General features: G+C 37.1%; 1 long non-coding RNA gene across 1 annotated transcript; it reads left to right on the top strand.

Moving 5' to 3' along the window:
• Positions 1-38,380: 38,380 nt before the first annotated feature.
• On the top strand, positions 38,381-64,124 carry LOC122141913. The gene is made up of 2 exons (XR_006158191.1): positions 38,381-38,589; positions 63,490-64,124. It is a non-coding gene; the product is annotated as an uncharacterized LOC122141913 (long non-coding RNA).
• The last annotated feature ends 7,965 nt before the right edge of the window (positions 64,125-72,089 follow it).

Genomic DNA, 72,089 nt, shown 5'->3' with positions numbered 1-72,089 from the left:
AAGTGACAGTAAAGACTTACATTGTTACAAATGATTTCTATTTCAAATAAATGCTGTTCTTTTATTCATTAGTGAATCCTGACGAAAAAGTACCACTGATTAACAAAAATATTAAGTGGCAGAATTGCTTTCAACATAATAAGTATTATTACTTGAGCACCAAATCAGCATATTAGAATGATTTCTAAACTTCAGCTTTATTATCACAGGAATAAATGAAATTTTAAAATGCATTATAATAGAAAACTTTTATTTGAAATTGTAATAATATTTCACAATATTACTGTTTTACTGTATTTTCAGTCAAATAAATGCAGCCTGGCTGAGCATTAGAGGCTTTCTTCGTTTGACATGATCCATTACGTGAGGAAAATTTGGCTGTAATTTTAACACAAATGAAATGACCCACTCTTATGCTTTAGATTTGCTTGCCGATGATGTCACAGGCCTGTGAGCTCTATTAAACAGAGTTTCCCCCTGTGGCGAGAGATTCCCACCTAATTATATAGCTCAGAGTCTCCTCATGGACAACTGCTTCCACATTAAAAACATCTATCAGTATTCCGCATCCTGCTTGAACAGGAAACTTACATAAAACGACATTTTCATTGTTCCCAGTGGGATGCTGTGGGCGCACACACTCACAAGCAAAGCTGCTGCTCATCAGCAAGTCACATCAAACTCATTTTCTTCAGCACATTTCATTTCATGTCATGCTCCAGGACCAAACACTGGCAGGAGGGTGTGGTTGTAAAAAATGACTAAAAAGAGAGAGGCTAGAAAACAGACAATGGACACCAATGGTCCAGTTTCTGGCACCACACTGTCCTCTGGATTCAAACTGAGAGCCAGTTTTTATTCAGGTTGCTTAAATTTAGCTAAATTCCAAATACTGCTAAAATCAGATCACATTCAGACTTCTCTAAGGATATGGTAAGATATTTTTTTTTCTCCATATTCCGATCTATTTAATTTATTGTATACAAAGAATGTAGTATTAAAAAAATAAAAAAAATAAAAAAAATTACAAACCCAACAAAACCATTTCCATATTTATTTATTTATTTATTTATTTATTTATTTTTAGTTTTGTGGTAGTGTCATTCACTATGTATTGACTGTTGAATGATGAGCATAGTGGTCATTTCAGCTGGAAACTGCATGTTTTGTAAAGGTATGTTTTTGCACTGCAAAAAAAAAAAAGCGTCATCACTTTTTGACAGATTCATTTGACAGATTCATACTGATTTGATTTAAACAACGAACCAGCGTGGCGTGCAATGTGACAAAATCTAAAACAAAATTTTAAGTTTCACACTTCTGAGAATTTTTGAGCAGATCAAAAGTTTTCAAAGTCAGTTGCAAATCCTGACATATTTTGGCAGTTCACTGCTGAGAATCGGTACTGCTTTTTGTTTTCTGACTCTCTCTAAATCTTTTGAGGCTTTTTTTCACATAAAGTCCTGCGCACTAGATTCAAATGCATCCAAAATATAATTAACATCAGGGCTCATTCAAGATCTTAGAATAGCAAATAATGCAATTAATAGTCAGATAATCGGCTGATGTTAAGAGCATTAACTATGATATCTGCAAATGTCTGCTGCCAAAAGCCTAGAGATGGATCCAAGTGAAAATGCAGTGAAATTATTTAAAACACACAGGAATTCATGTCAAAGAGAAAAAGAGGAGAGACTCTGGGAAGGGGGAGGGTGCCAGTGTAGTTCAAGTAGTTGTAGCAGTTCATCATCAGTGTCTAGAGGAGGAAGAGAAGAAGGAACACAGTGTAACTGAAAGACAAAGAGGCGTAAACAGCTGGCACGCAGCTGCAGCGTCGCAATGCCAACAAAAAGATACATGCCTGCCAACATCCAAAAACGGGGCTAAAGAAAGACACCACCAGAGGAGAGCCAGAGGATTGTGGGAGATGCGGATCCTGGCGTAGTCAATAGGGTGACGAGGCCAATCCTCAGGGACAACCTGCTCATTACAAAGTCAGAGAAAGGTCAGGTGACTGACTTCTGCTTTTCTTTCACTCCTCCACCAATTATCATCCCTCTGTCCCTACCTTTTCCTGCTGAATTTGTCCCACTTGCTTGTTTCCCATGCACTCTGGACGATTCCTCGACGGTTCCTGTCATTATTCATGTTTTCTTTAGTAAACAGCTCCTGGCACAGTTGTGTCATCATGTGCGCTCTGCTCGCTGAAGCGGTTTGGTGCAGTGGCAGACGCGGAGGCCCGTCCTCAGGCAGATGCACTGCGACTGGAGAGATGAATGAAAACCGCTTGGATTAATGAAGCGATTTCAGAACAGTTGAAGCTACTGACAGCTCCCCTAAACTTCCCACCTTGACTCCTTTACCATGAGTAATAGTCTCACACAGTCGCTGATACTGATCACCTCAGTAAATGCAGATTTACGCACACACACAGGCACACATGCACAGACAATAAATGATATTAATGAGCAAGCGGCCACATTTACAAACGTTTCTAAATCTCAATTATGAATTGGGTTTATTTATGATAAGCAGTATGATTTAATGATAATGCATGGTAATAATGCATGGTAAAACACTCCCTGACTAACTGACAGATGTTAGCAACACATTAGCTGTATTTTAAAATCTAGTGAGCTGCATACTGAGGCAGGTTCATAGTAGCGCCCCCGATGTTGCTAACTTGAATATGTTGCCCAATTAGACTTTATTTTTTACCTAATTGACATACTGTACATCCTTCGTAAAGAAGGCAAAACACATAATGTACTGCAACAAGCTCAGTGAGAATGTAAATCAGATAAGATGGCTGACAGCTGAATCATTATAAATAAATTTCATTTAATACTGAAAAGTGTTCATAAACTTAGGTCAATGTAAACAGAATTATTTTTTTTTAAAAATCCAATCCTTTGGTGTGCTGTGCATTTTTATGAGGCATTTGATCATCTAAGGACAAAAAAGAAAAAAAAAGTCTGTTTTTCCTATTTAATATGAATATATAATAAAATCTAATAAATAAAAATATAATAATAAATATAATAATTAACTATATAATAAAAAATAATAATTAACTATTATTGGTACATTATTATTTAAACAATATATAAATATATTATTAGTAATATAATATATTAAAACAATATTAAAATTATCAATCAAATGCAATAAAGAAATAATACTTTTGCAATAATACTATTACTTTATAGAAGAACTATAAAATCACAGTGGTAATATTTTTGGCTTATTTTTAAACTATAGAGCTTTTATTTTGGATGAAAACCACTGGGAGACATAAAAGTTTGCATTAAACAAAAACTGCAATTGTCTTTTATAACCTATTGTGACGTACTATAAATCCGGGGCAAAACTGAAAATAGGGTGGGATTTGATTTTGTTGTCATTTGCTAATTAAAACATAAAAAAACTAAAAATAAATAATTCTTTTTGACATTCCATTACAGTCCCTTAAAAGTCAAGTCAAGTCAAGTCAAGTCACTTTATTGTCACATCACCACAGCACATGTGCCTTGGTGAGTGAAATTCTTGGGAGCTTACACCAGAAATTGCAGAAACTGTTAACATATAACCATACAGACTTCAACAGGTGAAAATATGCAATATGCACATACATATAGTCAGTACACACAGTGTACTATTGGACATACTTACAGTTAGCACTACACATTTTACGCAATATGTACATACATACAGTTAGCACTACACATTATACACAGAATGTACACATTCTACATTATGTAGACATATATACGCATGAAAATATGCTAAGGTGCAACAAATCTTATTTACATTCCATTACAGTCCCTTAAAACACATCAATATTAGTGTACTAAATCAGTCTTTTTGACATTCCATTACAGTCCCTTAAAAGGCAGCTGCCTATCTAAGAAGCAAGGCAGTTTATAATACCGTGAAAGAGAGCACATCACTACAAAAGTGTCTTTGACAGAACTGAAAGAGCTCCATATATCTCATATGGCACTGTTTATATGTGTGTTTGTGGGTGGGTGTGATCACTCCTGTCTGTATCTTCTCCACTGTCTGTTTACTGCAATGCAGGAGTTGCTCTTTGACTGTATTCAGTGGAAAGTGCACCAGGGATTTTCACAGAGACCTTTGTGTCAGTTCCTACTGGTGCGTGAGAAAGATCATTGCTTGTTTTCTCTGCTATTATTTACAGGCTCCATTCATTGATAAATGACTTCAGAAAGGTTTGAACAGAAGTGACAGCACTGAAATGCTAATTTGTCCTCATTCCTTGTCTTTCTTTCTCTCCCTTTCTGTTTGTCACTCTCTCTGTTTTTATCTGTCTCTCTTACTCAATATGTCACACACTCCGCCCTCTATAGTCCGTAGAGCAGTAACAAAATTCCCAACAAAAATAATCTGTCAGTTTCTAAAAATTGTAATAAAACACAATTAAGTATCAATAACCTGATAATAAATCTATTAATTTGCAAGCTTTTACTCCACTACTTGCATGCATGATGTCATTAACAACAGTTCAATATTGCTGAACCGATGCAGTTTATGAGACGGATGTTTAACAAAATTACTACAGTTCCGGTAAACAGTCATGACTAGCTAGTTGATTTCTTCAACAATACATCAAACTACTGCAGTTTGTGGAAAATGCAGCATGGGTGGTTACAAGAGTGCTGCTAGATGGACTCTAAGGTTCTTTGTGATTGTTTGCTGTTTGAATTATTGTTGCTAATTCTCTATGTCAGGATACATCTAAAGGCTTTTTACATCTGTCATCATTCACCAAATTAAAAATTGTAAGTCTGATCACTTTGAAAATTAATAATACAACTATCTCTAAAAAGCTCCATCATTTGAGGCATAATTGATCATATGTAGCACAAATGCTGTGGGAGAAGTTTGCCAAATTTTAATACTTAGGGTTAGCAGTTAAGAACAAATCCCTTTCTCTTAATATGCACAATAATAATAGTCACGCTTGCCTTAGCAAGCACCACTAATAAAAATAATGATAGATTCAGAGACATTAAATGTGCTGAACAGGAGAGCGTGCTGTGGTGCAGTACTGCGTGTCAGTATCAGGGTGGGGACTCAGGACTGCTGCTGGAATGGTGAGAGATGTTAGTTTCAGAACAAATGCCGTGAGCAAACGAAATGCTTATTCTAAAATGAGAGGAAGAAGGTGAATAAGCAGGTACCATGGCAAGGTCTTATATTGTGATTTTAGTACTAAAAGGCAGTATGCATTAAAGTGCCTTTGTTATGGATTTTTGAAAATGACCTTTCATGCAGTGTGTAACAAAATTTTAAATCTGTAAGTTGAAAAAGTTGAAAAAGTTGACTCTTAATCATTGAAATGAGTCATTTTTAAAACGAATCCCAGGCCGTTTCATGTTGACGTCAACATGAAACATTAGCATAATGCCCGCCCACTTATTGGTGTTTTCGGGTTGGTCTGAATGAAAATGCAAATTCATTCTATGCCACTAAGTGCCACTTTTGGAGCGGTAAAAATAGTGGTTTCCCCGGTAACGGTGTAAACAAAGCAGCACCGTGTTCACAAACGCAACTTTTATTATGAAATGAAAATGATCTCTTCCACCTTGAAATCTGACTACTGTAGGCCAGTCCTGCTCTACATCAGCCACCCAATTTCACTGAAGTCGTTAAAATTTAAACAAGATGACATACTCTTGTATTTGGTGTTATTAGATAGTATAGTAAATACAAAAATATCAATAAAAGTTGTACATGATATGATCATAAATGTATCTTTAAAGCTGGCATTTGGATGTATTGGGCTATCGTCACCAGCAATGCAGACAATCGCCCTGCTCGCATAATGTTGCACATTAAAACAGAAAACATGGTAGTATCATGTAAGGCAAAATAATCAATTTGAAATATTGATGTTTATTGTCAATTTTAACCAAGTTAGCATAATTTTCAAAACTGGCAACCGGCCATTGACAAAAATGCAGATGGAAATTCGATTATGCTACTATTCGAAGCCAGATATGACAGATGCATGGACTGTGATAAAGGCTCTTCATTCAACTAGGCAAGGCAAGGCAAGTTTATTTATATAGCACATTTCGTACACAATGGTAATTCAAAGTGCTTTACATAAAAGAAAGTAAAATAATCATGAGAAAAAAATAATAACAAAAATAAAACAAGGAATTTAAAAACATTGAAAATGATTTAAAATTGACTTATTTAAAATGAATTTAGCCCCAGTCTCCCCTATTTCTATAGGCTCATACAGAAGGGCTATTTTGGTCCCCTGTGAACATTTAGTAAACTCAAAAGGTGCCAAAAGACTATTGCAACTGTGCCAAACCTCTACAGTTCACACTGCTAGAGGGAAGTACGCTGTCGGTCAGTGGTAGTCACTGTAGTCGAGCACTGAAGGCATTAACATTCTGGTGTGCAGGAGAGTCTGCGAAGGTCTGGTATCAGTCAAGCTGTCCTTTTCAAGCCTGAATGACCGGGCGGTGGCAGAGGAGGCCCCACAAGAGAGCGGGAGGGACACCCACACACTCCTGCCACTTTCCTGCGGCAGCCCGCAGAAGAGGAAGAGTCAATTTAACAGCAATCATCCCCCTTGATCATAGCCCGCTTGTAACCTGCCACATCCACAATGATTTTATCATCCTCGCTCCCTCACACACTATCTCCACTGTCTCTATTTTTCTTTGAAAGTCCTCCCTCTTCACTGCAATATCAGTGGAAAAGAAACACCTTTTATAAATTGTTTTACTCTTTATTATTAGCTGTAACTCTATAATTGCATGTGTAATATGACAGACAACTCATCGCTACCATGCTAAGTGTTAGGACTCTATAGAAATACTCATAGACTACTCAGTGGGGGAAAGTATGACAACTAGACCCACTCTCCTCTATTTCCATAGGCTCACACAGAAGGGCTATTCTGGTCCCCTGTGAAAGTTTAGTAAACTCAGCTGGCCCCCCTGGCTCATATCCTGTAGGTCTGTAGCAGCGTGAAGAGCGAGAACTAAATCATAGGCTCACACTGCCCAACCATCCAATAAAAGCCCACAGAGAAACAACCACAGAAAAACAAACACACAAACACACAAACAGAAACATGCACGCACACAAGCACACACACACACACACACACACATGCATTTGATTGTCTGTATGGCTCATATGCGCATGCATACATGTGCGCACGCACAAACACACACACACACACACACACACACACACACACACACCTAAAGGGGGTAACTAGGGCTACTTGTCACTTTTTTGTGCTCTGGTGAATATATCTGAGGGTCGGTTTATTTTTGAAAGTCAATTGCTACTGCTGTATAGGAAAATACCTGAAAGTCTTAACTACAAAAAAAAAAAAATAATAATAAATAAAAAAAAAAATAAATAAGAAAGGAAGAAAGAAAAGAAAAACCTAATTTATATATATGGTTAATGTATATGTTTGTTTGTGTATAACTAATAAGTTAATAATAAATAATGTGTGTATTATATTATTGTATTATTTTTGTATTATTGGTATTATTTTTTATTATTATATACATTATATTTAAATGCATATATTTTAAAATGTAACTTAAAATGTAATACATTACATACACACACATACACATACAGTATATTCACACACATAAAACAATAAATGAATAATAAAATGTACATTTTTTATATAAATGTATATATATTAGATTCTGCCTTAAAATAAATTCAACACCCATTTTTATCCATTTCTGTTTTTTTAAGTTACATTTTGTTATAAAGTTACAAATTGTTATAAATAATACATTTCACAAGTTTTAGAAATGTAATACATATTATAATTTATATTTAATGTAATTTAAAGTGTAGTCCATCTTTAAAAAAATTAAACTTTCATATAGGGACTTATTCTCTTTATTAACTAGTTATAAAGCACATAATCTGCATGACCATATTCTACATCCCTAATCCTACCCAATACCTAAATTTAACAACTACCTTATTAACTATTAATAAGCAGCAAATTAGGAGTTTACAGAGGCAAAAGGTATGTGGTTAATGGTTTGTTAACAGCGAGAATTGGACCTTAAAATAAAGTGTGACCAAAAATTATATAAACTTATTAATTTATTACCCATTAAGGATAAATAAGGAGAGGAATATGAAACATTACACACTCTTACAATCGATCTCTGGATTCCTAGTATACTTGATCAGAGAGCAGCAGAGATCTGTATTTTTACTTGATGTTGCCACTGCTGTCTGTGAAGATGAACAGTTATAAAGGCAGTATTTATGGCTTTTGGATATTTGTTATAGCTCAATTATTCGATTGTAATACTCTGGGCATGTTATGATGATCTAAGAGCATTTCATTCCCGCCTGATCTGCGGGAGAGATGAGTTAAGCCACTTTTCAAAGAACAAAATTGAAGTGCCCTGGGACAAGCAGTTCTCATTTCATCTGCAAAAGAAAGCTTTGACCTTTGAATCGCACTGAATATACGTCGAACACAAACAAAACATCAAACAAACAGAAACATATAAAACAAAACAATAAAATCCCTATCAGTTACACTCTTAGCTGTCCATCGTGTTCGATGATAACGCTTGCTCCAGGGATAGGGATGGGGGGTGGGGGTTCAGCAAACCATTCCGCTGGTGCCACTTCTCATGGGCGTAAAGTCCGATCCTTGATCCGCACACTCGACCGCAGATGGAGCAGGGGAAACCAGATACCAGGGGGTGCCAGCCGCCCGTTGGTGTCTCTTGATTCGCCTCATGGATCGTTGGTCTTGGTTGGTTTGGTGTATTTGAGAGACCGCAGCGGCACAGGTGGCCTGCCAGGCTGATCGGTCAAGTGCCAGAGATTCTAGCTTCGTGAGGGGGATGTTTGCCCGCTTTAGGAGGTCCCTGGTATAGTCCTTAAAACGACGCTTTTGCCCTCCGGCGGAACGTTTAGCACCCACTAGTTGACTGTAAAGGACTTGGCGGGGCAGGCGATGTTCAGGCATGCGTATGGTGTGCCCTATCCAACGCATATGTTCTCTGGCCACAGCAGCTTCCATACAGATTGAGTCGGTGGTTGCTGAGGATGACTGTTTGGGGGATTCGATCTTTCCAGGACAAGCTGAGGATTTTTTGTAAGCAGCGAATATGGAAGGCCTCTAGGTGGATGATGTGCTGGCGGTATGGGGTCCATGACTCTGCCCCATAAAGAAGAGTGGAGAGACATACCGCATTGTAAACAGCAACCTTGGCACTGACCTTCAGGTTACGATTTCAAAGACCCTGCTGCGTAGGCGTCCAAAAGATGATGAGGCTTTATTTATCCGAGTGTGTATTTCTGTATCAAGGGAGCTGCTTGAGGACAGAGTGGAGCCGAGGTAAGTGAAGTGGTCCACTGATTTAAGTGGGACACCATTTATATGAAAACTGGGGGGTGCGGGAACGGGGGGTGGTGAGATGGAACATGACCTCGGTTTTTTTGAGTGTTAACCTGTAGGCCGAAAGATTGGTACAGACTGGATATTATGTTAAGGGCGTACTGCATAGAGTCTGGGCTGTGGGCTAAGATTGCACAGTCATCAGCATACTGAAGCTCACAGATCTGGCGGATCTTTGTCTTTGTGTGAGCTTGGAGCCGACGAATGTTGAAGAGGTCGGTACCTTCCGTAGGTCGGTTATTACACATGGACACCGTCTTCATGGTCCCAGGACACGGTGGCTGTGGAAAAGCATGTGTGATGGCAGAGAGGAGGATGTTAAAGAGCATCGGAGCCAAGACACAGCCTTGCTTCACCGCCAAACGTTACCCCGAAAGACTCTGATTGGAGTTCTCCCATGAGGACTCTGGCTTGCATCCCGTCATGCAGCTGCTGTAGGATGTGGATGAAGAAACTTGGGTGGTACCCCAATTTTGGATAGGTGTTTCCAGAGCAACTCACGGTTGATGGTGTCAAAGGCTTTGCTGAGATCGATGAAGGCTACGAAAAGGTCTTTGTGATGCTCTCGACTCTTCTCCAGCAGCTGCCTCAGGACAAAAACCATGTCTGTTGTGGATCTGGTCTTCCGGAAGCCACACTGCGTTTCCGGAAGCACAGTTTCCGAGATGTGCTCAACCAGTCTGCTGAGCATGATCTTGGCCAGTACTTTCCCTGCGATGGAGAGGAGAGATATCCCACGGCTGTTGCCACAGACTGCTCTGTCTCCTTTCTGCTTGTATATGACAACAATGTTAGCATCCTTCCAGTCCTGTGGGAGGGTCCCATGTTCCCAGATGTTTTGAATCAGGAGGTGCAGGCGACGCGTGAGGGTGTATCCTCCATGTTTGAAAACCTCTGCAGGGATTCCATCGGGTCCAGCGCTTTTGGTTGTTTTTCAGCCCTAAAATAGCTTGCCGGAGTTCTGAGAAAAGTGGTGGAGTATCCAGGTGCATGGTTGGTGGCAAGTCTGGCAGATTATCCAGGATGTGTTGGTCAACAGGGTTGGTGTGGTTGAAGAGATTCTCAAAATGCTTTACCCAACGGGCAAGAATCTCGTGGCGGTCCTTGAAGAGCGTAGACCCCTCAGCTGATCGGACTGGAGCAATCACCCGCTTCCTGGGGCCGTACAATGCTTTTATGGCATCGGGAGCCGTCGGAGGTTGTCTTTGATGGTGAGGTTGTTCAAAGCTGTGCAGTTTAGTTTCTTGTTTGGGGCTCGCCTCGGAACACGAGGTTGAATACTCACAAACACACACACACTGACCATGAGATGGTCAGTCCAGCACTCAGCTCCGCGCATAACACGAGTGGTAAGGACATCTCGTCTATCCTTTTGACGGACAATCACATAATCCAGGAGATGCCAGTGTTTTGAGCGGGGGTGCTGCCAGGTGGTCTTGAGCCTGTTCTTCATCTGGAAAATGGTGGTTAGTGATGACCAGCTGGTGCTCTGCACAGAGAGAGAGGAGTCATCTGAGCCCGTTACGGTTCATTTTCCCCCACACCATGCTGGCCGATGACTTTACTCCATACCATATGCTCCCGAACCCACTCTAGCATTGAAGTCTCCCATGAGTATGATTCTGTCTGTAGCTGGGGTTTTCTGTAGGATGGCATCAAGAGCTCTATAGAAATCCTCTTTGATATGTTGTACTCGGCATCAAGAGTTGGAGCATATGCACTAATGAGAGTGGCGAATCGTTCCTTTGCCAGGGGAATGCGCCATGTCATCAATCTTTCATTGATGCCGATAGGGGTTTCCGGAATGCGCTGCAGCAGTTTAGACTTCACAGCAAAGCCAACTCCATGATTACGACGAATGCCTTCGGGGACCCCCTTCCAGAAGAAGGTGTACCCAGCACCAACCTCTGTCAAGGAGTCCTCCCCATGTAGTCTGGTCTCGCTGAGAGCAGCAATATCGATATCATATCTTGCAAGCTCCAGGGCCACCAGTGCTGTCCTGCGGTGGGGCCTGTCCGGGGTTTCAACCAGGTCCAGCAGTGTTCGAACGTTCCACGAAGCAATGCTTAGCTTATTTTTTTCACTTTAATTTTTCGACCGCGAGGGGGGGATGCTCCGACGGTTGCAGACTGCGGTAACACCAGACACGGAGCTAGACACACACACACACACACACACACACACACACAAATCAGTACACTATTAGACTGCGGTAACACCAGACACTTAAATCCCTATCAGTTATTGGCTTTGTAGGACTACTGACATTGACGAGGAAAGCCACGCCTCCCTTCCCATCATCCTCCTCCTTTTTCCAGGGGGGTCAAGGTCCTGCTACATCCTTATGGTTAGCACTGGCAGGGCAAGTCATAACTACAGTATAACATTACATGACCAAACCACATCTTTGTCCATTGACAGACATTCAAAAGTATCTGTGCATTCTGACAAAATCAGTTTTGCAAGCAACATAAACAAGAAAAATCTTTTTTATATATGTTATACTATAGTGAATGTTTAACCAGCAACCATTTACTGACTTTCTTCTACAGAATAAGAAGATAGTTTAGTTAATATTCGGTTGGGTGAATTTAATACAGTAACTGTGTAAAAAGCTGCAGCATACAGAAGTAGGCAGAAAGGCATGTCCAAATCCAATGATCTTGTCACATCCTGTCTAGAAATACCTTCATCTGATTTTTGAAGGCAGTATAGATGTATCCTTTGCTAGCCGTGATATCCCACTATCCTGTGCATTTAGTACCATGAGAGCTGAGCTAAAAAAATAAATATATACACTGCTGTTCAAAAGTTTGGGATCAGTATGTTTTTTTTTATGTTTTTAATGGAGTCTCTTATGCTCATCAAGGCTATATTTATTTGATCAAAAATACAGAAAAAAATGAAATATTGTGAGACATTATTTCAATTTCTGGTTTTCTTGGTATTCTGTTTTAATATACTTTAAAATATAATTTATTTCTGTGATCAAAGCTGAATTTTCAGCATCTTTACTCCAGTCTTCGGTGTCCTTCAGAAATCATTATAATATGCTGATTTATTATCAGTGCTGGAAACAGTTGTGCTCTTTTTTTTTCTTTTTTCTTTTAATGTGATTTTTTTCTGGATTCTTTTATGAATAAAAAGTTAAAAAGAACAGCATTTATATAAAATTAAAATATTTTCTAACAATATGAGTCTTTACTATCACTTTTTTGTCCATATAACACATCCTTGCTGAAAAAAAGTATTCATTACTTAAGAAATAAATAAATTTACTGACTCCAAACTTTTGAACGCTAGTGTATATTGTAACACAAGATTTCCATTTTGAATAAATTATATATTTTTTATTTTATATTCATAAAAGAATCATCATTTTTGATGAAATCCAAGAGCTTTCTGACTCTGCATAGACAGTAAGGGTCCTATCATGTTCAAGGTCCATGATCATGCCTGCTTCTTGGTACTCTCCAAAATGGCATTAGGGTGACGTTGAGGAGCGAATAAAGTCATTATTTTAGTTTATTTGCAAACAAAAAGTATTCTCGTAGCTTCATAAAATTACAGCTGAACCACTGATGTCACTTGGACTATTTTGTCGATCTTCTTGGTCCTGTTCTGGACCTTGAATGTGGTAGGACCATTGCTGTCTATGGAGGGTCAGAAAGCTCACGGATTTCATCAAAAATATTTCAATTTGTGTTCCTAAGACAAATGGAGGTCTTAAGGGTTTGGAATGACATGAGGGCGAGTAAATGATGACAGAATTTTTGGACCAGTTATTTTTAAGACCAGTGACCAGTCATAAGTCATATATAATTGAAATAAATAAATAAATAAATAAATAAAAAGAAAGAAAAAAGTTTCGGTGCTTGGTTAATTTTTTTTTATTATTATATTAATATGACTATAAAATAAAAATAATGATAATGATAATAATTCATACTGTTACTACATAAAAATATCAATCAAAATATAAAATATTATTATCATAACATTTCACTTTAAAATAAAAAGAGTGTTGATGAAAAATAATATAATAATAATTTTATTTAACATTACAACTGTAAAATTGCAATGCTAAAATGTATGTCCAAACCACCTGGAGCCCTTAAAGCTTCTCTTTTATTGACAATGGCCAGTTTAAAAGTGGGTCTCATGGTAAGTTTGGGAAGACATTTGGCACAAGCAGCTTTCCTGAAAGCACATGTGGAGAAACATTTACTGCAAACCAAGCCGCTCTAAGAAGCTGAAAACACCAGATCATGAGCTGCTCGTGTGTAAAAGAACACAGTGCCATGCTTTACTCTGAAACACACACTGCATACAGTTATTTAAATTGCAGTCTTTGTGATTTGATAATCACAATTTTGTTTTTATTTTAATGAATCTTGCAGCCCTGCTTGCAGGACTACTGTACATTCACTAGCTGAGCAACCACCATTGAGATCAACCTAGCAACACAGTTATTAATCACTGTAAAAACACTCTGATCTAAGCCTCCTGGACTGACTGGCATTATGGACACAGAAAGGAATTCTGTGGCAATTACACCCCTTGGATAAAATATCAAGGTCGCAATACCTCGATAGTGTCAACAGATCATTTTTCATTTCCTCAGCCGTGTCACTACAGGGTCAAATGCATCTGAAGTCCATTTGTTACCTTTAAAGTGTTGGTGATGGTGACTTGAGGGAGGGGTTTTAAAATGAGGGAGAGAAGGGGAGGTGAAAATAAGAAGAGATAGACAGTGACATCCTGTCACTTCCTCTAATGGAGCGTCACTCTTGGTGTGGTACAGGAAATCCACACAAACTCAATGTACTCGCACTGTCAATACACATTAGAGAACTAATCAAAACAAGAACAACACTGCTCCTCTGCCTTATGAGCAAAATAACATATTAAAAGATTTTTAAAAATCAATAAAGTTATGCAGGGAATCATATCCAAATGGATTTTCAAATGAATATCGGAGAGCTTAATTTCTTTTCATGAAGTGGACTATCTTCTCTTCAGTGCCAATCTAGAGGTCAGATGAGAGCTGTATTTAAAGTTTTTTAGTCTCAGGGGTTTGAAAAAAAAATAGAGATTAGATAAGTTACTATATTAGACAGATTGGTCTAAAATAAGAAAATATAAATCAAATATATATTAAAATATTATTTTTTTTCTTTCTCAAAAACGGGTTAGAAAATAAGAAAATATAATGAGATTTTTTTTATTATTGTTATTGTAGTAATTTGGTTACATAAGCAAATTTAAGAAATAACACTTTATATGTGGAAAATCAAGCCTATTTTTGGACAACTGAATTTTGCAATATTGTGCATGTACTCAGTAGCCTTCTATGATGCAAAATGGTAGATTATTTAATAAAGTCAATTTGTAAAAAGCATTTTTTCCACATTTGTCTTTATTTATACATTTTAATTGCAGAGAGAGATGGGAATTATTATTTATTTATTTTTTTTACACCACACCAATTTCTACAGTTTAATGGACTAATCCAGGGTGGAATATAGATAAATAAAAATAAAACTACATAAAATTAAGATCGACTAATATATATTTTGCAATTTCTTATTACACTGGAAACATTGTGTAATGAATAATTTTCTTAATGCTAATTATTTATTTATTTTATGTATATGCACTTATGAAAAACATAAACATCTAACGAAAGCCATGAACATTTATCCAGTCTTCATTCCTGAAATTGCTTTGACTCATTTGATTGGATGAGTTCTGAGATTGATCTTTTGTGTTTGGAAAGGGCTTCTATGTTAGTGTACACACACAGTATGTGTGAGGTTAAAGGTCAAGACATTCTCTGTTCTCTCTCATTTTCATCCAGTAGACTAGTGGAGAGCATGTGATAGAGATGCAGATGTATTCTGACTGCCTGTCCTGTCTCGCCACATCATGGGAAAGTGTCGTGAGCTGCCCGACAGAGACAGAGAAAGACAGAGAGACACATATCACTGAGTAAGCTCAGCCCTGAGCCAGGAGGGTTCCACTGGCACACATAAAAGTCAAGGAGATCCCTTTGACAGATCAAGAAACAGAGATTTAGAAAAGCCTCACTGTATTGAGCAAAGGGCAAAAGGATAGATCAAACCACAGCTGCTCCCCTGAGTGTGAAACACAGGTCTCTGGAACTCTTCAACACACCGAGTAAGAGACTTACTTCCTCTACCACAAATATGCAGTGAACGATAAAATGGGACATCAGCGCAGAGCAAGAAAAGATATAAAGAGGTGGTAGCAAGGGCAGAGCGATAGAGACGGTGGGAACAAATAGGAGGAGGAATAGGTGCTTTCTGATAGATGATTCTCTCCATTTTATATACATTTTTGTAGTGATAAGGAGATGAGTTCTTGTGGACGGGGATGAGGATGGGTGCTGTGGAGAAAGAGAGAGAGATTACACTGAAGAAGCGTATGCCATTACTAATGAGATGGAGGCAGCGATTGAGTAACCTGTCCTTCACATGTGACCACGAGTTTTGTTTCTGCACCTACATCATCTATACACATACACACTGATGCAAATATTTTGTAACATAACCAAAAGTGTCCACATTTCCCCCATTTAACATCTGTGCACAGTTGCAATAAACCCTTGAACGCTGAAGTGTGATATTTCTGTACCGCTTGCGTCACCAAAAAGAACTGCTCAGTTGGACTCTTTGCACATTACTGGGTTTGAAATGTGGAAGTAAACCATAACAGGGAAAGAGATAGATTATGACAGGAGAAGAAAGATTTAAACTCACTCCTAGCACTGAAATTTATTTATTATATTTTTTTAATGCTGGGGTTATATAGTGCAATAAATGTATGCATTTAAAATTTTTATCTAAATTAATGAAAACGTAAAAGCCATTTTTATGGCTATGCTGAATTTTTTTTCCAATTCAGAGGAAGAGATGATCGGTTCACGTGCCGCTTGAACTGAGGCGCGACAGCGATCTGTCACAAGTTCACAACACATTAAAGAGCCACAAAACGCTATTTTTTATTTGATTTTCTTACAAAAAAAAAAAGACACAAATTGAAAGCAGACACTTTGTTTCATACCAAAAGTAACCTGCTCTGTCTTTTTTATGTCGTGTTTGCTCCCCAATCAATTTTTCACTGCATGAGAACATGATGTGTGGTTTGAAAGCATCACTGTCGCACACAGCAACAGTAACGAAACAGGCAAGGGTCTTTGCCAGGTTCTAGAAGTTTCAAGAACTGTTGTTCTTCAGTAAAAACAACACATTTTTGGCATTTTTGATTTAGATTTGAGTTTGATTTTTAAAAATAAATAAACGATTAATAATAGACAATTCATTTAAATACTTCAAGTTATCATGTGGCCCCTTTGAAGGTTTGCTAGTGGGCTGCAGGACCATATTTGAGAACCAATAATTGGTATATTGGTTGTTAAAACAACAGTCACACAACTCATTCTCGTTTTTTTTTTTTTTTTTACAGTTCCCTATTATAAAATAAATATTTCTAGTTTAGTTGTGAATTTATTCAGTACATATTTTGTGGATTTTTTAGTTTATTGATTAACTAATAAACATAAGGGAAACATCGCTTTAGCACTGCTGACATCGAAACAACAGCTATATATGCAGACTGTATGAACTGTATAAATGAAGTCCATTTTCTTCCTCTGACCTGCCTCTATTCTCACTCTGCATTATTATGTATGCTTTCTCTGTCTCCAGGAGGAAGGGGCCCAGTAGGTCTGATCCGGTTATGGAGACGACAGATATAGGGAGAGTGGCGGATATGGAGCTGTCTGTCTCCTCTTAATATTGGATTGTGTTTCTGTGTAATCCCTCCCCAATCATAGTCTATAAAACACCTCCCCTGGCCTGTAGTCCTTCTCAGAGGAAGCGCTCTAATACTGAAACTACTACACCCATTCTTTCACAATTTCCACAGCTGGGTAATCTTTGAGTGGGAAGTAAATTCAAACTTAACAATCCTTCTTTCTTATAGAGATTTACCATTTTAACAGGCCTCTAGAGCTTAACAATTGTAATACTAAAAGGGGCATTCTTCCTCTTCTGTGTACTAGTATCATCTGGCATTAGCAGTTTTCTTCAGCTCGGGACACTGATCAGAATATTTATAAGCCATCGATTTGCTTGGCTCTTTCTCATCACATCCTCCAGACTGCAATTCCCCTCCCCCACTCATATTTACCACCCTTGCACTTTCTCTTTTGGGGCAAAGGTTAACTAAAGAAAAAGATAAAACTGAAGAACAATGCAGGATATAATTGGGCTGCAAAGCAAAATCAAAGGTTTGTAGAGATTCATATGGTGTTACATCGTTTAACTTTTTCAGCTCAGATCTTCTGAAGGGCCTTCTGCACTTACTGTTGTAATCTGCTGCAGTTAGAATCTCATGCTTTAAGTATATTTTAATTAGCAATTTTGGTGCCACTGTGTCTTTAATGTTGTTTCTCTTGAGTCAGGGTTGTCACAATGTTAAGAAACTGTAGTTCATCTTTTTGCAGATGCTTTTCATCAGTGCTTAATTTGTATATGAATAATTGCCAGATCCAAAACAGCATTGAAAGGCGCTGTGACCGACACTGACAATACGGAACATTCAATGATGTCACTAAACGGTGATGCCACAATTATAGCATCATTCACAATTTCTGCATGGACCTAATAGGGCACAGGATTTCAAACCCTGGGACAAAAATGGGTCGCCAGGATGATTTAACGAAAATGTATATCTAAGATACTTTAAAAATAACAAAAAAAAATTCATAAAAAATAGCATTCAATCATAGTACATATAGCTAAAATGCAGTAAAAAAAGGTATAGCTAAATATGCGAAAAATATCTGACTTAACAATTTTAAAACAGATGCGAGGCGTGGCACTCCACAAATGCGCATCCTTGCTTTATTTTACAAAAGCACAAATGTTCTGTTGTTATTTTGAGTGTGCAAAAATAAAAGTAAACACTTTGTAAACACGAGTTATGTCTTACTCCTATTTGTATGACCAAAAATTATGTACTTAATGTTTCAGCTGTTTGATCGTACCAGCGCCGCCTCACATGTTCACACACACATACTTGCATTTGTGGTTTACAGTGACTCTCCATAGACGTAATGGTTTTTATACTGAACAAACTGTATTTTCTACCGCCCTACACCAACCCTTCACCTAAACCTACCCTTTACAGTTTACGTTGTAGTACCCATGTCATTATACACATTTCAGTTTTGTATGTTTTTTAAAGTATATACCAGTACACACACACAAACAACAATTTCATAAAACATGTTTACGTTGTAGTACCCATGTCATTATACACATTTGTGTCCTCCTAAACCATATATACCAGTACACACACACACACCACCTATTCGCAACTCAAACTTGAGATCTGTCCATTATCTCAAGGGGAAGTCAGGGGAAGTCGTGGCCTAGTGGTTAGAGAGTTTGTCTCCTAACCCTAAGGTTGTGGGTTCGAGTCTCGGGCCGGCAATACCACGACTGAGGTGCCCTCAACTGCTCCCTGAGGTGCCACTGCTCTGGGTGTGTGTTCACGGTGTGTGTGTGTTCACTTTGGATGGGTTAAATGCACAGCATGAATTCTGAGTATGGGTCACCATACTTGGCTGTATGTCACGTCACTTCACTTCACTCATTATCAAAATAAAATAGTCAACCAAAAATAAAGAGGTTACACTGGTCAATTTAAATAGTTGCTCACAAAAATCCAAAATCTGACATTTTCCGGAACAGGATCCGGCTCAAATTAAGCACTGCTTTTCATCCACTGTAGCTGAAGAATAGCAACCGAGAAGATTTGTTTCTCTCTAGTTTATGGATGCTTCTGGTTTATAAGATACCAGCCAATATTCTCAGCCGTTTGACTATTACTGTTAACAGCTCACTAAGGAAAATAATGGGAACAAAAGAAATGACTGGGGCTGATTTAGAAAATACACTGGGGTCTAAATGTCTAAAATGACTTTTGAAAACACATATTTTATTTTTAAATAACAACCTGTTATTTTTAAGTTACATTAAAAAATATTGAATCCAAATATTTTAATAATTTAAAATCATTTTATAAATCATTTTATTTTAATGACAGCAGCACTCCAGCTGTATGAACAAATAAAATAAACAAATAAAAAAGGAGATATTTTGAAGAAAGGTGGTAACAAATTCTTGGTGACCATTGACTTACACTGTATGGAAAAAAAAGAAAGAAAAGTTCATTCCTACAGTAAATACACAATTTACTAATAATAAGATAAAAGTCTTTTTTATAAATGTTGGATTATTCTCCTCTCCAGACTCACAAGGTATTCACAAGTTAGAGTTTAAATGTGTCATAGCTATTTTACATAGGAATAAAAGTCAATCAAAGACGGACCAATGAGCGTGAAATATGAAAAGCAGACTTTTCCTGTTTTAAACACAGTAGAATAACATAATGACTTTAACCGCACCACTAGCCCAGCTTCTCTCTTACACACACACTCATTGACCACACTACAGAAGCCCCCACATCTCTTAGACACATCTAATCCTGCGTAATGAATTAGAATCCTTTCTTTCTTAGTGAAGTAAAAAGGGATTAACTGTAATTAAATGTGTAATATTAAAGAGTATAAATGTCTCCCAGTGAAAGAGGAATGTGTTTAATGGTGTGGAATAAAAGAATTATGCTAAACAATTGCTCCTGTGAAAACAGAACTAGATCTAATACTTTGTCCAGAGACCTTGAATAAAACAAATGGTGATTTTTATTGATCAAATTGGTTAATTAAGAATGAAGTGTGTATTTTATGTGGTCATTTCCCAAAAACACTACAGACATCACTGTGAGTAAAGTTTAATGTTGCTGGTTGTGTTTGGAAGCCCTAACTGAAGTGTTCGAACGACTGTATTTAAAGCATATGTTCAGAATGACCTGTGTGAGAAAAGCAAATGTAATTTCATTCAATAATTTAGTTCAGCACAATGTATGTATGATTATTGTCAGGCATATTTACTAATATTTAATGCAACAGGTGGAATAATATTTACATTATACTTGCAGTGTGGGTTGGGAATCTATAGCCAAGGCTATTTTTTTTATTTTTTAAAAAGAAAAAAGAATTTTTTTTTAAAGAAAGAAAGAAAATGTTCATTTTTATATTAAACCTTTCATAAATTTCACATGAATAAAGTTGTCTTCATTTGTGATTATTACTACTGGTCAGATGTTTTTTTTTATGTTTTTGAAAGAAGTCTGTTATGAAAGAATAAAAAAAAATAAAAAAATAAATAAAAAAATACAGATTTTTAAAATGTAATTTATCATTCGTATTTGCTGATTTGCTGCTCAAGAATGTTGATAGCACACTGAAAAGAATGATTCTGTGGTGAGAAACATTTGCTTTACTAAATTCTTAAAAAATAATCAATTAAATCAAAACCAACACCAAACTCAAATAAAAACTACTCCACTAAAACCCACTCAACTGGCATGAAAAATTAATAAATCCCCATTTTCCACTGATACACCACATACCTGTCAACACTCCCGTTTTTCCCGGGAGTCTCCCGTATTTCACACCCATCTCCCGCCCCCCTCCCGTTTTGTTATTTCTCCCGGTAAACTCCCGTAATTTGTAAGGCCTTAACTCATAATATGAATAATCACGTCAATACATTATTCCAAGGTTGTCCAGTTGCCAGATTATGTATGAAACGTATCCTACTCACACAATAGATACATCATACAATTTTGAACCCATTTGTGACCTCAACCTGGCAACCTACAGCTCTGTTGTGCAGTTGATATCTGCGCAGGTAGACGGGGGAATTTGAATCAAGCGTCACTAAAAATGGCATTAGAAAGCTCAGGTGGTGCTACGGCGAAAAAAAACAATATATAGCTGCAAATATAACAACAGTTTGTCGGAGGGAAAAACGACATAACGCAGCACTATAAATCCCAACGGCACAATCGCTCTGTGGAGGCACAAAGGGGCACACCCGCGATTTCAAACTTTATCACTCCCTCCAGAGGGGTACTTTTAGCAGCAAAGTCTGCTACTTACGATTATAATTGTAAGAAACACTAGGAAACACCTTCATGTTAAATACATGAAGTACTGTACTTCATGTATTTAACATGAAGGTGTTAACATGTAACAAAAAATTTCATGTACTTGAAGTACATGTTCCACATGCACCACAGTGTTTCCTTTTATGTAATATAAAATTTGTTATAATAAAAATAAATAAAAAAGAAACATGAATAAGTCTCATTATTATAACAATAATTCTTATTATAATTATGTATTATGTGTATTTAACTCGCCTCTGACTCGCCCCAAACCCAACCCCCATCTGTCGAGCCCCGCCCCCGCAAAGACTCCCCGCCCCGCCCCCCGGAGTCTCCCGGATTTCGTTATTCTACTGACAAATAATAACCATACGGATCACGCACTGGGCATGAAAAATTAATACATTTGCATTTTGCACTGTTACAGTATATTATAGTTTATTCACATTAGTTTTATGTTTACTCTTGTTTAAATGTATAGTAACCTGCTGTTTTGTGACATCTGGAGACAGCAAAGGAAAGTGTTCAGAGGAGTCAGTGATCTAAGAATGGTGACCTTGGAACTGAGCTTAGTTTGCAAACAGTACAAGCAATGGCAGGTTGACCAGAAAGATGGAGTAAAGGAAAGGGGGAGTGTGTGTGTGTGTGTGTGTGTGTGTGTGTGTGTGTGTGTGTGTGTGTGTGTGTGTGTGTGTGTGTGTGTGTGTGTGTGTGTGGCTACGTATGTTCAGGAGGATCAGCATAGTGGCGGCAATGAAATGTGACAGGCTCAACTGTTCGAGGCCATGCAGAAAATAGTTGCCATACGGCTGCGACAAGCACAGGGTGACAGAGCTACAGTTACACTTCTGACAGATTTCAGTTTCTGTGTGTGTGTGTGTGTGTGTGTGTGTGATGAGAAGAGGAACGGGCAGAGAACAGTGTGCACATGTGCACAGGATAAAATGAAGAAGATTAATGAGCAGTGTGTTTTTGCAACTTTTGGCCCTGCAGTTTTCACACTCTTGTTAGTTTATTTAATACTGTCTACTAACAATGTCCCACCATGAACAGGTATACAGTATATAATGTAAAGGCCCATTCACACCAAGAACAATAAACATAACTATAACAATAACTATACTATCATTCACACCAAAACATGGTAACGTTCTAGTGCAAGTTGCAGTTTTGTCATCTGCCATTTTTTAAATGCTTAAGCTCTTCGAAACAGGATGGATTCTGATTGGCTTTCAGTGTTTTTATCGTTCATTAGAAAAAAATTATTGTGTACAGCAAGTGATTTCTCTGTGCTGTTATTGCTATAGTTGTGTTGTGGACTCTGCCATTCTTTATTTAGAATGTTATCTTTGGTGTAAATGGGACATTTCGTTTTGAAAGTAATGATCATGTACAGCACAGTGTAATTTCCGTCATATCTCAAATATTGTATTGTGTTTTATAAAATTCAGTGGAAAAATATAGTGATGTAAAATTGAATTTTTAACTTTTTTTAAATATCATGGCAGATTTCTTTGTCTTACCAAAGCTGTTTTCATAGTTCCTGATCCTATACACACAATTAAATATGATCAATATTCACATAATTTGTCAAATTACAGTTTAATTGTAAAGCATGCATAAAAACATTCTGCTCACAAGCCCTGGGTAATAAAATTGTCGTAGCTGAAAAAACACCCATGACCAGTTTAAGGATATAAGGAGAAAAATGGAGAGAAAGAAAGACTGAGGGGCAGCAAGAGGATTAGAGGCGTCCAAATGCGATTATCTAGATGGCAGTGGCTGCATAATTGCATTTATTGACAACTCTCTTCTTTATGTCCACATCTTTCCTGCATGCAGCTATGGATGAAATTGCTAAATGTGTAGTCAGCTAGTCCAGATGAACAAAGTGTAACAAGTGAAGCGGGAAAAAAATGAGTACATCTTGTATCTTCCACCCCCAGGGAAAATATATAAACAAATCACTCTTTCTTTCCAGCAGCATTCATTACCAGGTTCTCGGAACCATTAGTCCACATGGAAATAATACACACATTTTCTGCACTGATTGTGTGACAAAAATCTTGTAAACAGATTTAAATATAAAATGTTTTAAAGAATTAGTTTGTGCAACAAATAGAAATGCCTGTCATTATTTACTAAAGAATCATGCAGACGTTTTCCATATTACAGTGTGGCAAAAAGTTCCCATTTATTTCCAGTCAATAGTGGTCATAGAATATTTTATACAAAGTTTAAAGTTTGTTTATTTTATTTTTTGCACTTTTGGTTTCCATGTATAAACAACCAATATGTTTTTTACATTTTGCATTTACTTTTTTGTTGTTGTTGTTGTGTTCCCTCCCCATTTTCATTGTGTGCATGGGCATCATGTATAAAACTTTATGTAGATTTCATCCTAAATGTGTGCGTACGCATGTCCAGATTTTGCCTACGCCAGAACCTGCACAAAAATCCCTTTATAAATCCCAGTCAGTGGAAGATTATGATACGTGCATCTCCACCCCGTCTCCTCCCAAAATAACCATATATGGAGCTTGCAACGCCTAGTTTTATGATGCATAACATCATCTGCATATCATTTCCATGCATATTCCCATCCATTTTGGTTTAGCTTCTGCGTAATGACTTTATGTATAGGCTAATTTCAGTGTTTATCTCCATTAATGAGAGTGGAATATTTCATGTAAATGTATTTAATTTAATGTTAACGTTACATTTATACATGAGGCCCCAGGTCTTTTTTTTTTTATTTATACACCTAGACATGTCAGCCTTTTTAAGGAGCTCAATCAGTAAAGTATAATGCAGTTCACCTAGAACAAATACAGTATGCTAGTCTGGATTTCAGAACAGGAAGCAGATCTTGGAATGGTTACAAAATAATTGACATTAAAAAATGAAGAGTGATTAGCATTCTGTCTCCCAGATCTGAGTGCACTAGGCTTGCTTATATTTCCTTTAGTCAGAACTTATTCTGTGAGAGAGAGAGTGATTACACACTGCTCAGGTTGTAATGTGTTTCAGCGCACTGGCTGATGTTTAATGCATGATGGAGATTACAGGCTGGCCAGTATTCCTCTGCTTTGGGTTGTTAGTATAACATCATGTTAGGTTAATAACTGTAGTGCCAGGCCAATGTGTCCTTACTTGCTTTCTCAAATAACATATTCTGTCTGTTATGTATTTGTGTACTATATATGTGTGTATGCGTGCACATTTGTTTAACTTCATCAGAGCAATACTATCAATATTTTAAAACAGGGTTTTACAATCTGGGTTTCATGAGGAACTTGCAGGGGGTTTGGGATTTATATATAAGTTTAATCTTCAAAGGAATAGAACACCCACAAATGAAAATGAGCTGAAAATATACTCAGCCTCAGGCCATCCAAGATGTAGAAACAAACTCATCTACAGTTTGGATGGCCTGAGTGTGAGTACATTTTATTATTTGGGTGAGCTATTCTTTCAGAAATAATCCAGAAAGTATAGTAAGCAACACTATAAACAATCGGAATGATGAATGAATAGTTGTGATGCTAAATTCTGATTGGATAAACCACATCAAACACATAGTACAGCTTTTTAGTACAAATAACTCATCCAGACTTTAGTTGATTTAGCGTTCAGGACTGTAGTGTGCTGATGAATTCAGTCACAGTCACATTTACAAGGTAAACGTTATGTTTGTTTTTATTAGAAATGGTGTAAGCAGCTTTGTGTACTAACTGTGAGTCCAGCCAATCAGAAACACATAGTATATTAAAGCATATTAGAGAAAAGTCAATGACCTGTTAAATCTACATCTGCTACAACATAACGAGTTGAGCACACAATCATTTCATCTAATTCATAACCTAAATAAGACTCGTCAAGCAGCAAGCATTCATGAACTTGATCCAGCCTTTGTATATACAGTACTGCATTGCCACAATTACACTGTTCAAAATTATGAAGTCAGTTTTTTTAATGCTCTAACTTAGCAAATGCTTTCAACTTTGATAATCATAAGGAATGTTTATTGAGCAGCAAATCAGCTTATAAGAATGATTTCTAAAGGATCATGTGACACTGAAGACTGATGCTGAAAATTCAGCTTTATATCACAGGAATAAATTATATTTTAAAATATATTAACATAGAAAATAGTTATTTTAAATAGTAAACATATTTCACAATATTAAAACTTTTACCGTGTTTTTAATCAATTAAATGCAGCCTTGGTGAGTACAAGAGACACATTTTTCAAACAAAGCCCAAAACTTTTAAACGGTAGTGTAGGTGATGTATCTTGTGTGTGTTTGATTCAACCAGCCTCTAAGGCTTCAAAGCATATTTTGTATTATGAAATTGAGAAAATAACCTTGAGATGTTTGTTGTATTTAACATAGTATCTGACATATTCACAATATTGTACTCAAACACAAAACTAAAAATCTTTGAATCAGAAGTATAAAGCTGTCAAAAGAAGAAGCTGCTTAAAGAAGATAAACCATAAAGAAGTAGAGAGAATTTCTGTAAGATCCTGCAAAAAAAACTTGTCACTGGGGAAATCTAACCATTCTTTGTTCTGCAGCTCCAGGAAAGAGCCAAAGGGCCGACACACACACACACACACACACACACACACACACACACACACACTCTCCAGCAAGTCCCACTTGAGTCATTCCTCCATATGTAACACTGTACACTGTCTCTGACATGCACAGACTACAGTATATAAACTCTCCTGATACAGACATCATTGGACATTATAAAGCTTGTTCTCATACTTCCATCTCTCTTTAGCTGTCTGTACCCTCTGCCTGATCTTTCAGAAAACTTGTGCTTATTTTCTCAGACCTACAGGGGCTCTGATCTCCGGGAAGAGTCATAGAGAGCATCATTCTAGCAATGTTCTTCCGGCCCATTCCCTTTTCACAGCATAGCTCTCGCTGATACCCTGGGTCATTAATCATATTGGTATATCAAGACACCTGAGATTAAAGAACAGAAATAAAATGGAAATATATATATAAAAAAATAATGAAATACGCATTACATTTGCTCAATATCGGCAACTCCTCCATCCTCCTTTTTTCCGTTTCTCTCTCTTTTTTGCTATTTTTTCTCTACTTTTCTGTAGTTTCTATCTTGTGCTGCGTCTCACTAATTTCAGGACCTTGAATAAAATGTTGGTGATAAATCAAAGCTGCCACAGCAAAAACACACACAGATTCATCATAGGATTAGCGCTCCACTTTTATTCATTTTTCTTTTATCACCCTCCCTCCTCCTTTCTCAATCTCTCTGCTCCTTCATTACTGAATACGCAGAGACGACACACACACACACACACACACACACACACACACACACACACACACACACACACACACACACACACACACACACACACTGTAAAGTACACAGAGACAGACGCTGTGCCCTGCTCTCACCTGTCTGTTGCTCACTGCTGTTCAACTGTAAAGGTGCGTTCACAATAACAGCGATTAAATCACTGGAGGTCACAAAGTCACTGTACTATTAGTTTCCAGCAGAGGATGTGAGCAGATTGGAGCGACAAAGATGCTGTTATCACTCTACTCCAAAGACACTCCAACTTTTCTATCTTCTACGCACTGTTTTATGTGTATTATTATGAATGTATGGCAAGATATGAAATAATGTTTATTTAATTTCATAATGAAAAGCATTTTTCCCATTCAATATATCAACAACTAGAACTGTGTTATGGTTTTTATTAATAGTAGTAGTAGTTCTAGTACTTAGTAGTATTCAAAATCTGTTTATTTACATTAAAATTATAATAATTAAACTAATCAAAAAATAAATAAATAAATAAAAGAAACTGCAATGATATTATGATATATAGTATTGTATATTTTTATAAACAAACTGATTTCATTCCAATATTATTATAATTAATAACCTATAAAAGACTAAAGATTTAAATATCATCCTTTAATTTTTATACTAAGTCACATTTAATATAGAAGAGCAATATCATATTAACAGTGTGATCAGCTGATAACCATATTAAATATTTAAATTATTTTTTCAAATTGTATTTTTTATTTTATTTCATAAATTATTTTGGCTGATTTTTTTTTTCTTTTTTCTAGTAAATATTATAAGAAATTATTTGGGAGGAAAAAACCTGGGCTGATTTTTTTGTATGTTTTTTTATTAAATATGTGAATCACACTAAGTTTCATCACACACACACATAAAAATAAAACAAATTTCTTGCTTTCATACGTATCTCATTATATTAATCTCTTTTTTCACCTGGATTTCCTTCTACTATATCTCATTATATTAATCTCTGTATCACCAGTTCCTCTTTCTTTTGATGTCCCTCTTCACCACATTTGCAGATAAGACCCAAACAGCATTTTAAAAAGCTGATTCACTGAGACCAGACTACACTAACAACCACCACGACCCTAGCAACTACATAACAACGTGCTAAAAACACTCGCAATCACATAGCAACAACCTAAAATTGAGTTTTGCACAAACACCACTGACATTTCTTAATAAAATGTTCAGTTTTAGCCCAATCTTCTCAAAAACTGTAAGCGAGACAACAATTTAAAAAATAAAGACAACATCTCCTTGTCAAATACAGCAATAAGAGAGAAGTGCTGCATGTGTTGAGTTACCACAGGGAACAGGAGTCTGCTGAAACCTTTGGGAAAGGAGAAACCCTGGCTGTCACACTGAATTATGGTCTGATCAAAACAAATAGACCCAAAATCCCTAAACACACACTCAAGCACTCACGCAAGTGCACTAAAAACCGCTGGCGCATCAGTGAATGCAGTGTGTAAAGGGTGCTGGTGCTGGAGTCAGTGTTTAATCTGCAATGGTTCACCTGGAACAAAAAATAACAGTTTGTACTGACTACAAATACAAACAAATTTTGTGATCTGAGAGCATAAAACCATCTAAATTTAAGGAACTTTACAAAGACTGTCAGTTTTCCTATGCCTTTATGGTTAAAGATTTAAGAACATGTATGTTTATTCATTCAGTTAAACTGTTTTGGATGTGTTGGGTCGTCATTTATTGTCCTATGTGAAACAAATCTGAGGACCACTGATTTAGTGTAGATATGGTTTGAGAGTTAAAAGGAGGCTTGGTGGCTTATGATTGGAGGGATGGATCGAGAACGGGACGCATGAGGGGGTTCGGCTGATACAGACAAGTGTTGCTCCACAGAAACGAGAGAGCCCCAGTGATAGCCTGAGAGATGCCGTCCTCTGCATTACAGCAGCTGTTTCCCTCACACACACACACACACACATGCTCCTGTTACTGTCATTTACTGCACTTTGATTAATACACTCACAAACCGTCACCTGTCACATCTGAGATATGCATGCTCAAATATCAGATGACGCACACATTTTCACTTAAAACAGTTTACTGTACCTCACAATTCCTGTTGTGTACTTTGAATGGACATTCATAGAAAAATCTATTTATTATTTATTTATTTATTTTGCTCTGTTACAGAAGCCAGGACTATATTTAGCTGTCTTTATTGATTCAGGTCTGACACATTACACTATGTGCTATTCTCCATATCTCAAATACACTGCAAGAGTCCAGACACCCCTCACAAAAAAAGAGAAAGAGAGAGAGAGAGAAATGAAAAATTGTTACAAAACAGCATAGCCTTATTGATTCAATTTGCAACCGGAAAGAGATTGCGGTAAGAGAGATGTATTTTTTCATTTCGGTCTCTTTCCCTTCCTATTTCATATGGTTATCACCTTCATGTGTCAGGGTGACATTTTTGTCCACTGGAATGCTTTGAGCTGTGCCGCTGTAGCAGAGATTTATGGTGCTGATCAGAAAGCAGTTTGTGACAGGAATTTGTGAATGTACGGCTATGTGATTGTTCCGTGCCATCACACTACAGCAATTTGCTGCTTGATCAACAAAGGAATGGTAAATATTATCACAGGAGCAAACATAACATACGTTCTTGATTTTTTTTTTTTTTTTTTTTTTACAGCCTATCAGTACGGTCCTTATCTTGCCTGGTATTACTGACTTCAGGGCTTTCACACTTAGATCCTGAGTTATCTTGCTTCATGTTTCACCCTGGTCATACTTTACCCTGGGTTAGTGATATGTCTTGGGCAGTCAGGTTTCAAGATTTCACACTGTACATTTTAAAACATTCCTGTAAGTGCTGCTGTTTGCCAGTTTGACTTTTAAAATGTGGAAGATCTAAAGTGACATTAAAGACATTTATAACTGGAGATAAATATCACAAAAAAATGAAGACCTTATAAATAAATAAATAAATAAATAAATAGTGCTGTTTCTTGAGCAGCAAAATCAGAATCATTTCCTAAAGATCATGTGACATTGAAGACTGGATTAATGGCTTCTGAATATTCAGCTTTGCCATATCAGATATACATTACATTTTAAAATATACTAAAATAGAAAAAAAAAAAAAAAATTCTTTGTGCTTGTGTTTGGGTGGTTTTAAAAATGCTGACTACAAATTATCCAAAGATACAGTAAAAGTATATTTAATTATAGAAGAATAAACATAATAGGCTACATAATAATAAAAAATATAAATAAAGTTTGAATAAATTTCCAGTTCATTTCTATGAGACAATGTATAAAGCTTGTCTGAGTTACTAACAGTAACCAATAGTATTGTGATGTTCACCAAACTTTCGTTGTAAAATTGTAGCACAGAAACAGCCAATGTGAGGCATTACACAACTCTCATCAAAATGATTCAACTAAAGTCTGCTCTGGCTGATTTGAGTCACCTGAAACATACAAAAAAAATAACACAGTTATTTTTATTTACAGTTATTTTCATCCTTTTCATTTGGTTAACAATTACAAATGTTTAAAAATGTGAAAAGAGATTTCACCAAAAAATGAAAATTCTATCATCACGCTCACGTTGTTCCACACCTGTTTGACTTTATTCTGCAGAACACAAAAGATATTTTAAACAATGTTTTAGCTGCTTTTCTCCATACAATGAAAGTCAATGAGGTCCAAAATATCATTGACCTCCCAATGACTTTCATGGACAAAAAAACACTGAGACAATATATATTTCTTTGTGTTCAGCAAAAGAAAGAAATGCAAAATGTTTGGAACAATATGAGGGAAAAGTGACTTTAGGAATAACCAAGCGTGAATTGTCAGTCACACACACAGGTCCAGTATCAGCTCATAGCAGCAGTCTTGTGCAGAGTGTGTTCTCTGTGGTAATTCCTTGCTTGGCCGTGTCCTCGGGTCCTGGATCATGCCCAGTTTGGAAAGGCACCTGCCCAAACCTCGCTAAAGGGCAGTGAGACTCAGAGAGCTCCTGCAGGCTATTTAACCTCTACTGTACTGACCTGCTTCTGCTACACACACCAGCTGTTTCCTCAGGATCACACGCTCTGACAGGAGTCTGGTGGATTCTTTAATTACAGTTTTACTAAAAAAAAAAAAAAAAAAAAAAAAAAAAAAAAAAATGTTTTCTGTTGCACAATACAAATTACAGCATATTCTCTCACTGGACTTGTTTCTGTCATTTGAAATCAGTTATCATCAGAAATCAAATCACAAGCACAATTTTTTCCCCTTTATTTACTATTAAACAGGAAGTTTGAAACAGGAGCAACATGCTTTACTACTCGCTAGTCTGTGGCATATTATGGTCTCTGACCATTAGGCCACAGCTCATACATTTTTATTGTATGTGCTGTATTTTTGATCAAATAAACAGTATTGTGAGCTTAAGAGTCTTCTTTTAAAAACATTAAAAAAAAAAAAAATCTTACTGATCCCATACTTTTGAACTGTCATGTACATGTAAATGAAATGCATATGATGTGAAATGTTCACATCTGATTTCATTAAATAATGCTTAAAACACCATTTGTGGGGGATTACAATCAACATGCAGGAAGTGAAGCAACACACTGTGCATTTGTAAACCCTGGGCTAATGATCTTATTTACATATTTATGAGATCAATAACATTGATTGGACAAATACAGCTTATAAAATGCACATGGCTGTTTAAATAACTGCTTGTTCATCTGTGAAAATGACAATATCACTCTAGCTGTTTCACCCAAACCTACATACTGTACCTACAAACTTTTGAAACCTTATGAATATACACGTATGAATTTCAGAATTACAGTATAACGCTTATTGAAATGTAAGCTTCTTTGAAATATCATCTATAACAGTTTATTAAATTCACTAACTTTAAAACTTAAACAAACACAAATTAATAACAACCATTAACCAAAACCAAAAACACAATTAAGCATTTGGAAACTCTACAACAATACTGTATTAGCTTGAGCTGTTACACAAACATACATTTAGCTCATGCATGTGCTTACATTAAGTAGCAAAAATGGCACATCAAAGAGCTCTCACAAAAACAATAGAGCAGAAATTATATATTAGAATGTCTATGGCAAGAAGATCCCAAAAGTTTCTAGAGACACAGCTGGCAGCCTTATGCATACGTTTAAAATGTGTTGTACCAGAAAATCTTTGAGGAGGTTGAAGTATCTTTGAGAGGAATAAAGTGTTCGATCATAGCAACTGATAAAAATCCTGATTTACTGCCAAAGACTTGCAAGATGACCTGATGAAACGAGGAGAAAACATTTCAATGCAGAATATAAGAAAAACACTAAACAAGCATGGCCTTCATGTCAGGACACCTTGCTGAAAGCTGAAGGTAATTTGGATAGACCTTTGGACCTTTGAACTACTGAAATTAACATGGATCATGCAAGAAAGTCAAGGTTTGCAAGCAGAAGAACACCATCTCGATGGTCAAACTTGTAGGTAGACCATCCTTATTATGGGGGTGCTCAGCTGTTGCAGGAAGAGGAAATCTTGACTTTATGAAGGACACCATGGATTTGGGTAGCAGTTGGGGGTTCAGTGCCTTGCTTAAGGGCACCTCAGTCGTGGTATTGCTGACCCGAGACTCAAACCCACAACCTTAGGGTTAGATGCTAAACTCTCTAACCACTAGGCCATGACTTCCCCATAATATTTGATGAAAGCAGTAGCAACATGAAAACCAAAGATTATCAGTCATCTGGAGGCTTCTTCAAGCGAGGAATGCACCAAGATTCCAGAAGAAGGGTCTTAACAGCTTGTAAGCAGTCAGAGGCCTATTGGAAGTTATAAAGAATAAAAGATTCTCCACAAACATTGACTTTTGGGGATTTAATAATTTTGTACATGAATATTTAAAGCCAGTTAGATTTTTTTCATTAACTTTTTTTAAGAACCTCAATACTCAACTTAACCTAATACCTAAATGTGTATTATTAAACTTTCTATAATAGATTACTGATACATTTTTATAACCCAGCAAAAAAAATGTCTTGCAGATCAAGGGGGTTGAATAATTTTGATTGCAAGTGGTTGTAAATGAATAAATCTTATATAGAGCCTTGAAACCAGCACAGAGTTTGGTTCAGATCTTTTTGGCACCGACCAGTAATGAAAGTGACAACCTGTGTATGGAATCATTGCTGCAAAAACACAAACCCTCTCTCTCAGATTAGTCCAGAGGTGTATACGTGTATGTGTGTGTGTTTGAGAAAGAGTGAATGTGTGTATCCGCACTGTAATGCAGAGAGAGCATTCATCTCTTAGACCATTACACACAGTCACTAAAGTGACATTCCCCTGGGAAAGTTAACTGCACCCTGTGCAGAAACACGCAAACGCGCTTCACACACACACACACACACACTCAAGCATGTTGAAAAACACTTTGTGTTTGCTTCAGTCTCTGTAGTTTGTCTCTCTCACACCAATGGGCTGCGGCTCTTAAGCTTTTAGCATGTCTCACCTTCACACTCTCCTTCAGAGTCACCTGTTTAAAAGACATGCACACACATGTGCAACCGTGCACACATACACAGACAACCTGAGCTTTTTCACATACAGCAAGCTAAAATACGAGGATGTCACATAGTCATATGGAGAGAATAATAGACACTACATTTATTTATACACACATATATCATTTGAGATTCAAGTACACCATTTGTGATCAGTCACAGTGTTTTTCTAAAGTTCATACTGTATGTGCTTGCTTGACTGAATCAAGTGCAAAAAAAAAAAAAAATCATTTGACTTATTGACAAAATAAACAGATTGTAGAAAAGTTTTTTCCTCAGAAAAGTGTTTGCTCTTTTTCCAGGAAACTGATGTCACCTGCCGTTTACTCAGAAAAGTGTTTGCTCTTTTTCCAGTGTAAGGGAATGGAGAATCTGTGTGTTTAAGCACAGTTTTGTGGAAATTATCCCAAAATATGGTAATATATTGATGAAAATGTAAACATAATATCAAATTAAATAACACATTTTATGGTTCTGTGCGCTTAAGTTATGAAATGCTCAAGAATGCTAAGAAATGCTCAAGAAACTTGCTAAAAGCATCTTTATGCATTAACAACAAAAATACATTGTGATGAACTATACAATGGAAATAGCAAAAAGCCAGCAGATAAAAGTTAATATAACTGCCCTTGCTAGATTTGCACTGACAGTCTCATTTGCAAAAATAAAGAGTTACACATAATATAGCAACAGTCTATGTTAGGGCTCTCACAAGTTGAAAATGTGTTTCACATTCATCTCACGCAATTTGTTGTCCATTATAAGCACTGAAGCATTTTCAGATATTTGGGAATACGCTAAAATATGACACAAACTGTCCAATTACTACTTCATTAAATATGACAGGGTCCAGTTTTATACAAGACAGTTGGCAAAACTGTCACCTAATATTATGCCACAGCTAAATTCTCTCAAACTGTAGCATTTGAATATAAACTGTACTGCAGTGCTTTTCAATAATCTCTTTTCCACAGAGCATAAAGAACAAATACAGAGAGCCGTGAGCAAAACTTTGATGAACTTTATTATTATGGAAATGCACAGTGTGAAAAATGCCATGCACAGAATATATACAAATTTCTGCGCTGCTGATTTGGTTACTCATTTAGCCGGGCCTTTTATTCACTGTGACTAACAGGACACTAATTACATAGACAATCACCCCAGAGCAAACCAGGATTGAACGCCTCGCTCAAGGGCACAACAGCAACAACAGTCCTTTGGTAACTCTCCAAATCATGAGTCACTCCCACCTGGGATCGAACCTATGATATTTGCATTTCTAGCTCAGAGCTTTAACCACTAGTCTACCACTATTAAGACACTGGAAGATTGAGAGCATTTAAGCACTCACAGAAGAATTGAATCAGGGAAATAAACTTGTGCACACCTTTAATGGTACTTGGTGTTGTAATTTAAGTCTAGTGATTACAGAGGCATGAACAGAAGAGGCATGCTGTGTAATAATAAGAGTAAGAATAGATACTGGCATTGATACCCCTCCATCTCTCTCTCTCTCTCTCTCTCTCTGTCACTCATTCTCTCACTTTATGTTGTATTGTATTATTAGATGTTACTCTAGGTCTGAGTCATGCATGCTACAGACGGATGGATAGAACAAACAAATGAGCGATAGATAAAAAGGCATTAAAAACCATCAGATAAAAGACGGAGCGAACAAATGAGCAGATAGATAGATAGATAGATAGATAGATAGATAGATAGATACGGGTTGATGGGAAAATTGTCCACTGGGAACAGTGTAAGGCAGCAGGTTATAACCAACTCTTTCATAACAGACTCAAATACCTTCACACACACACTAAGAGACACAGATAGTAGCTCGCACACTGTCTGTTTTCCCAAGAGCACTTGTGTGGAGATTGCCTTTTTAAGGTGGAAATCAATAATTTTCTTTTCTTTACCTCCTCCTTCTGCCCCCCTCAGTTTTGAAACGATCCCTCCGTTTAACTGTCTCCATTCATATTTTTCTTTCTTTTGCTCCTTTTCTTTCTTAGTTGTCAGTCACATCTTTTTGCACTGTATAAACAATTCAATTAAAATGTATATTGTATGTATACTATAGGTGGTTTTTGCATTATGAATTGTTCCTTGGTATAGTGCCTTATAATCACCAGTGAGAAAACGTTAACTCCCTAAAGCCCAGTGCACTTTTTTATGATCACTGAAAGCCCAGACACACCAAAGCAACGTCAGAAAACAGTGGAGACAAAATGCAGACTGTGAGTAAACAATTTTTTATTTTATTTTTTCCCAGATGCAAAGACTACAGCTAACAGACAAGTACGTTCTTCACCTGTGTAAGAAGAAATTACTTTCTATACCAGCAGGTGGCAGTAGTCTGTATTCGTTATTCAAATGTGATACCAGATCAAAGCAGCGCTGGCTTACCATTTTTACAAACCACCTCATTACAGACAGGTTCAATGAAAATCATCACAGATGAGATGAGCTTTCCATGTTTGCCATCTTGACTTCATAGGTACCGTTTATCACATGGTTCACCAAGCTAAACATTCAATCATAGTGATCTCTCACACCAACAGGCGCCACTGCCAATTCAACACACTCAATCAGCCAAAAAAAACATAGTTGAGGGTCCGACTAGTTCTAACAGTGCAGAACACATTACAAAAAAACCTGACCGACAGACGCTCAACTATGGATTGGAAATGGCCAATGATGGAGCATTTGATGACTTGAAAAGTTTCGGAAATGTTGGGTTGAAGTTCTGCAGTATAACAGCAGATGTAGAACTAACAACACCTGACAATGTTCAGAAAAGGACCAAAATGTTGATACTAGTTGGTCAATGTGATATGCAAAATAAACATCTCATTAATTAGCATTTCCTTCATTTTGCGATTGTACTATTAAATTTACCTCAAGTTTGCTTTTAAGAATGAGCAGCCAACAAATTCCCTCAACTTATTTTTTGTTTCCCAGGCAAAACATTGGTAAAAATATGTTTAAAATTGCTTTCTTTGGTTTGTCTAGTACCATTTAATTTTTTTTTCATCAATTAGCATGTCAGAACGAAGTCCACTGTCCACTTAAGCCATAAAACAGGGGTGTCCAAATGTGTTCCTGCAGGGCCAACATCCTGCAGATTGTAGCTCCAACCAACCCACACTTGCTTGGAAGTTTCGACTATTGCTACTTCCCTACTACAGTCCAGAAGGTGAAAAACAGTACATTAATACAATTCATTCCTCATAAAATGTACTTTGATTTCAGATCCAGTAGTTATCCTGAACACTGTGTATAGCTGACTGGAGCTAAACTCTGCATGATAGTGGCCCTCAAGGAACAGGATTTGACACCCATGTCCTCAGTCTGATATAAAAAACAGTTCATAATACATTGTGTTTCTAGGGTCATTTTGTACAATCTGGCAAAAATCATATACGTAGATGTTTCATAGCGAAAGAAATATCACAGAGCAAGTACTGAGCTTAAGACGTTTAGGTAAATTGAGGAGGAAACCTCAGAAGCAACCAAATCTCTACAAACAAACATACACATCTACACTGCTGTTACAGAAAAGGACACACAGAGACTACAAAAATCACTGTGCAAACGATTACTGCATCAATCAATTATTCAATGACTAAATTAATAAACACACAAACAAGATTCAGTGGGGGAAATGACTCTTGCTGGATTATGTGACTCAAATTGACTGTCTTTCTGTAACATATATACAAATATAACAAGAATTCCATTCCCTCAATCTGAAGCACAAAAGCACTGCAGTGACTCTCTGCGACTCTCTCTTCAATCTCAGTGGCTCTGACCATAGATAGCAGAGCGCACAGAGCCACCAAACTAACTACTGGGGGGTGCAGGGCAGGGCAAGGCAGGAACTGAGCGCACCTCTTTATTTGGCTTGCCTAAAAATACCTCCAGAGGCCAAGCTGAAAGTCTGGAGGTGTGGGGAGACGGCGTGAGGGATTTAAGGTGTGCTGACGAAAGGAAAGGGTGGGGACTGAATTATATTAAAAGAGTTTTTTGGGAGGACGGGGAGGGAAAGAAAATAATAAAAGGTAAGGAGGTGTACAAGTGAAAGAAGAAAATACGTATTTCCCATTTGGCCATTAGCTCCTCCCCCATTGCAGGCCCCACCCACATTGGCCCCACCCCCCTTCAAATCAGCGCAAGCCAGCAGCACTTGAAGGGCTATTTTTTGCCCTGCTTCACTAAATAAGGCCAGGCAGAGTAGGGGAGTGGGTGCAGGGCCAGGGGGGCTCCTCTTTGCCTTGACCCTCGGAGTATAAAAGCTTTGGAACAGTGGGAGGCTCCTCTGACCAGCCCCTCTGCACACTCCCCGCCTGTCCCGTCCAAACGTTCGGCATAAAACATGTTCGAAGTCAACCTTGTGACATTTAAGTATTTTTTAAGCTAACATTTGTTGTTTTCGGTGACGTGGAGGCGTATCGGTGACGTCATTTTTGCCCTTAATGGCTGCCGTCTCTCATGTGATAGGACAAGGACATTTATTGGACAAAGTATGGACAGAACTGTCAGGCAGGATGGAATACACAGTGAGGACAAACGAGAAGAACGAGAAAAAAACTGAGACAGCCTCATCTCTTGAGCCTTTTTCTGATTTTTTCTTTCGCTCTTTACCTCATATCAACTTCATCTTTGCTCTGTCTTTCTCACTCTTTTTCTGTCTCTCTCTCTGAGCGCCGGTCTCTCATTTAATGCTGTCAACATACTGTCCATACTTTCTCCTACTCATGTTTTCCCCGGTATTGGGACATAGCTCTATATTCAGGACAGGTGGGGAGGTGATAACGTATGTATTTGATACCATATTACCTTACCTTCACTTAATCTCACCCAATAAATTTCGTCCAATATTTTTGATAATTCGCTCTTCTGTTTGCGCCGAGAACACTCCGGTATTGATGGCAACGCTCTGCATTTCTCTTCATCCCCATCTCTTTCTCATCTGTCCACCCCCCCTTCCTCTCATCCTCAAATTCTCAAACGCTGAATCAGCTGCTTGGGAACGGACGGTCCTCCTGCCTCTTGGATCCACAAACAAGCTGCCTCTCCCCGGTAAGTATGTGTGTGTTTGTGAGTAAATACATATACATGCACGTACAGTAAGTGTGTTTTACCACGTTCCAGCCTGTCCGGATCTCTGCTTTTCTGTTGATGTATCAGCGTGTGTGTGAGGATAAGAGGGGAACAATCATAGACAGCATGCCATCCAGCTCCTATCAAAGTAGTTTTAGCAGCAATGTTAGCATGCAAAGCTAGCAAATCCAAACTGCATCACGCTGAGAGCTGCGACCTTAGCAAATAGGTTCTTCGTTAGATGACTTAAACTGAAAACTGAGTGATTTTTAAATGCTCAATTTCTTCTTGAGAAGACTTTTCAAAGTACACTGTAGCGCTTCCACCACTGTTGGCCCCTGACATTGATATTTAGCTGTGTGGTGGGCCAGGGAGATGCTTACTTTTCTTTTTCTAATTTTACTTTGATGGCTCGAGGACAGGCATTAGACCCTGGGCTGTCAGTCATGTTTAAATGTGGAGCGGACAGGAGCTGGGATGGATCAGGTGACATCATGTATGGCAGCAGCTGTTGCTGGTGGTTGGAGCTTTGTTGAAGCTCTGGATGTTCAGTTAGAACGCAGGAATGGTACACCTGCTTCTGTGTATGTGTGTTGATTGGGTGCGAGGCCTATTTCCCCTGGTAATGGACTGCTATCTTCGGCATTGAGCTGCTGGGGCGGGACGGACTTGTATGAGGAGCCGGCATGACTCTGTTTCAGCATAGGGTCATAGGGGTCCGATTTACACAAACCACAGACTAATATCCTATAAGGAAGGGATGATGAGAGAGGTGGGTGAAAAATGGGAGGAGTGGGTTTGATTTATGATGAGGACTTTTAGTTTAATTAATCAGGAGGACAGTGCTGATGCAGAAAGAAGAGCCACGATTTACTTAGCTATTAGCCATTAGCGACCAATCGCTGCCTCTGGCAATGCGCTGTTAATGCACCCAAACAGAAAATGAATTTCTAAACAAAATTAGTTGTTTTTTTCCCCTTGTTAATAAACTGTAATTGTCTAAGTGCACTACCAAGACTGTTACTTCTTATGCTGCCCAATTTTAAAGTCAGTCTTTAACAGTCTAAACTGAATTGAACTTAATTGAATTGTCCCTGAATGTAAAACAACAAACACTCTAAATCATGTTTGGTTTGCTTACAAAATTGTAATTGCATTAAATTGTCTAAAACTTCTTACCTATTTACCCTCCTCTATTATCAGTTTTTAAAAGTATAAATTGACTAATTCAATGGAATTTTAATTGAATGTATTGAATGCAAAAAGGTGCGAATGCTCTAAAACTAGTCAAATTCAAGTGAAATCAAACTAAATTGATACATAATGAACAAAAAAGCTTGATTTTTTACTGACCGTCACAGGCGTTTTAACGGTCCTAATTTTGATTTAAAACTGAACTAACACTACACTATAAAAGTGAACTCTATGTACCGGATAAAACTGCCTCTTAAATGACCTAACGGTAGCTCTCTTTAACTAATTATAATAGCTAATGTGCCTGGAAGACTGTTTTATGATCACTGAAAGCCCAGACACACCAAAGCAACGTCAGAAAACAGTGGAGAACCAAAATGCAGACTGTGGAGAACCACCATTTTTTAAGTTAATTTTTTCCCAGATGCAAGACTACAGCTAACAGACAAGTACGTTCTTTCGACCCTGTGTAGAAGAAATTACTTTTCTATACCCAGCAGGTGGCAGTAGTCTGTATTCGTTATTCAATGTGTGATACCAGATCAAAGTAGCGCTGGCTTAACCATTTTTACACAAACCACCTCATTACAGACAGGTTCAAATGAAAATCATCACAGATGAGATGAGCTTTCCATGTTTGGCCATCTTGACTTCGTAGGTACCGTTTATCACATGGTTCACCAAGCTAAACATTCAATCATAGTGATCTCTCACACCAACAACAGGAGGCGCCACTGTTCCAATTCAACACACTCAATCAACCAAAAAAAACATAGTTGAGGGTCCGACTAGTTCTAACAGTGCAGAACACTTTACAAAAAAAACCTGACCGACAGACGCTCAACTATGGATTGGAAATGGCCAATTGATGGAGCATTTGATGACTTGAAAAGTTTCGGAATGTTGGGGTTGAAGTTCTGCAGTATAAACGCAGATGTAGAACTAACAACACCTGACAATGTTTCAGAAAAGGACCAAAAGTGTTGATACTAGTTGGTCAATGTGATATGCAAAATAAACATCTCATTAATTAGCATTTCCTTCATTTGCGATTGTACTATTAAATTTACCTCAAGTTTGCTTTTAAGAATGAGCAGCCAACAAATTCCCTCAACTTATTTTTTGTTTTCCAGGCAAAACATTGGTAAAAAATAAGTTTAAAAATTGCTTTCTTTGGTTTGGTCTAGTACCATTTTAATTTTTTTGGCATCAATGAGCATGTCAGAACGAAGTCCACTGTCCACTTAAGTCATAAAACAGGGGTGTCCAAACGTGTTTCCTGCAGGGCCAACACGTCCTGCAGATTGTAGCTCTCCAACCAACCCACACTTGCTTGGAAGTTTCGGCTATTGCTACTTTTCCCTACTACAGTCCAGAAGGTGAAAAACAGTACATTAATACAATTCATTCCTCATAAAATGTACTTTGATTTCAGATCCAGTAGTTATCCTGAACACTGTGTATAGCTGACTGGAGCTAAACTCTGCATGATAGTGGCCCTCAAGGAACAGGATTTGACACCCATGTCCTCAGTCTGAATAAAAAAACTGTTCATAATACATTGTGTTTCTAGGGTCATTTTTTGTACAATCTGGCAAAAATCATATACGTAGATGTTTTCATAGCGAAAGAAATATCACAGAGCAAGTACTGAGCTTAAGACGTTTAGGTATTGAAATTATGAGGAAACCTCAGAAGCACCAAATCTCTACAAACAAACATACACATCTACACTGCTGTTACAGAAAAGGACACACAGAGACTACAAAAATCACTGTGCAAACAATTACTGCATCAATCGATTATTCAATGACTAAATTAATAAACACACGAACAAGATTCAGTGGGGGAAATGACTCTTGCTGGATTATGTGACTCAAATTGACTGTCTTTCTGTAACATATAAACAAATATAACAAGAATTCCATTCCCTCAATCTGATGCACAAAAGCACTGCAGTGACTCTCTGCGACTCTCTCTTCAATCTCAGTGGCTCTGACCATAGATAGCAGAGCGCACAGAGCCACCAAACTACTGGGTGGTGCAGGGCAGGGCAAGGCAGGAACTGAGCGCACCTCTTTATTTGGCTTGCCTAAAAATACCTCCAGAGGCCAAGCTGAAAGTCTGGAGGTGTGGGGAGACGGCGTGAGGGATTTAAGGTGTGCTGACGAAAGGAAAGGGTGGGGACTGAATTATATTAAAAGAGTTTTTTGGGAGGACGGGGAGGAAAGAAAATAATAAAAGGTAAGGAGGTATACAAGTGAAAGAAGAAAATACGTATTTCCCATTTGGGCCATTAGCTCCTCCCTCATTGCAGGCCCCACCCACATTGGCCCCACCCCCCCTTCAAATCAGCGCAAGCCAGCAGCACTTGAAGGGGCTATTTTTTGCCCTGCTTCACTAAATAAGGCCAGGCAGAGTAAGGGGATGGGTGCAGGGCCAGGGGGGCTCCTCTTTGTCGGAGTATAAAAGCTTTGGAACAGTGGGAGGCTCCTCTGACCAGCCCCTCTGCACACTCCCCGCCTGTCCCGTCCAAACGCGTCCAACGTTCGGCATAAAACATGTTCGAAGTCAACCTTGTGACATTTAAGTATTTTTTAAGCTAACATTTGTTGTTTTCGGTGACGTGGAGGCGTATCGGTGATGTCATTTTTGCCCTTAATGGCTGCCGTCTCTCATGTGATAGGACAAGGACATTTATTGGACAAAGTATGGACAGAACTGTCAGGCAGGATGGAATACACAGTGAGGACAAACGAGAAGAACGAGAAAAAAAACTGAGACAGCCTCATCTCTTGAGCCTTTTTCAGCTCTTTACCTCATATCAACTTCATCTTTGCTCTGTCTTTCTCACTCTTTTTCTGTCTCTCTCTCTCTGAGCGCGCCGGTCTCTCATTTAGTGCTGTCAACATACTGTCCATACTTTCTCCTACTCATGTTTTCCCCGGTATTGGGACATAGCTCTATATGTAGCTCGCTTTTTCTCAGGACAGGTGGGGAGGTGATACCGTATGTCTTTGGGGTCATTTTATCTGACCTGGTCAATTTCGTCCAATATTTTTGATAATTCGCTCTTCTGTTTGCGCCGAGAACACTCCGGTATTGATGGCAACGCTCTGCATTTCTCTTCATCCCCATCTCTTTCTCATCTGTCCACCCCCCCCTTCCTCTCCTCTCATCCTCAAAATTCTCAAACGCTGAAATCAGCTGCTTGGGAACGGACGGTCCTCCTGCCTCTTTGGATCCACAAACAAGCTGCCTCTCCCCCGGTAAGTATGTGTGTGTTTTTGAGTAAATACATATACATGCACGTAACTGTAAGTGTGTTTTTACCCACGTTCCAGCCTGTCCGGATCTCTGCTTTTCTGTTGATGTATCAGCGCGTGTGTGTGAGGATAAGAGGGGGCAACAATCATAGACAGCATGCCATCCAGCTCCTATCAAAGTAGTTTTAGCAGCAATGTTAGCATGCAAAGCTAGCAACTCCACATTGCATCACGCTGAGAGCTGCGACCTTAGCAAATATGTTCTTCGTTAGATGACTTAAACTGAAAACTGAGTGATTTTTTTAAATGTTCAATTTTCTTCTTGAGAAGACTTTTCAAAGTACAACTGTAGCGCTTTCCACCACTGTTGGCCCCTGACATTGATATTTATTCTGTGTGGTGGGCCAGGGAGATGCTTACTTTTCTTTTTCTAATTTTACTTTGATGGCTCGAGGACAGGCATTAGACCCTGGGCTGTCAGTCATGTTTAAATGTGGAGCGGACAGGAGCTGGGATGGATCAGGTGACATCAGGATGGCAGCAGCTGTTGCTGGTGGTTGGAGCTTTGTGAAGCTCTGGATGTTCAGTTAGACGCAGGAATGGTACACCTGCTTCTGTGTATGTGTGTTGATTGGTGTGCGAGCCTATTTCCTGGTAATGCTGCTATCTATGGCATTGAGCTGCTGGGGCGACGACTTGTATGAAGAGCTGGCCATGACTCTGTTTCAGCATAGGGTCATAGGGGTCGATTTACACAAACCACAGACTAATATCCTATAAGGAAGGGATGATGAGAGAGGTGGGTGAAAATGGGAGGAGTGGGTTTGATTTATGATGAGGACTTTTAGTTTAATTAATCAGGAGGACAGTGCTGATGCAGAAAGAAGAGCCACGATTTACTTAGCTATTAGCCGTTAGCGACCAATCGCTGCCTCTGGCAATGCGCTGTTAATGCACCCAAACAGAAAATGAATTTCTAAACAAAATTAGTTGTGTTTTTTTCCCCTTGTTAATAAACTGTAATTGTCTAAGTGCACTACCAAGACTGTTACTTCTTATGCTGCCCAATTTTAAAGTCAGTCTTTAACAGTCTAAACTGAATTGAACTTAATTGAATTGTCCCTGAATGTAAAACAACAAACACTCTAAATCATGTTTGTTTGCTTACAAAATTGTAATTGCATTAAATTGTCTAAAACTTCTTACCTATTTCCCCTCCTATTATCAGTTTTTAAACTATAAATTGACCAATTCAATGGAATTTTAACTGAATGTATTGAATGCAAAAAGGGCAAATGCTGTAAACTAAGTCAAATTAAATTGAAATCAACTAAATTGTACATAATGAACAAAAAAAAAGCTTGATTTTTACTGAAGTCACAGTCTTTTTAACGGTCTAATTTGAACCTAACTGAACTACACTACACTATAAAGTGAACTCTATGTAAACGGATAAAAACAAATGCTCTTAAATGACATAAAATTTAGCTCTCTTAACTTAATTATAATAGTATATGTGCACTGGAAGACTGTGACTTTATATGTTCTGAGACGGTATTTGTTCATTTGATCCTATTAAAGTCAAAGTGCTTTTAACAGTATAATTTTAATCAGACTAAACTGCACTGAAATGTATGTACTGGATAATAACAAATTATGCTCTAAAATTATTATATTGTTTTACCCAAATTTTTAAGTGCATTAGTAAGTACTGTTCCTAAAAAAACAGGGTGTTTTTAACAGTCTAAACTGAATTGAACTAAACATTTTCATGTGAAAATGCATCTCAATCCAATGACAGAACAAATGTACTGTCAATGCTCAAGCAGCATATTGTGGTCACACTGAGATGACTATGTGTGAACATTAGACAGACAGTGTTGGATTGTGGGACATGTGGAGTGTGATGGGAGAGGCTGCTCTGATCACATGCATAAATATGTCCTGCTCTGTATGCACGCTATGACTCGCCGAGCGCCTTTGAATTCTCATCTACAGTGCACGCAGCATGTAGTGTGTTTAAGATAGTATCGGATAACTCATCCACAATCCCTCTTGCTTTTTTATAGTAACTATTCATATTTTTCACTTTTGCTTATCTATGATCAAAAGTAATTAACGCTTATTCCATAAAGGATTCAGCCGTATGGTGTTATAAACCACATGGTGGCATTGGATCAGAGATGCGGTCTGTTCCTCCTCTGACTGCCCTCTGCTGTAATTATCAGTCACATATCATTCACACTATCTCTCTTTCTCTCTCTCTCACTCTCTCTCTCTCTCTCTCTCACACACACACACGCACACAACTACACACACACACACATACATGCACTCATTGAATACAACTGCAACCATATATTCCTGCAGTCTCGCTCCTTTCCTTATAATTGTCTTATTTTTACACAGGATGGACTGGTAAAACCCTTTTCCACTCTAACACACACAGTCATATGCAAACTAACCCTCGGCAGATTTGCTTAACACTCTTGAGAAAGGCTTCATTAGTGGAGTGACATCAGCGACGGTCTAATTCATTAAAGGAGCGAGTCAGCTGAGCAGCATTTGCTTATAAATTGGTATTGATCAGAGTAGGAAGGAGAGCAGAGGGGATTTTCAGGTGAAAGAAGCTCTTAACACACACACACACACACACACACATCATAAAAACATGCCATAGACTTACAGTATATTGTTTTATAAAAAGTTACAAATAATTACCTACAGGCAACCTTAAGACAAACCATGACCCTATATTTCAAAGTTGTTAAGTTCTAAATTCCAAAAATGTTCAATAATTAAATGGATAGATAATTTTACTTCGAAGAATATCCACAAATTTAGTTCACTTCTAAGGACAATCTTGTTCTTAAATTATAGCTGTGTAAAACCACACACACAATATCCAAATGTCATGTTAGATATCTAGATATCTAAATGAACATGCTATTGACTCTTAGGGTTTGTTTATTCAGCCAATTATAATTACTACAGACTATCCTTTAAATTAATGTTTAAATATATATTTTAAATGACCATTAAATTAAGATGAATTATTTATTCAGTTTTTGTCATTTTTGTCCAGTTTAGTTATCTTCTGAATTCATTTACATAGCTACACAAATGAGGATATGCTGTACCCAAAGGATTTTTAGCATTTTTGAGGTTTTTATCCCCCCTAGAATTTTAGAAAGTTAGTTCTAATATCATAATAAAATAATTTATTGAAATAATTTTTTTTATGTATCCCTTGATGCATAAATAAATGTAAAAAAAATAACCTGCAATTTACACACTTGTCATAGCTTAATAACACTGTTTGAGATAGGACACACTTACTTGTCTTTTATTATTTAGGATAACTAAAGTACACTGTTAGAAAAAAAAATGTGCCAAATAACCTTAAGGTGTAGCACATATCCTTCTGTGGTAAATATTGTACATTTCTGTCAAAACGATGTTCTTCTGAGGATGTTGTGCCTTTAAAGATATAATTTTTTGCACATTTTTATCTCAGTGTACGTCACCCCACACTATTTTTATATTTTCTTTGCACCCAATCACCTAAGCACTACAAAGGTACATTTGTATTTGCCATGCCAATAAAGCACTTTATACTGTAAGTGACTGGAGAGAGAGAGACAGTAAAAGGGTAAGAGACAGTGTGTGCTTGCATGTGTCAGGGGTCACAGAGACCGAGAGAGAGGGAGGGGTAAAGGTAGCGAGTGAATTAGGAGGAGGAGGAGTGTACTGGCTCTATAGGCTGTGCATTATAGATGATGAGAGAGAAAGAGAGAGAGAGAGGGAGCTGGACAGGAGAGATGTAGAGAGGGCAGGTCAGACACGTTTATTCCCCATTCATTTCCAGACATCAGGAGATCAGGGTGCACAGCAGCCCTCCGCTACACCTAAACTTTCTCACTACATGCATGTGAGAGAGAGAGAGAGAGAGAGAGAGAGAGAGAGAGAGATGGGGCAGAGAAGGGGGGAGGGAACAGAAAGAGTGTAAGATAGAATGAGAGAATGTGAGGTAGAGAGAAATAGACAGATAGCAGAACAGAGAGAGAGAGAGAGAGAGAGAGACTGCAGAGGCAGCACCTGGGACACAGAGAGGAAAAGCTAGAGCACTTCTTCCTGTTTGCCCTTTATTGTTTTATTCCTCCTTGTGGTGCATTGGCCCATCTGAAGCACGGGGACTCTACCTGACAGCTACCCACTAGGTAAGCACCAAATCTCTCTCTCTCTCTCTTTTTCTCCTCTCGCTGCAGCTGTACCTCTCAGGCTGACAGTCAAGGTGAATCGTGTGTGGCTGTGCTCTGCGCAGACTAAGTGAAAAACTGCTCTTCCAGTAAAACTAGCACATGCTGCCTGGTGTGGGTGTGTGTGTGTGTGTGTGTGTACAGCAATGCAGTTTTTGCAGGGTGAAGAGGAAAGAAGAAAAATTGTATGAATCTATCACATCTGAGATTCGTATTTCCCTTTCTGGAGTGTCAAAACGGAGAGAGCACCTCCTGATGTTATTTTTACTGACTTTGGCTGGCTTATTGAAGTGAAATGACGTGTAAAAACCCTCAACGTTAGTGACCTGACCTGTGAAGTCACAAGACCATGCAATTTCTGGGATATAATTGGCAAAAAATAAATAAATAAAGACACTACGCTGGTGTGGAGTGAAAATAAACTGCGCCGTCTTGTGACATTTATAAGCAAATTGGATGTAAAGTTTTAAAAGTGCAAAGGACGCATCTGTGTGTGGATCTGTGTGCCGTTCAGTTGGTAAAACAGTAATTAATGTTCATCACCTTTGTGGTTTGGCCCGTAAACGCTGATATTTGTGGATTATTAGGATTGAATGATATACATTTGTCCATGTGCCCATATATCCTGCTTGGTAGACATACTTCTTTATATGCCCATATGAACAAGAGCAGCTATGGAATGTAAAGAAGTATGTATCCCAGGTGAGAGAAAAAACGGGGCTGAGGAACACACACATTCTTAAGGAATTACTGAATATCTACAAGGACCGCTGTTTTTACTATAGGTTTAAATGGTAATTTTGTGTTTAAGCGGTTGGGTGTAGAATGCAAATTGAAATTTGTCTGATATGCGGTAACGAAAGACGACTCTTGGCCTAATAGTGAGTGAATGTTACTGTTAAATTGGCTATTAACTAATGATGTACAGGGTGACGTGATGCAATGATCGCAGAAGCTCTTGGGTTTCTATGAAGTAATCAAACGGGGGTCGCCTCATGTCAAAAACACACAGACAGCAGTTCAGATGGTGCAGTGAGACATCAAAGAAAAGAGAAAGAGAGATAGAGCTTTCACATAGCATCACGGGGAGGAAAAGAGACATCAAAGAAAAGAGAAAGAGAGATAGAGCTTTCACATAGCATCAGAGTGATACTGATGACGCTGCTGGGGTGAAGTGTCTTCGAAATAATTTATAACAAAGTTCAGTTGCTTTGACTGCTGGACATTTATGTCTGTGGTTTCCTTCTGAACGTGAACATCCCAGTTTTGACACAACTGGTTATAATGACCTCTGCTCATCACTAGGAACACATTGGCCACTGCTATCTCAGTCTATTTATCCAGTTCAGTTAGCTGGAATGGACTTTTACCTAAATGTTTTATTGTTTCGAAGAGATGTAATTTTACGATGCAGTGGCTATTTTTCCCAGGGTAAATCCTGAAAAGCTGATATTCATAAAATCAAAAACAAAGAAACAATAAAATAAAAATTTTACAAATCAAAATAAAAAAAAAAAATAAAAAAAAAAATAATAAATGCAAATTTAAAAAAAAAAATAATAATAATAATAATAATTAATAAATAAAATAAATAAATAAATAATTAAAAAAGTAAATTATTTAAAATAAAATCACATCACATCACCATATTACAAATAAACAATTTTTTATGTAGAATAAAATAAAACAGACATAATCTGTGCGGGCTACACGGGCACCTTCACTTAAAATGGATGTGCTTTACCAACCGTTTTGTCCTCTTAGCTTCTGGCAGTCTTGACGCTTCATTAATAAATGTATATATTTCATCTCCACAGAGTCTCTTTAATCACAGAGGGACTAAGTACATAGATGAACTTTTGGATAGACAGGCCCAGCTGTCCTGCTTTTGTATCGAGTGTGTGTCTGTGTGTGTGTGTGTGTAAGCGCTGCTGGGGAATATTCACTTAGCCTTTAGCAGCAGGGCAGAGTAGAGTCTTGATGTCTGTGGACTGTGTTACTGGAAGCTGTGTGATGGTCAGAGGTGGTCAGAACCCGGTAAAGCACGTCCACTGAGACCCACAATCACATCAGAGGATGTGCAGACTACACCAATACTGAGCTGAGCAGGGCTTGTGTTGATCTGACCTGCGTTTATGAATGAAAGAGTGTAGACGAGAATGAGATTTTGAAGAAGTATCCCCGAAAAGTGGGCGAGACATCTTTAAACAGCTATGATGGTTGCTATGCATTAGTCGTTTGAGGCCTTCAGTGGGTCAGTGTAGGACAAAGTAAAGCGAGACAACAAAATTCAGAAAATATGGTTGAAGGAAGGAGAAAAAAACTGATGAAAGTGGGATAAGCCTCCCATGGGATGACCAGAAAGAGAACGAGTGACCGAGAATGGACGATATGTACGTAGATGAGCGAATCACAGGAGGAGATTCATGGGATAGACAGAAGATAGGTCAGGCTGTGAAGTGTGTGAATGTGAAATAGCATGTATATGAGGTGGAGAGAGAGCGAGGGAGAGGCTGGATAGATGATGGCGGTGTTCCGGCAGACGGGCTGCGAAGCTACTGGACGGAGGGTTGGAGGGGGCTGGGAGGTGTATTGTTCTGTCACTTTTCCTGTGTCAGCAGGTGGAAGCGTTCATCAGGACATTAAATATGCAACAATGCTGACTGAGCCAGTGAGCTGAGACAGCCAAAGCCCAGCACTGAGGGGACTGTAGGGGTCAAGGGGCCCACTAGAATCCCCGCACACTTACTAGTCCCAGTTTAAATAGAGGACAAACCCAGCCGAACGCTGTACAAACTAGGTTTCCAACAAGCTATTTGTCGGTCTACACTTGTAATACAATCACAGCCAATAAGAAGATATTTGATGTTTAATGTACTGTTATGAAGAGTGTGGCTTGGGATCAATAGGTTGTGGGGCCAGCACAAAAATAGAAAGCAAGTGAATGACAAAATGTATGATCACTCATTGCATGTTATAAGTAAGTTTTAAAGATATGATTTGGAAGAAATAAACTCAATGTTAAGACATAATATAGGAGTTCTGGCAAGTCTATAATTTTGCACATACAAGAAGGCATATATAGATAGCTAATGAGTAATTAGGGAAAATATTAGCGGGGGAAAAACGTTAAGGTTTTAAATCTCTAATTTTATTTATTATTCTATTTTTTAATAAAAGCAGCCTTGGTAATATTAGACTTTACAGAAACAAAACAAAACAAATCAAAACAAAAAAACCTTACCAACCCCAAATATTTGTATGATAGTGTATATGTATATAAATGATCACATACATACAGATGGAAGTAGAAAAGAGATTGCCAAAAATAAAAATAAATAGAAGAATAAAATAAATGGAACTAATAAGTCAAAAAAGTGAATAATCAGATATAAAAAGCCTAAAATAAAATGAAAAATTAAACGTAGTAGGCAGAGAAGAGAATTACATGATCTGAGGAACAGCCAGAGCATGCTAACACCAAGTCACAGATCTGACCTAAAATAACTTCAGAGATTCCAAAAGAAATCAAGTCATTAACTAAATAGAGTAGTGTTTAATTACATAAAAATAGATCTACAAGCAGTAACATCCCACTAGAAAAACATACACAAATTGTGTAACGTGTTAAAATCACATGGGTAATCGCACTATGAGATAAAGTAAATTCTGAGAATGATTCACTTGTCACGTGTGCCAAGCAGATAATAGTGGAGATAAAAAGAAATATTTCCGGGGAGGTTTTGGGATTTGTTAAATCATAAATCGGTGTCTGATTTGCAAGATTATGAAAAATATGTTGGCTGACGGTGTCAGGTCGAGAGCGGTGATTAAGTGCAGCGCAGTCAGGAAGTGATGCGGGTGTGACTGTGAGGAGGCAGATAAATCAAGGACAGTTTATCAAGTCGGGCAATAAGGAGGCAGGTTACAGAGCATAACATTATTAGTCTTCCTAACACAAGTGTGCTGAAGGGTTGGGCTCAGTACTGACACGTAATGAAAGGAAACTATAGCACAGGATGTGACGCTTTTGTGCCTTTCAGAGGCTTTAATTCAGCAGCATATGGAGAGCAGGTCTGATGGACTCCTGAGTGCAGGGGTGTACTGGGATGGGAACATAACAACCTACAGTATATTATCACATATGTATCACACATGCAACTGTATGCATCACACTACTGATACATTGTATCTAACTGAAATACGCTAGCATACAAATGGTTGGAATTGGTAAGATTTCATGTGATTCTTGCGATTTTTTATGTTTTTGAAAAAAGTCTCTTATGCTCACCAAGGCTGCTTTTAATTATGAAATATATAAAGTAAAAAATAATAATAATTTGAAATATTATTATCAAATTATAATATATTCATTTTATATATATTATAATATTGAGCTCCTGTAGCTCAAGTGGTAGAGCATTGCGTTATGAAGCGCAAGGTTGGGGGTTCGTTTCCCCGGGAACACATGATAGGTAAAAATTGATAGCCTGAATGCACTGTAAGTCGCTTTGGATAAAAGCTACAAATTATTATATATAACTTAAAATCAAAGCTAATAATAATTTGAAATATTATTATCATTTAAAATAATATTTTTTTTTATTTTAATGTATTATAAAATGTAATTTATTCCTGTGATGCAAAGCTGAATTTTCACCATCATTACTCTTTAGTGTCACATGATCCTTTAGAAATCACTCTATGCTGATTTGCTGATGAAGAAACATTTATTATTTTCAATTTTGAAAACAGTTGTGCTTCTTATGTATTTTTTTTATAAATTTCTTTTCTTTCACTTTTGTTTAATTGAATGCATCCTTGCCAAATAAAAGTATGAGTTTATTGAAAAGTTATAGTTCTGGACCTAAAATTTTCACTATAGAGGTTGTCTCATATAGTTACTTGTTTCCTTTAAAAGGCAACAATTACGCAATAAAAAAGAATAGTATTAAATCAGTGCATGATTAGGTGTTAGAAAGAAAATATTTAAGCCTGATAAACATCAATTTTTAAATAAACTACCAGAATGCATTTGTTTGCATTTGTTTTATAATTTAATTAACTTGAACTGCACTCTCAGAAAAAAAGGTACAAAAGCTGTCACTGTGGTGGTAACTTTTCAAAAGGTGCCCGTTTGTATCTTTTAGATCAGAGGTATCAAAACTCAATTCCTTGAGGGCCACAGCTCTGCGGAGTTTAGCTCCAAACAACTCCAAATCACAGCTGCTTGATAGTTTCTAGTAATCCTGAAGGTCTTGATTAGCTGAATCAGGTGTGTTTGATTAGGGTTGGAGCTAAACTGTGCAGAGCTCCAGGAATTGAGTTTGAGACCAATGTTTTAGATACTAATATGTCCACTTTAAAGTACCAATATGGAGTTTTTAGGTACAAATGTGTACCTTCTAAAGAGGTACTGCCCCAGTGACAGCTTTTGTACCTTTTTTCTGAGCGTGTGTACCATACGTTTTAATTGACTTTCATTCGCAATCATGTTCGGTAGCAGATGAGGAAACTCTGCAGGCTTAAATATGTGGCCTAATGATGGTGAATTGTTTCTCCCAGTCCATCCATCCTTGTTTGAGTGTGTTTTGCAAATGTATGAAGTTAGTTTCCAACAAAAAGACCTTATAAAACTGTACTTTTTAATCACACTGCATTTATTAATGCTAACTCTGGAAAAATTTAACTGCACCGCAATTTAATTTTAAAATGAGAGTATGTGTTGACACTCTAAATATAATTTCTGAGTCTGTAAATTAATAGCATTTGGTATTCCAAGAGGTGGAGCTGGGGACGAAGGTCTGGTCTCAGGAGAATGTGGAAGGATGAAATCAGTGTTTGATCCAAATTTTCTGTCCCTTTCTCCAACCTCCTTGTCCTGTGCTACCGTTGAGGGCTCATCAAGCTGTCAATCACACAGTGTGTGTCAGTGTGTCAATGCCCTCTGTTTGAAAACCTAGAGAGCTGCCTGCCTTGCTGCCTGTTGCCTTGTTTCTCATTTCCTCAGCCTACAATATGATCTCTTAAAAAATGTTTCCTACAAAGGCAGCTCACAAATTTTTGGAACAAAGCAAGCAGTGAAAGGTCTCAATTAATATTTCCATAAGGCAGCAATTTAAAATTATTTAACCAATTATGTAGGCCATTATTCAGCTGCAACTGACTATGAATGAACCAAAGGTTGAATTAACCTATAGAGAACAAATCAAGCTTTGAAATATTTTTTAAATGCTTATGTCCTGTGTCAGCGTACGCAAATCGCTGCGTCTCCACGAACCGGAAAAAAATCCTATGCGGTGCAACACACAGGCCCACACACACACACACACACACACACCGCTTCAGTGCCACTCGCACGGAACACTCGAACCGAGGATCAATGCGTTGGTAATTTGTTTCAATCAATTAAAGCGACATCTGCTAGCATTTAAACCCCAATAACAGTCAGCCTTATCTAGAACATGCTCCCACTGCAGAAAAACAGAGAAGGAAAGAGACAGACATGCTATAATGTCCTGCTAATATTATTATAGAATATCACAGTATAGCTGAGTATCACAGATGGACATATTATTATGGGCTGTTATTTTTCTTTTAGCTGAGCTGAGGGCATTTTCTTCATGGGAAGTTTGCAGTATGACATCATAATTACTTTTTCCCATCACACCGAAGTTGTTGGAAGAGCTCAACATTTCCTAACACCAGCTACAGCAGCAAAATCACCCAGAGATGAACATGCGCTGTATTCTTTCAAGTGCGCTTGCATCCAACTCTCCCAAAACGCCCTGATACCAAATGGATGCTCTTCCCAAAAATTAGCATGTTGGATAATTAAAATTCACTGGAGCTGTAAACCAGGAGGAAGTAATTAAAAGAACAAGGGCGCTCCGACGCAAAGCTTCATTCCATCGGCGACGAGGAAAACATTCATTCCTGTACTTTTTTCTCTCTCTCTTTCTGATATGAAACAGGAGTCGTTCAGAGCTGCAGACTGCATGCAGCAATGTGGCTCACCCTCAGCTTGAGGCATCTTCCTCTTAATTGAAATAGGTTCATATTACACAGCCACTGCAATTTCAGCAAATTCATTACAAACAGTAACTACAGCGTTACTACATTGTAACAACTATGTAATTGGCATATTAATTTCAGAAACAGCCCCGGAAGGTGTAGCATTTAGGAGTGGTGGGTGTGTGAGAATGGTAAAAATCTCCTGCAGTGGTCTATCTTTCCTCTCCCAGGGCACCCGCTCCTGCAGAGTCAAATTCACTACCTGAGAGTTCAACGCACATTCAGCAATACTGGCCGCCATAAAAACACATTCTGTATTGTTCGCACTACCTGCAGGGACAGAGAAAATATTTATGGTTGGAATAAAAAGTAAACATAATGCGAAAAAAACAAACAAACATGTGTGGAACAAAAAATGTGAACATTTGTAAATGTAGAGGAGACGGGTGACAATTGTATTTTCTTTTTTAATTTCCTATATTAGCCCACAGTATCTCAATAAGAGCACATCTCAATATTCTAATAACTCCTATCTGTTACCTTATTGATATTATTGATTACTATATTAAAATAATAGTTTACACCCAATATGATACTAATTATTCAGGCATTCAGGATTTTATGTGATATAATATATTTATGGAAACTAGAGAATTAGGATTCAGAATATTATGCAATATAGCAAAAATTGTTACACAGTATATGTAATATTATACTTGAAATGGCTTCTAAATGACAAGCTGGTTTTGCCTTAATTTGCCATAATTTGCCTTAATAATTTGCCATTATATATATATATATATATATATATATATATATATATATATATATATATATATATATATACATGCGTGTTTTTGCATATACATGCGTGTTTTTGTGACATATCAGGACACAGCTTTGTATAATAACATGGGTATGACACAGGTATTACAAGCAGAGGGTGATTTATGAGGACATAACCCACGTCCCCATTTTTCAAAATGCTTATAAACCATACAGAATGAGTTTTTTTGAGAAAGTAAAAATGCACAAAGTTTCCTGTAAGGGGTAGGGTTAGGTGTAGGGTTGGTGTAGGGCAATAGCACATACAGTTTGTAAAGTATAAAAACCAATATGCCTAAGGAATGTCCCCACAATTCACAAAAACAAACGTGTGTGTGTGTATGTGTGTCATTTTTAATAAGTGAAGTTAGCAGTTTTAATAAACAACTCCAGTAACTGCTATTTTGTGCAAATCTATGGTAATTTGAACAAGATGGAAGTTTAAGTACAGGTGAACAGCCCCTACTCACATATATAAGGAGCATCCGTGATCACACAGCCCTTTAAGTGCACATATATTTCAGAGGTGCAGCGTCAGGAAGAACCTAGTTAACATTCCAGCACCGCCGCGCAGGGTGTTAGCCAAGTGCTGAGAACATTACTGAGAGAGAGAGAAATGAGGAGATTGAGTGATAGAACGCAGGGTAATAAGGAAGGACATTGGGGAAAGAAGGGTAAGATGATCCTAAAGAAGTTTCAGTATGGAGAGACCTCAAAAGAGTTCTCAGTGCTGATCTATATATTTATCATATGCATTGCAGAGTTTCACTGTCTTCTGCTGCATGTGACATTAGACCGACCTCATTGCATTTACAATAGAGCTGAAAATAGAGCCGTAATAATAAGAGCCTCTATATGAATAAGCACACAGTAGAATATATTCGGAAAAAAAAAATCACCCACATTTTTCTCAATGTAAATGGGAGGTTAAAAATATAAATCAACATGCCTTTTACTGGGAAACAGCAACACGAATGGCTGACAATCTTGGAAACAAAATCTAATTTTAACCAAGCAATAAATACAGTTTTAGTATTAAAAAAAATAAAATAATAAATAAATGTTATGACAAAATAAAAAAATAAGATTTAATATGATTTTTATCATATTTATAAACCATTTGTATAATGATTTGTATTAACCTATTTATGTAAGAATATTTTTACAGCATGTACTGTATGATTTAAACTGCTTGCGTTTCATGAATAAGTCCTGTGTGTTTAAGCATATTCTTCTACAGTATGTGATTTCAGATAGCACACACTCAGAGACTCGCACAACATATGACCTCAGCTCTGAGTGTGTGTGTTTGTTTAAACATACAGGCGAGCTTAGCCCTCATCCGCTCATTATGCAGACCCTTCCACCGGCCCCTGGCTCTGTTCTCACTGTCATTGTTTCAGGTGGACACACATTTAAACAGACTCTCTAACATCAGGTTTTTCTTTTTGAACACTGAGGGAGAGAGGGGGCAGACACCACACAGCTGCGCTACAGTACAAATCGTTTCAGCCAGATCACTTTTCCACTTCAGTTCCTCTCCATTTTTTACTTTTTGTGAACTTTTTATTCTTCCGTCCTTCACTGGTGAACTTTTATTTGAGTGAGTGTGTGTATCTAAAGCTCTTATGCTGTTTCCACACCGCTTGTAAGCTGTGCTTGTGTAAGGAGCTACGGCCTGAGATGCAATGAAATGGCCCAAGTGTTGACACTACCGTTGAAATATATATATATATAGATTTTTTTTTTTTTTTAATAGCCATAAGTTAGTTTTCATCACAGCTGTTAAGCATGATTCACTATGCTAGTTGGTTGCAAGTGGCATTAAGATTCTTACTTTAGAAAGAACTGGACAAAAATCTGTAGTGAAATATAAGTCATCAATATGTTTAGTCTGTTTTAGTCTGTGTTTCATGAGAGTGTAAGGTGAAAGCATAAGAGCAAAAACTAGGTTGGAAAGCACATGTCTGAAATTACATACTATCAGAGCATCTACTGTACGTGTGTAGTATGAATACAATTCATACATACCGCATCAGCCTGTTGGCACTGTCATGTGACCTAAAACATGAACTGCATTACTCTTCCATGACATCAGAGGGGCCCAGTCTTGCTCCTGGAAGACCAATGTCCTGCAGAGTTTAGTTGTAACCAGTCCCAAAACACCCTGTCTGGAAGTTTCTAGTAATCCTGGAGACCTTGATGAGCTGTTTAATTAGGACTGGAGCTAAACTCTGCAGAATAATGGCCCTCCAGGACCAAGACTGAACAACCTCTGCCATACATGAATATGACGATCTCTCATGGCCTTCATAGGATCGTCTGGGTACTTTTTTTTTTTTTATGAATACTGCATATTAGTAAAGCTTTCCACGTTCTAGGGAAGTATGCATATTCTTTGCTATTAACTGAAGCATCTGTGACGTCCTTAAGATGTGCCATAAATTAATGTCATGATGCAAGTCAAACATTTCCAAAAACACACTCTCTACTTTTACAACATTGTATGGTGCATCTTCGGCACTGTTATTTTAGTATCATTTATATAATATTATAGTATTTATTTATATTTTCAATTTATTAATATAGAATTTAAAGGCAACATATTTACATTACTGGTTTTCCCCCTTCAACTCTCTCTCGTCCATTCACTAAATAATTTAATTCTTGAGTCAGACCTCTAAGATGTTATGAAGGTCATTAGGACATGAGAAGCTTCTTCAGTACAAACAAGTTTGCAAAGACCTTCAGTGTGGCGGAGACCTGTCAATAACAGCGTGCGCACTCCTCCTGCAGATATAAAGATTTCAACACTGCTCTATTCCACATGCAGGCTTCTCTTGGTGTAAAATGGACAGACAGTGTGATAAGAGAGAGAGAGAGAGAGAGAGAGAGAGAGAGAGAGAGAGAGAGAGAGAGAGAAAATAACAGTGCTGCAAATTAGAGTGGAAAAGAACTTCCACACAACCACAATTAAGATGCTGCAATTAGATGAAAATGCTTCACCCCAAAGTAAAAGCCTCTATTAAACCAGATTACAGTTGCCCAAAGGTAATAAGAATATAATACCCCCTACAGTAACAGAGAAAGAGCAAATGATCTAGATGATTTCCACTGATTCAACATTGGCAGAGAGAAGCATAAGTAAAAAAGGAATTAAAAAATAAATAACAAATACATCTAAATTGCTATTGATTTCCTTAAAAGGTATTCCCGATAGATTAAAAGGTTAAGAAATAAAACCGCTTTGGGGATTACATTATTCCGAAATTAAATCAAAGATTTGCAAAACAAAGTAATCTCTGAGTAATCAAAACAGGCAGTGTTTAATTAGATGGATCTGTCAGAGCATATTGAGTGGTGGTGCTCTTACATGAGTTTTAATCTGACACTCTTGATCATTTATAGTAAAGGTTATTTTATTAATAGTAAAAAAAAAAAATAATAAAATAATAATAATAATAAAATTATCCAAGTCCTCAGCTGTTAATTTTAAAAAAAATAACATTTTATTTTATTCCCAGAATATTATGGGGATGCCAGTTTAGTGTTATAAAAAAAAATAACATTTTAAAAATAATGCTAGACTAAGCCTTTTCTACCGCATTAAAGTACAAACCATTCAATTTCCATTAGATATGGGACCCTTTTTTCATTTATCTTGGGGTGGAAGAAACATGATTATTAAAGTTGGGAATCCAGAAAAGTTGGTGTGGAAAAGTTGAAAGGCTACCCTATTGTACTGTATTTTCATGGCTATACTGTATTTATTTATATTCTTATTTATTTCTCTCTCTTTTTTTGTATTATCTTACGATCATGTCCATATAATTTGTCTATTTGTCTTGTTAAATTTGCACAGCTTGTATTGATGTTTTGGATTTGTGAATAGCCTGCCAATGTCAAAACCTGCAATAAAAATAAATAAATAAATAAATAATGCTAGAACTGCTGCACTTCCTCTGACAAGTTGTACAGTGGCATTTTTGTGATGGGACAACCAATGTTTCTATCATTTACTGTCTCTATTGATATCAATAGCAAAAAGTCCAAACGAAACAATGAAGTAACCAATGTGGGAATAAGGACCCTGTGCAATTAAACAGGCCCACAGAGCACAATAAACAACAAAATGCAGCTTCAAAACCGAAAAACCAATTAACTGTTTAATGAACAGTGAATCAACCTAAATTCTGACACTTTGTTCCGCTAGAGGAGTCAAAAAGCTGACTACTGTCTACTGTAATTGTAGCGGTCTGCTGCCTGGATCAGCCAATCAGGGCCAGAAATAGTGCTGAGTAAGGGCCTACGCTAGCGCTCACGTCCGAATGCAGAGGGAAGGAGAGTAGCCAGCACTGCAAGCACACTGCAGCACGCTCAGCACCTCTTCCCACATCCTCTGCCTTATCCGAGGGCACCTCCAAAACTCTAGCCCCAGGCTTTTGTTCAAAGCCAGGCCCAAACCACCAGCGCTGAGGTCCCTAGTTGCGCTAGTGTGATTTATCTCTTTTCTGAAAGTTGATTTATCGAGAAGAAAAAAAATAAACACAAACTGCTGAAGGCCCTTGTTAAAAGTTCACAGCAAAACACACTGGTCAGTTCAGAGGACTGCTGCAAAGTGAATTAACTCAATTAGTAGGTTAGCTAATTAAAGTGTCCACATAGTATCTGCTGTGGCATCAACAACGTGTGTATCTGATGGGGTCAAATTAACCTGGAATACCTCCTTAATCTGTCTTTTTGACAAAAACTAGCTTCCGTGGCAGCTGTCAAAAAAAAGAATGAGTTTATGAGTTTTTTTTTATTATTATTATTCTGTAAAAAAAAAATGAAAAAATTCTCAATGTTTTTTTTTATAAATTTCTCAATTATTCTGTAAAACACAAAGGAAAATATTTTGAGAAATGTCTCAATGTTTTTTTTTTTTTTTTGTTTGTTTTTTTTTCATAGTGTCCATAGTGGAAGTCAATGGCCATCTAAAATGGTTTGGTAATCCCCATTCTTCAAAATATCTTCTTTTGTATTCTGTAAAATAAAGTCAAACAAGTTTGGACTGACACAAGGGTATATAAAGGTTGACAGAATTTCCATTTTGGGGAGGACTATCCCTTTAACCACTTGGTTTTTGCTTTTTTGTGATGGAGTGTCACTTAAGAGTGCAACCAGAACCACTTTTGTCCACATATGGAGACAGTGAGAGAAAAGAGGAGGAGAGGAAAGGGAAAGAGAGAGAAAGTCATAAAAACTGAAATGTAGTTTTGTAACACAACGTAATACCATGTATGCACACACACTCAGCTGCCCTAATAATAAAACTAATGTGTGGAACATATAGTTATAGAACAAAGAAAGACATGCAGCTGAGTGCTTTAAATGTGACCCACAACTTGTGTCATCTGTAACTCGGTTAATATACAAGCAAATTCATCCAAAAATAAGTCTTTCAGAAAGCTTATAGGATATTTATACAAAAACAATCAAACATACAGTGCATTGTGCACAGGACCATTGTTGTGTAAATGTGTCTTTAAAGCTGTAATTATTATAGGCTTATCAATGTGTATCAGTAAAGACATGGTTTGGAAGATGGATTTATTTTACACTGTCTCATTCTAAATATTTTATTTTTATTATTATTATTAAGGTATAGTTTAGCTTTAAGCTGCTGAGCGTATGGACTGCTATTAAAATCTATGACGAAACATATCTTGATTCAGCACTCTCTCTCTCAATAGCCTTTCACTCTGTCCTCTGTGTGCGCAGATCCATAGATACAACTGAAATGAAGTCAGTGGACATAAAGTACATTTAATGTTTTACATATAAAGTACTTATTGCTGGTATTTAGATGCTAATTTAGTATTTAGATGTAGGCTAATATAGGAGCTCAAACGTTTATTATTACACACAAAGGCAAAAAATATTTGAATAGAACAATCATGCAGTAAATCTGCAATACGGTCATGTATTCACTCTGTGTTCTACTTCCTGTTTTCTTGTCGCCCTCTTCCTCCTCTCTTCTCGTACACTGTGTCCCAACTAGGCCTAATTTATTTTTTCCCCACACTGAAAGCAAACATCTTGTTCTATAGTTAGGATGCAGATGGTGCACACTATAAAAAGTGTTTATAATACTTTTGATTAATATAGTTTATTATTATAGGACAGAAAAATCTGAATAGCACACAAAACATGCATTTTATTGTGAATTCTGATTGCAATTACAATACTATACAGTATATGACCATCCTGACCTTATATACGTCACTCGTCCTCAAATATGAATTGCAGAGAAGTGGAGGATGAGTGAACAAGAGGGGAGGGAGGGGATAGTGCGGTGGGTATGTGGGTTGCTCTAAGCAAAAGCGAAGTGGATGCAGGAATGATTTAAAAAATAGCCCATCATAAAAAAAATAATAATAATGCCACATTTTCGTGATGTGGCACACATGGGTCAAATGAAAACACCATAGACGCTTTTTTTTTTTCTCAGGCTATCTAGGAAGAATGGCAGCCAACTTCCCTAATGGCAAAATTATTAGCTCATGCTAATTTAAAGATCCAGGAAAGGAGCCTGAAGGACAAACATAAAGAACCGAACACAATGAGTTGGCTTAAACGGCAAAGAGCTGCCTTGTAAAAGCACAGACTTCAGACAGAATGAGAAAACAGACAGAGAGAGAGCTAAAAAGGCAACGAGGGAGAATGAGACATAAAAAAGACAAAGCGAGACAAAGGAATAGAGGAAAGTGAGGGGGGTAAATGGAAGTTAATTCTAGCAGTGTGTTGTCTTCTGGCTTCATTAGCTGTATTGACAAGCCTGTGATGAATTCATCTTCTCAAGATTGTCTGCAGTCATCATTTACACGGTTTCCTCTGTCATCAGTGGTCACTCCTGTTTTCCTCTCCAACCTCTTCAGTTCAATTCCTGCCCTTTCTCTATGAACAATGATGCATCCACGTCTATTCTACAATCGTAAAACACTGTTATCCTGATCCTGACTGCATTTATTCTTGTTTGCTTGTGTTGTCTAAACTGATACTGGCTGTAATAGAGTCTCTAAAGCTGTGGTGTCAAACTTATTCTAGGTCCTGGGCCGGATTAGACTAAAAGCCCGTTAATTCACATAGTGTATGGATAATAGGAAAAATAAAATCTGATCTATTGTATTTTCCTATTCTAGAAACATTCTCACATAATGCTAATACAAATTAAAGACAGAAAACATACTTTTTAAGCACAATGCAAAGTTCAGAATCACTTCCTGCTGCTTTAATAAACAACATGGGTGTAAAACAAAAGGGAGATGATTAAAGATACAAATTTCACTCGCTAGAATATATTTTTCACTGTATATACAAGAAAAAGGTTCTTGACTGAATGAGTTTAGCCAGCCAAATCTGTACATTAACACAAAATTTGCTATAATAAAAGAAATAAATAGTTTTTCAATCAGACTCTGACAGCATTGAATCAATATTAAAGTGCAGTACTATTTATTTTATTAGACATAATTGATATTAAGCTTTAATTGTATTCAGTTTATTTTAATTGTAGTTTGTTTTAGTCTTTTTGTGATATCTGCATTTGTAATTTTTTAAGCTAATTCTATTAGCTTTAATTTATTTCTTTTTACTTTCTTTTTTTTAAGATTTATTATTGCCATTTTTTTTTTTTTTTTTTTTTTCCTTTTATTTTGAAACTAAAACACTTAAAACCTAAAGAGCCTTTTATTGTGATAGGACAGTATTTAGATGGGAGAGAGGTGGGGCAGAAGACAGAATGGGAAAGCTCCACAAGCCAGAACTCAAACTCAGGACGCCTAAAGCGCAATGGCACTATATGTCTGTATTTAGTAATTTTAATACAACCAATATTTTTCTTTGCACCCATATTGTACCTGCTGAGAGTGAACTGCATTGCTCTGGGACAGCTATGTCACCCACAGATCCAGTTTCAGCTGAAAAGTGCAAATTTGTGTATACGCCCGAGTGCCGTATTCTGCACCAAAGCACATACTGTACAAACAGCTTTAAGATAGAGCCATATACAACTTAAAGAGCTCTATCCTGCTGTTTCTATATTGAATGCATGACTCAAATATCTCTCTAATAAACTAATTTAAGTTGCTTTTTTTGCATTCATATTATCCCAGCTGGCCCTATTAGACACCTCCTCAGCATGTGTGTTTGACACGTCTGCTCTATACTTTTTCTGCAGTACAAATATGTGTTGCTGCTTCCTGAAAACATTAAGAATTTGTAATTGATTTTTTAAAAGAAAAAAAAATCCATTCAACTTTCCTGTTCTTCTTCTACAGGTTCTACGGTGTCCTTCTCCTTTCCTGAGCTTGGGATTCTGGCACACACAGAAGTCTTGTCCTAAAATGCTTTGCTAAAGCTGGTAAAATGGAACCAAATCAACTGTTTTATGGATTTGGTCCCCTTCAACCAGCTGTAGCTGTGCATTGATCACCCCGTAGAGCTGTGATGAAGAAAGAGAGGTGTTCAAAAGCACAACGCACAATATTTGATTGCGTGTGAAGTTCACAGTGCAGGACCGGCTGTTGAATACATGTTCCTTTAAGCACTAATATCATGATTAAACACTCTTTGTCCTCTTAAAGCCCAGGTGAGTATTATATATGCCATGTCACTTATTATTTATGAGCTATAATTGTTGATTATGTATTCAAGCCAAATCACTATCATTGGAAAGAGGACTCTGGGCTCTTTATGGCCATCCATTGATTTCTTGTCTCGCCGCTGAAAGAGTGAGAAGTATGGGGGGATGAGCTGGGCTGGATGGATGTAGGGAACGAGGGAGTGGGTGTGTGTCAAGCTGTTGAATAAGTAAAACAGTCGTTCCTTTTCTCTTTCTTTTCCTTCTACACTTGTCGTGATTCTTAATGCACATGGCTGATCAATAAAAGCTCATCCTGAAGTTCATAAACTGCTGAAGTGGTTTTTGCTTTGAAGTGAAACAGACTATTCAGCTGGAAATAATGTAGGGTGGGGATGTGATTTTATCCATTGGGATTTGATTGGACTGAAACACACTACACTATGATATTATTGGTTAGTATTATTTTCCCCGCTCACATGATCGAAAAATCAGCAGCAAAGTAATTTTAGAGGTGGAAAATGTGATTGTTACATGAACAAACAGACTGTAATTTGATTTGGGTCTGCTAGTGATGCAAAAGCCACCTTTAAAGGTGAATTGTGTATTATTTGTCAATCTTAAAATATCATCTGCAGTATTTTAATTGCTGGTGTGTGTATATGAGTTTTTTTTTAATCTTACGCGATGAGCAGAACTGTATTTTTTTTTTTTTAATATGCAATATCAAGTTTCTGCATGGCCATATAGAACAAGCACAGCTGAAGTCATGTGATCCACACCAGCCTACAGTATCAAATCGTCATAGTATAACATACTGTATTCATGGTCTGTGAGATTGTGTTAACAATCACAGCCTGTTAAAGCCTGGAAGAGATCCCACGATGGATGGTCTGAGATTTAAAATATTCCTTTGCTATATTTCTTTTTTATGGCATAACAAAAAGTGGCCATTATAGAATAACTATGTGTGCAATCAAAGATAAATTTATGAAGATGTGTTGGAAGAGATGAGTACAGGCCTGTATGCTTTATTTAAAGGTTTCTGAACCCCTTTAACCACCACCAAACAAGATTTCAAAAAAGTCTGTGTAAGCACTGTATTATATGTACATATAGTTATGTATACCTTACCAACCCATTCAAACAAGTAGGCTTCAATTCCATTTGAAATGCCATAAGGGGCACAAAAATGACACACTACACCCTTAAACAAGTCACAAACATACCCTCATCCAAAATGTATTTGAGTTTTTCTACACATTCTTCTTGCAGAAGACATTCTATCTGCAACAGATGAACATGCATACAAATCCACACACACAGCCATAACAAATGTATACTGTTTTAGCCAATAAAAAAAATCCTCTCATTGCACAGCATATTTTTCATTATTTGAATGATTAAGGTTGTAGCTATAAATATCAGAATGGCTCTCTTTAACCTCAGCATGCAACCAGACACCACACTTACACATGCACACAAACACGGCAACTCTGCCATAATATAATATGATAAGGCTGCTCTTTGCAGAACATGGATTTATGAAGCGGGTGACATTGAAGAAGCCGGAAGCTCTGTGCCAAGCAACATAAAACAATAGCAGACGTTTTAATACATAAATCAACAGCAATACAAGGGTGGAACGGGACATGGTGGAGAAATACAAAAACGTCAACATGGCAGACTGAAGAGTCCGGCCTCGTTACTTACACCATATTGATGTTTGAACACATCCATCACCTGCATTACAGCATGGCCCAGTAAACCATGGGAGCAATCGTGCACACATAGACTTTTACTGTCCCTCTGGTGTCTGAGATTTTCTCCATCTCGAATATTGCCTATTTCATGACTGGTTGTTTGTACAAAACACAAATGCTTAATGCCCAATAAAGGAATATTTGCACTTGTGGTATTATTTTGATTTGTCCCATATAGTGGGATACTTGCAATTGCAGTAAATGGGGCCAATTCATAAACATTAAAATACATAGTTTTAAAAGTAGGCTATAGCATGAGACATATGAAACACACAAATTGAAAATTAGCTTTTCTGTGTATAGTTTTATCCAATTTTTAAATTTTATTGCCTTGCCAATGCTATGCAATAAAATTCTGAAAATATTAAGCTTCACGTTTGCTTTCCTAAAACAACTGGCTACATTCTCAACATAACTTACATTTTTCTTTGGTAAATCAACATTAACATTACAATACAGCATAAATGCTTTTGACTGAGCTTAACTTTGAGACAGGTTCAAGTCTCGTCCAACCTCCTTTTTCCCCCCAATAATTTCTTTACTATGTATCTGTCAAAATAAAATAACTGTAACATATCTTCATCGAGAAATGTAACTGTCAGCAGGATCTGATGTAAGAACTCAATTATCTAGAAGTCTCCCCACAGCTTCCTCAACAACTCAGAGTTAAAGAACAGCACTTCCACTGTCATAAAAACAGGCCTGCTAGAGAACAGATCGACTGCTGCACTGACATATCAGAGCAACACAAATCAATGAAGTCAATGTTGTCAGAAGATCTTCTGTCCGTGTTCATGCCCCATTTTTTCTATTTCTCTCTTTCTTTCACACACACACACACACAGTGAATATGTCTCCATATGTACATTATTTACTCTATTGTTTGTTTGGCTGCCTGAAAATGCATACCATGAAGTAATTGTTTTGTTGTTGTTGTTGTTTGTTTGTTTTTTGAAAGCAAGAGCTTTGCAAGACATCACATAATTATTCCTAAAAATTAAGTCATTAGACAATCAATTAACAAGCTGAACAGAAGAACATTAGGGAGAAAACAACATTGATGCTCTGTAAGCAAAACCACAAAGTAAAGAAAATCTTTACCATCTGTTTTACCCATAAACACAAAGCGTTTTTAAAAAATCTAATAAGATAAGCACACATCATATGAATAGATCTATAGATATTTCTCTAGAAAGGCATACTGTGCAGACAATGCAAAAAAAATAAAAAATAAAATTAAAGAAGAAGGAAATTAATGTCTTTGGGTCTCACAAAGCAGTGCACGGTGCAGATAAGTGTTTGCATTTAGCTCAGGAATCAGAAATCTTCAGCTGTGTTTCCTATTCAATCAAAATCACTTTTCCGATTCGCCATCACATCGCTGGATCTTCTGGGAAACATGAGGGGAAAAAAACTTTGAGGTTGGCCAATGAAATGGGGCAAAGTTGCTGAGGTGGCAATGGTCAAATGCTCCAGTCATCATCACAACAGCATTGCCAGTTTGATTGCATTGGGGTCCTCTGATTTTTGAAGTTAAGAACATAGTGGTTTGATAACTCTATGTCACTTTAGGATAGGGAACTTCCCGATTTCTGCAAAGTTCAGTTTTTTTGCTATTCGGCAGAAAATGTACAGCATTACTGTAGATACATGGAGAGTCATGTAGGAGGTGGTTTATTGAAATAATACATCAGTTTTACCACATTACTGAGTAGTTCTTAGAGGTCCAAAAGCCTGAAACCAGTGAGAAATTATTTAATGAGAAATTACTTATTATTATTATTAATTATTACAAAAATACTTTATATTTATTCATGACCTCATCATCTTCTGTCCGTGTCAGCCCATATATGCCCCATTTTTTCTATTTCTCTCTCTCTTTCTTTCACACACACACACACACACACACACACACACACACACACACACACACACACACACACACACACACACAGTGAATATGTCTCCATATGTACATTATTTACTCTACTGTTTGTTTGGCTGCCTGAAAATGCATACCATGAAGTAATTGTTTTGTTGTTGGTTGTTGTTTGTTTGTTTTTTTGAAAGCAAGAGCACATCAAAACATCACATAATTATTCCTAAAAATTAAGTCATTAGACAATCAATAAGAAAATAATGTGTTTTTTGAACCTTAAACTGCATAAACACATTTCATTACACCAAATACACAAAATAATGTTCTTTTTAGCAACATCATACGACCCCTTTAAGGCCTGTTCACACCAAGGTTGATAACTATAACAATAACTATTAAATTTTATAATCATTTACAATTTTATAATGATGAAGCAATGGTGTGAACGCAAATATAGTTATGACTATAGTTCTAATTGTAGTTATTGTTCTCGGTCTTTATAGTTATAGTTCATGATAGCTTCTTGTTGATTTCTATGAATCTGAAGACGTCTCCAAACTATAAACAAACATTTACAAGTGTTACAGAGGTTTATAGTGTTACAGAGGTTTATAGACTCTCAGGGTAGATTCTTTTACCCTGTAGTCATTTGAGGTTAAGTACTGTACCCATGAGACTGTTAAGTGTCCCAGTGCAAGGACTTCAAGTACATGGTGCCTGCTGGGATTTCATCTAAATGGTAGCAAAAGAAAACCTACTAGTATGCAAATCTTAGAAAAGAGTGTTTGAAACTAACAGAAGTAAATACAAAAATGACTTCCTTTTTTGCCTGCTTTAACCGCCATCATTAACGTTTCCTTCAGTCATTTCTGTTACTGTGATTAACCTCCATTAGCCTCTCAGTGTGGCGGACATGACGCTGCAGTGTAATTTAGTACATCACATACGCTTTTTTGCATGCTAGTGTAATTGAATGGTAATTGGAGTCCATATTAATTAATTAGGCATTAGCTTAATGTGAAAATAAATGAGGAGATTTAGGGGAGGCTGGATACAGCTTATGTAACTCAGAATAAAAGTCTCACAAGACCTAAAAGAAAGTTAGGAACCTTCTTTTAGATAAACACAAATTATTCAAAAGTTTGTGGTTAGTATGATTTTTGTCTTTTAATAAAAAAAATAATTAAAAAAAATTCATCATTTTTTCAACAAAAATAAAAAGAACCCTAAAAAATGCATCATGGTTTCCACAAAAATATTAAGCAGCAATTCATCCCCCCCCCCATATAATTCCCTACTCCCCCACCCTCTTGTGTTCTGTCCTGTGTAAAAAAAAACAAAAAAAAACAATACTCTTTTTATCCCTAATAAAAATTCAACCTTACTACAGAGGTCAACAGCAAACTTCCGTGCAACTTTGAGATGACATACAGCACCTGACATCACAAGGCTCTTCAAATGCTGACATCTTTATAACATGTGCGCACACACAAACATGCTGCTGAGCCTGTGTTTACCTACTGTCACATCACAACTACACACATAGCTGAAAACAAACCCTCTTGACTATGTCTAATGCAATCATCGAGTTGTACATCTACAGCTGGTCCTGACAGAGCAGAGAATCATGTGTCTCTCTCTCTCACACACACACACACACACAGCTCCTCCAGACTCCAGGAGAGAGAGAGCAGAGCACCACGTTACGCCCTTCAGCCGACCGCCACCGACAAAGCATCCCTTGGGACCAAGTGGGACAGAGAGAGAGAGAGAGAGAGAGAAAGCTAAAGAACTGAACAGTGACATTGGCAGGGACACAGTGAACTCTGCAGCAGCCAAATGACAATACTGAGAAAAGATACAGAGAATGAGAATAAAACAGAGTGATAGAGGCTGAGGGAAATGAATCCAGAACATCTGCAGGAATTTAGTTTGAAGTTGTATGTAAGATAGCACAAGCATGTGTTTCAATCAAAGCATTTCACAAAATTTTAAGAATAACTAAATAATGCAAATAGGAAATACAGTTTAGAAGACAACAAAAAGTTTCTGGCCACTTTTTGGTTGTCAAATGTTAGTGTAACATAAGTGATAAAATACACCAATGGCTATTGTGCTAGGACACCTGTGTGAATATGAGAAAATTTTTATGTATACATCCAACATAAATCACCAAGATCAATAGGTTAAATGTCACTGTGTGCCCAAATGGTGCAGAAAAAGTTTTATGTGCATTTGTTTAAAGATGCCACTTTGTTTGATATTTTGTTTCTAATTAAATTACATTTTTACACTAAAAAAACGAATTGTTTTTGGGGTGCTATGTATGTTTATATGTGTGTTTGTGTACTGGTATATATGGTTTATGAGGACACAAATGTGTATAATGAGGTACTACATCATAAACATGGACCCTAAAACGACCCTAAAACAATATATATATTTGTATATATATATATATATATATATATATATATATATATATATATACACACACACACACACACACACACACACGCACACACACACGTTGTTGGTGTTTTTTTTTTTTGCGTTTTTTGGGAAAACAATTAAGCTTTGCATTTAGGTGCCATTTCAAGTATAAATAAAAAATAAATAATAATATTTCATTATTACATATACTGTATAACAATTTTTGCTATATTGCATAAAATACTGAATCCTGAAAAAAATCGTTAGTTTCCACAAAAATATTAAGCAACAAAAATGTATTCAACATTAATAAGAAATGTTTCTTGAGCATCAAATCAACATAGTATTATTTATGATTTCTAAAGCATCATCTGACACTAAAGAATGGAGTAATGATGCTGAAAATTCAGCTTTGCCATCAAACAAATAAACTACATTTAAAAACATATTATAGAAAATAGTTATTGTAAATTGTAATACAGTATTTCACAGTATTACTGTTTTACTGTATGATAAAAATGCAGCATAAGAATTAAAAAACAATATAAATAAAAAAAGTACATATATGACACACAATCAAGTCTGACTTCTGCAACAGCTTAATCTTGTTGATTTATGCTAGTCCAGCTAGGAGTTTCTGAGTTGCCTTTGCATGGTAAATTTCCTGAAGGTGTTGGAGGTGCATGGTTAAGCTCTCTAAACTACAGTTACACAGCACTGCATTACGGAGATTGGGCAATGTAAAAAAAATAAAATAAAAAAAAAAACTGTATTCATCACTGCTCTCACTCCCTCTCTGAGTCAGAGAATGGGACCCTAAAGGAACAGGGAGCAGAGAGAGGGAGCTGGTGAAGTAACCAAGCACTAAATTCTGCCTTTCCACTCCCCTAATGCTGCCTATCCTCTGTCTCCATCCTCCTTCACACACCAGCTGCTCTCCGCCACTGACAGCAAACACACACTTATTAAATCTGACCCTGAATCTCAATAATAGGCCCTTTCCGTACAGGACTATATGTGTATACATATAGCAGCCATAGAAAGAGTATGTGTATAGAGGATAGAGCTACTTCCTTTATGTGCTGTTTGTGCGTTCAGAGCGAAACAGACCTTACACACAATCTGAGGCCCATTTAGCAAGGACCGTGAAATAAAAGACAAGACAGAGGGCCACAGAGACTATACAAAGACGTCAATGCATATAAACACCCTGACTATCCCATCAGCATAGAAAAATATCAATTATGTAGAAGGAAGCAGCCTCTGTTACACCTTCACAGGTGAATTATGAGAGGAACACTGTTAAGCTCAACAACACACACACACACCCACCCACAAACAGAAAGAGAGAGTTAGAGACAAGACACTTAAAAAAAAATGACCAAATAATTATAACCAATCTATTATAAAAATACCAAATCTATACACTAAAGAATTATCAAATTTTTATTATAGACAGTGTCTAGTTATACTGTGTGCAAATATCCAATCTTGTTGGCAAATACCAACTCTATCCACTACTGCTTAGATATTTAGTAAAAATATTACTTTTTAATCTTTATGTGAATAGCATCTATCACTATTTGCATCTATCATTATTTGTTATTTTTATAAGCCGTTTAAATGTTTGTGGTTGGTAAGATTAACATTCTTGAAAGAAGGCTGCAACAACTTGATACAAAATATAGTAAAACAGTAATATTGTGAAATATTGCAATTGAAAAAAACTTTCCTATTTTAATGTATTTTAAAAATGCAATTTATTCCTGTGATGCAATGCAAAGCTGAATTTTCAGCACCATTAATCCAATCTTCAGTGTCACATGATCCTTCAGACATCATTCTAATATGCTGATTTAGTGCTCAAGAAAAACATTCAAAAATATTTTTAAATCTTACCACCCCCTTTGAAAGGTCAAATACTAGTCTATTTATAACACCACTAATTAGACTCAAATAGCATGTTTCAAAAAGTAAGATAAGAAAATCTATTAAAAAAATAACCGCCTTTTTATTTATGTTTTATATTATGTATTTTGCAACATAGAAAGGATATAACAGCACAATATAAACAATTTCATCAATTTCTTCAATAAAAGTTTAACTTGCCCTTTTTATTATTTGAAACAATTATCTCACACATATGCTAATAAAGTTGTCATCACTTGGATTCCAAAAAGTTATTTCAGCAACATTTTAATATAAAATATAATCTTCCCATAC

Source organism: Cyprinus carpio, chromosome B23 (genome assembly GCF_018340385.1).
Source record: "Cyprinus carpio isolate SPL01 chromosome B23, ASM1834038v1, whole genome shotgun sequence".
Taxonomy (NCBI): Eukaryota; Metazoa; Chordata; class Actinopteri; order Cypriniformes; family Cyprinidae; genus Cyprinus; species Cyprinus carpio.
The sequence above is the reverse complement of the archived record's forward strand: the minus strand, read 5'-3'. Positions and strand labels throughout refer to the sequence as shown.